Consider the following 72,089-nt stretch of genomic DNA (forward strand, 5'->3'; position numbering starts at 1 on the left):
AATCTCGCGCTATGCAACCCTTTTTTTTAGTATTTGTTTTTTATAATTCAAATATATATATATATATATATATATATATATATATATATATATATATATATATATAAATTCCCGGCAATCTGTTGCAACAATTATGCATATAATAAGTTGTTGAAAGTCACTTGTCGTGGAAAAACTGGCGACTTCGAACATCATAATGTTTTCCGCAAACAAAGTTGTATTTCACAAATGTTATTAATTGTCTTCATAATGTTAACCACGTATAGTTAACGGAAGACGTAGAAACGATATTCCGAAACGAATACGTATAGCGTAAGTCAAACGTTCGAATTAGAATAGAGACCCCACGAACACAAATTTGCTGTGGCAGGTATGAAATATAGACTCCGTTACTCGCTCGTTACACTTGAATGACAGATGTTGAATGGGCCGAAACGAGCCGCCGCACAACAGCGTAGTTGCCTGCTAACTTCGAAAGAAGGTAGATGCGGTCCCTAGCGCAACTTATAACATTGTCGAAAATCAGTGCGGACGGGAGAGCTTTGGTACATCCTGTTAAAAAAAAAAAACGGAAAAATGGAGGCGGTACAATTGGAGAGCGATCCGCCTTCACCAACATGCATAAGCAATTCATTAATACTTTATATATATATATATATATATATATATATATATATATATATATATATATATATATATATATATATATATATTTGAATTACAAAAAACTAATAATAAAAAAAATTGCATGGCGCGAGATTCGATCCGGCGACCTTCGGATTACGAACCCGAGCGCTTACCGCTGCGCCACGACGCTGTAGACAACTATTAATCGTCGAGAGTGTTTCACCCCAACGGTTTCTTTTAACTGTCGATTTTCTCGATAACGGCTGAGAAGTGCATCTTGGTGCTTTGCCACATTACAACTCTGGCCATGAGCTTTTATTATGCACAGTATGAATCGAATCTGAATTTCACAATTGGCGGCCTCCCCTTGTAAGTTAAAATAAAATATACATATTTACGGAACGAGAGAAGAAGCTGTGTCATCTAGTGACAAACACACCGTTCTTTTTAATGTATTGTCGTTAACCGAATAAACTAGAGGGTGGAAATCATATGTGCATACGGATATTACATACAGGCATAATAGCAGGTAAAAATTACATTAAAGGATTCAACCATTAAAATATACGCACTTCGTTGCATATTTACTGGGCAGTGCCCCCTGGTAAAAATTCAAAGCGACGCCATTGCCTAGGCAACGTAAAGGCCAACATAGCCGCCATGTAATCATAGAAGTGTGTACTGAATGGACGCGGTTGTCATGGTAATATAACGGCAGAAGTGGAGACCAAGAAACCAAAGAAGTACGCTTGGAGATGCCGACTGCGATCACGGTATCGATCCTGGTCGATATCTTTAAAGGCGTTTGTGCGGACGACTCGGAAATTGCTGGAAAAACTGGACAAACATCCCTTTCTTATGACGACGTGTGCCACATAACTGGCGCAGTATCACGTGAAAATTTTTAATGACCAAGTAGGCACTGCAATGAGAGCGACTATATTAAAAACGTTTGTAAATTTTTAATGACAAACTAGACACCAAAATGGAAGGGGCAATATTACAAGCGTTTTTAATTTTGTTGTTCCTACTCTTGGAAGGTCTACAAAATCTGAGGATAGTTTTAACGTAAACCGAAGCCGGTAATAATAAACAAATGATATTGTGATCTCGACTGTTGTTTTTATCAAAGTTAATGTACAGTTTCAGAATTCTCTAGCAATTGCATCTGCAGAACTTCTTAGTGAGATGACGTTGTGTAAATTCCTCTTTTCTTTTTTTTTTTTTTTTTTTTTTTTTTGAAAACAGACAAAAAAATTTATATGGAAAAAAGAGAAATGTAGGCTTTATTGAAAATTCGCAACTCATGTCGCTTCTCTGATAGTTACATGTGATTAACAAGTGCTATGGTAATAAATAGTTCGATCTTTTGCCTTTTCCATTGGAATCCTTTTTGGATAGTAACCAACAACCAGGTGACAGTAATACTTTTTGGATAGCCACCGAGTAAGTGTGGGTGTGGATGGGCTCCACTTAATACTCACAAAAAATTTAAGCGTTGGCTTCAGTTTAGAACACAACTTTCCCTCCAGTGCTCGGCATTTCCCCTACAGCGGATGTCTGTAATCCCCACCAATACCGCTGTGCCGACTGCACAACTACCGGCTGTATTATTCTGCACACACTCTACATTTGTGCAGTATATAGTCATGTAAAAGAATTATGAGGAAGCTGTGGCACTTCTTCAACGTACGATACAATGGAACTGATGTTGATGCGTGTCTTCAAGGATACTGATATTGTGTCTGGTTTTGAATAAAGGAGAGACTATAATCCTGCTGAACTCAAGAATTTTATTCACTTTCCTCCTTGTTACAGTTAACGTAAACAGTAAGATATTTCACACTTGATCTCTTGATGCTGCGACACAACCGTCGGAGTTCAAGGTATAGGTGAAGCCTCAAAGGCGTCGCTCTCGATGCTGGCCTCGTTGGTGCCCCTGCGGATGCGGAAGTAGCCGTCCTCCCCCCACGCATCACCCCAGCTGTTCTTCACGATCCAGTACTTCTCCCCAGAGTCGGCGTCCTCGCCGTAGCCCACGATGACCACTGCGTGGTCTGTGTACTGTGAACAGACAACAACCGTGTAGCCTCCGTTTTACTTGACAAGCTGGACAATAAAGTGTGTGTTCTCTACAGCAGTGGTCGTCAAACTACGGCCCGAATCAAGTATTCGTGCCGCCCACGGTCCTCGGTCGTATTTAATAACCAGAGTGAAATTGTACTATCATAGCACAAAAAGTTCTAATCTGTCTTGGACAGAGTTACGCATGTAAAACGGTAAAATCAGACCGATGGTGAGTGCTTTTGCACATAAAAGCCAAACGGTGCACTAACATATGGTGCGATTAGCTGAGTGTTAATTTCAGAACAATTAAAATTTTTACAAAAGGAGTTAAGAGATTCGCACAATTTGCCTGGGTGCCAGCTCCAGACCTTGCTTAACTTCCGTTACTCGCGCCATAATTCCTGACATAGTTACCCGCGTGGATGACAGGTGTCATCCACAACACAAATGGTATGTTTGGACACTCTGAACGGTATATGTGAATGAGTCTATAAGTATTTCATTTAAATCTAAATATAATACACTTAATACACAAATACAGCAAAGGTATAACTAAGCGACAAATATTTTTGACAATTGTTCTTAAATAGCTCCAGTATCTCTAGAGAGCAACCAACTTGTTATTGTCCCACGAATACATCTGTCAAGAATATTATCAAACTTGAGGCATCTCCACTGCGACCTGAATAAATTGTCATGCATGCACAGGTAGAATGATTGAAGTCCTTTGCCCATTGAGCTGTCCCACAACTTTGTTAAACTCCTACTAGAAATGTGTGTGTGAATTCCTAAGGGACGAAACTGCTGAGGTCATTGATCCCTAGACTTACACTTAAACTAACTTATGCTAAGAATAGCACACACACATGCTCGAGGGAGGGCTCGAACCTCCTGCGGGAGGGGCCGCGCAGTCAGTGACTCCTTCTAGAACATCTCAGACACCCACACAGATACTACAAAGCAATAAAGCTCTGATCTCTGTACCATCTGCTTATTTATCATCCCTTTCCGTATAAAATTTACCACGAAGTTCATTGATGTAAATATTAACACATTTTGCAATAATGGGCCCCGTATCTTCATTGAACAATAACTTAGTAACATCTGTTTGTTATATGAGCTTCATTTTTCGGATCAGGTAAATGAGTAATGACATTACAAGCTCTTGTTCTGAAATTGGTAGGATATTAACTTTTCATCCATTTGGCTATTCCATATTTTTATAACAGAATTACTTGCTCCTGAATTACTTTTCCCTGTCATTCAGATTAAGGGGAGCCGTAGGTGCCTATGCTGCCCATGTTAAAATCACTAAGTTTGAGGAACATTTATGAATAAACTACCAAATAGAAAAACTTGAATTTTTTTTACATATAGAGTGGTTTAGTATTTCAGTTATGACAGAGGGATTTTGGAGTATCTTTTCTAGTTTCCTTCCAATTATTTTGTTATTAATGACCCAAATTTTTTTCCAAATAATTGCTTTATAATTAAACTGAAATGAAACTACTGCACATATTGCCAAATGGCTGTCTTACAATGTAAGTTTGACCACTAGGAGTGCTGTATAAAAATTTCATCTCTCTAGCTTGAGTGGATTTTGAGAAAATGTTCCTTATATTCGAAAAATTCTAATTTACGGGAAATGGCTATCAAAGTTTCTCAATACATTCCTGCACTATAGGATGGATTATCAGGGTCTTCTTCTTCATCCTCCAAAAGCTTCCTCTTCTGTCTTCTTTTCTGCCCCATTGTTCCATCATACTTCATATGCCTTTCTCTTCTTTCTGCTCCTCTTATCCTTTCTCTGTCAATATTTCTTAGTGCTCGTATAGTGTTCACCCCAGCTGTAAATCCTAATGCCTTCAGAACTTCACACTTCACACTGTTCCCTTGGTTGTAGGTTGCTATTGCATCATAAATGCCAAAGTGCAGTGTTTTTATGCTTACAAACACCCATTTAGGAATCACTTTCCAAATCAAATTGCTTACGCTCTCATTAGGATTCTGCGTCTTTCCGTCTAGACATTTGTGTAACAATTCTGGCTGTGCTAAGTCATGAAAAATTGGTTTTATTGCATTTATCACAGCTGCTGGCAAACCATGTTTGTGATCATAGTCCTTTTTTGCATTATATTTGCACCAGGAATCTTTTGGTCCCAGGCTGTGTTGAGGGTATTCATTGGAAGAGGCAGTATGAAGGAACAATGCCCACACTGCTTTTCGCATGTCACTAATATTACTAGTATTTTGCCTTATAGCATACCCATAGTATCTCTGTAGACGTTCAATCACCTGATCAGTAAGCCTGCCTCTCCCTCCTATTGTCTTTCCATCACTGAGCTTACTTGAACCCAAAGTTTGTTTGAGCCTTCGAAGCCGTGCACCCATATGCTTTTGCACATGCCCAATGCATTCCAACTTTTCAACTACAAATTCATTTCCATATGGTTTCAGTTCCTCTATAGTCCTGAAACCTTTGGAGTCACCATCCCCAAGGTAGTATTTGTACCTAACGTTGTATCTGGGAACTGAACGTTCAAAAATTTGTTTCACTCCATCCACTTCCATTGCTCCACTTGATCCACTAAAATTTCCCTCACAGGTTCCACTGCGCTCTCCTTTGATTTTATTTTTGCACCTACAATGTTTTGATAATATTGCAACAAGTAGCAGTTACAACCCCATTCAGGGATTTATGACCCCTCTTTCGCCAGGAACCATCTAATGCCACTACCAAATCCCTAGAACCACCATTCATTTCTACAGATTCCTCCACTGCTTCCTTCATCGTTTTCAAAGCCACATCTTCAACAGAGGGTCCTACCAGTTCACAGTAGTACCCAAATTTGCTTGGAGGCGATGGCAAGTTCATAATACCACAGAACAGTTTACCAGCAGCAGACTCTTTTCCAACGGATCGAAGACCATACACAAGTCGAACATTCACATCAAACACTCTAGATCGTCCATTTTCACCAAAGAGACTGGCATGTGAATTGTAGAAAGTCACTTGATACTTGCAACATGCACATATTATCTTCATCTCACAAGCTAAACCAAAGTGCTTTGTTATCTCTAGCCCCACTCCTACACTTGAACACATTTTGCACAGAACACTTTCTTTCAGCACAGAAGATAATAATCCAATATTCAGTACTTCGTTAATATCATCACTGTCACTAACATATTCACGAAATCTGTCACTTCCAACAGTCAGCTTCTTCCTAGAAGATGTCACAGGGCTATGGCCGGCCATGTGATGCTTAGCAGAAGAACGCACTGTTTCAGTAATTGTAGTATCGCAACTTGGTATTAGTGTTAATTTTCTTTTCCCTACGTTCTTCCTCTTCTTATATACACGGTTACTAAAACGTGGCATCGTAATCAGAACAACGCTTTACACAAGAAGTATAATACTACCAACAACAGGCGCAACACTGAACTAATTCGAAATGGTAAACAGCAAAAAGACGATGTTCCGCGCTCTTAGCGCTTCATTTGTCACAGAAAACAATGTAGCCAACCCTTGCATACTCGCTATATGCGTAACATAAGGCGCTGTATGCGTAACAGGCCGAGAAAATCCCAAGCAGTTCGCCAGGAAGTCACGAGAGGGTGTTAGATGCATTCAGCGGCCGCCCATTTCCTCTGCAGGCGTGGGGGAAAATGGTAATAACTCCACATCTAGGGCGAGTAGAACAATAATTCAAAGTTTACATTAAAGAGGAATGTTCAAATTAATTTTCGGTAGCAAAAAAAAAAAAAATCTTAATTTTTTGGATTTGACCACCTCCGGCTCCCCTTGATCATTTTCTGACACTTCTTGTTTTGTTCCTGAACCATGACCGCTTTAACGATCTCCATCAATCAGCTCTTGGAACCATTTCAGCCATGCATTAGTATCTCTGCAAAGCCCTCTCCTTGTTTTTTTTTACCTTTGTTATTTATTCCAAATACAAAAAGTATAGAGAATACTTACTTTTCGTAGATAAGCATTCTAGGTACAAAGAAAATTAACTGTAATTATTCTAGATATGACTAAAATTATTACACATATGAAAGTTGCGTTGATCCTAGAAAGCAATAAACTAAGAATCACTTCTTTGTTTCAGAATGTAACTGTACTGCTCGTGTAAATAACAAGTGTCGTAAAGGCTGCAATAAAGTTTCATAAACAATGCAAGTTGCCTAACTCCTAAGGATGGAGAGTTCACGGAAAGATACTGAATATGGCGTGAATTCAGTGCTACTTACTCAAACAAACTAAAGTGGGAAAATCATGTGGATCACGAGCATTATCTGTGCGAGCAATGGAAGGATAATATACTGTCACACACTTATAGTAAGGCAAATGTTCCACCCCCCTCCCCCCCCCCCTCCCCCCTGCGGGTAAGGGGGCTAGAATATATTCGTGGTATTGCTGCCTGTCGAAAGAGGCGACTAAAAGGAGTGTCAAACGGTTGTGCCTTCATGTCATGGTCCCCTGTAGGGTTTTACATCCCGATTTCCAAATCTTCCTGAAGAGCGAGCCAATTGTGGAAGGGCGCCTTACATTGTTCATCGTGTCCATAGTGCGTTGAGATCTTTAGCCCCCTTTCTCTTCGTCGCATTGCAGTCTCGCTCATTCTCCATCTCTTGGGGGAGGATACATTCCTGGGTGTGGTTTGCGCCATGCGCTATGCTGTGTCGCTTTCTGCGTCGACGAAGACTATAGCCTTCTTTGCACCTGATATCCAGCAGGTAGCCAGTCCGTTGTGATGGGGCCGCCATGTACCCTGTTGCTTGTAGCCCCCTGACAACATAGGTATCGCTCTGCCGATGCCTGCGCCGCTAACTCCCCACGTATGCCAAGGAGTAGATGCCCATCTCCCTGGGGCATCGGTACTAGCGGCAAGGCCATCCTGCAATGTGGCCCTTGCTGCTGCTGGGTGGCGCCCGTGGGGAGGGCCCTGGGTCAGAGTGGGTGGCATCAGGGCGGATGACACGCAATGAAGCGTGGCACATCTTCACTTGCTGGTGGCCAGCTGCCAGCAGTCTCTAAGCGTTCAAGGGCTCAATTCAGTAAGCAGAAGTACGATCCCAGATCGTTTATATCCCTGGCCACACAATGGAAAGAGCAAAAGGCTAAGGATGGCAGCAAAGCTTATTTGTCCCAGTACCTAGTATGTACGACAGCTGATCGGGAATCTTTCATGACGATTAAGCCTCAGTTCTTTGTAGAGCATTTAGAGTACAAGTTTGGGGAGGTGAAGGGCTAGTCCAAAATGCGCTCTGGGGCAGTTTTGATAAAAACAGCATCCTCTGCGCACTCACAGGCATTACTCGCTTGTGACAGGTTGGGGGATGTTTCTGTTAGCATCACGCCCCATTAGAGGTTAAATATGGTCCAGGGTGTCATATTCCAAAGGGACCTTCTTTTGGAGTCTGATGATGAGCTGCGCGCCAATTTAGAGCGGCGATGTATTAATTTAGTCCAGCGCGTCCATTGGTGTCCGAGGGATAATCCGGTTGACACCGGTGCCTTCATCTTCGCCTTCAAGGGTCATACATTGCCTGAGAAGGTCAAGGTGATGGTCTATCGCTGTGACGCCAAGCCCTATATCCCTCCCCCGATGCGGTGCTTTCAGTGCTGGAAGATCAGTCATATGTCTTCCCACTGTATTTCCAGCATCACATGTCGAGATTTCAGATGCCCATCACATCCCAATGCTCCACGTGCCCTCCCTCCCATCTGCCAGCTGCACAGAGCATAATTCACCTTGCTCACCAGACTGCAGGATTTTCCAGAAAGAGAGAAAAATCATGGAATATAAGACTCTGGACTGACTGCCCTACACTGAGGCTAAGCAGAAATTTGACCACTTCCATCTTGTTCATACGACCTCCTCTTACACCGCCGCTACAACTGTTATGGCCCCATCAGCTCCACTTACCCTATTCACCTCTCAGAGCTGGAAGACTACACCTGCCTCTTGATGGTGGGTGGCAATTCCCTCCCTGTTGCTCCTGTACCATCTTCTTTGGGAGGAACAGCCCCCAACGATTGGGGACGTCTGTCCCGACTTCTTAGCCAGAGAAGCATCTGTCTTCTTCAGCTCCTCTCGCTCAGAAGGGATCCGTTGGGTCCCTTCCCAGGTTTCCCCCTGTGGGAAAGATGACGCCTTCCACTGGCTGAAGTGCCCAAAAGCAGCTGGTCATAGGGCTTCATGATCCTCCTCAGTTCTGGAGACTGACTCACTGATGCCCTCCCAGCCAGTGAATCGCAAGGAGCAGCAAGAAAAGTCTAAGAAGAAGACCCCTAAGACCAAGGAACTTGCAGTGGCACTGACCCCCCCCCCCCACTACCTACAAGCTCTGGTGTGGGTGGAAATTCTGGCATCTGCTGAGGACATGGATCTCTCTGGACCCAGACACAATGGATATCGACTCCTCAGGAAATCAGTCGGTGGCAGTAAGTGACCCTGAGGCGTAAACCACCTCATTGAGTGTTCAGTGCCTTCCCAGTCTCCTGATCATGTTATCCTCCAGTGAAATGGCGGCAGTTTTTTCAACCACCTTGCTGATCTACGACAAATTATCAGCCCTCACCCTTTCTTCTGCTCGCTAGGAAACTTGGTTTCCGGCGATGCGAACCCCCTGTCCTCCATGGCTATCGGGGTTATAAGAATCGGGCACTTATGAGAAGATATCTGGTGGAGTCAGTGTCTACGTCCTTTTTTTTACGGCGAGTGTCTCCCTCTTCAAACACCTCTAGAGGCTGTCGCTGTTAGCATGTGGACGCCTTAGGCTGTTACTATCTTCTGTCAGATCGTGATGTCTCTCAGAATGTATTGGCTGCACTGATAGCCCAGCTGCTGCCACCTTTTCTGTTACTGGATGACTTTAACGCACTGTTGTTGGGCAAGTGTTGGCATAGCTCGACCTTTCTCTCTTAAATAACGGTGCATCCATACATTTCAGTGTGGTGCATGGCACGGCTGTCGCTGTTAGCATGTGGACGCCTTAGGCTGTTACTATCTTCTGTCAGATCGTGATGTCTCACAGAATGTATTGGCTGCACTGATAGCCCAGCTGCTGCCACCTTTTCTGTTACTGGATGACTTTAACGCACTGTTGTTGGGCAAGTGTTGGCATAGCTCGACCTTTCTCTCTTAAATAACGGTGCATCCATACATTTCAGTGTGGTGCATGGCACGTAGTCCACCATTGACCTTTTGGTCTGCAGCCCTGGCCTTCTACCATTTGTCCAATGGAGTGTGCATGACAACTTGTGCAGTAGTGACCACTTTCCGATCTTTCTGTTACTGCCACAGCGTCTCTCTCCTGGGCGCCTGCCCAGATGGGCATTGGATAAGGTTGACTGGGACTCGTTCGCTCCATTGCCACTATTCTCATGACGCCATTGATTTGGTGGTTCACATGATAACCACCGGCATCGGTTCTGAAGCGGACTTTGCAATTCCCTGATCTTCCAGGTCCCCTCGGCGGAGGACTGTGCCGGTCGCTGGAGATCGATGAGGTGACTAGAAATCACAGGTGGGCCCTCCAATGTAATAAGTGGCACCTATCACTGGAACACCTCATTATATTTAAGCGTCTCTGTGCCTGGCCGCGACGCCTTATTCATCAACGGAAGCAGGAGTCCTGGGAAAGGTATGTCTCCACCATTGGCATCTGTACCTCTCCATCACAGGTTTGGACCAAGATTAGGCGACTCTATGGGTAACAGGCCCCCGTCAGCGTACCTGGGCTTTCCCTGAATGGAGCAGCCTGTGCTGTGTCAGACACGATTGCAGAACTCTTAGCAAAGCATTATGCTGAGAGTTCCACTCCTAAAAATTACCAGCCGGCCTTCTGCTCCCTGAAAGAATGGTTGGAATGTCAGAGCCTTTCATTCCACATGTGTCACCTCCAGTCGTACAATGCTCCATTCACTGAGTGGGATTTCCAAAGTGCCATAGCTGCTTGCCCTGATACGGCTTCCAGGCCGGCCCTCTTCCACTCTCAGATGCTCAAACACCTCTCGGTAGACTGCCAGCAACACCTCCTAGACCTTCCAACTCGGTCTGGATTGAGGGTGAGTTGCCATCACAATGGCGGGAAAGCATCATCATACCAGTGTTGAAACCTGGCAAGAACCCACTGTAGATGGAAAATTGTTCGAACACATGGTAAGCCAGAGTTTCAGTTGACTACTTGAGTCTCGGGGCCTTCTGGCTCCGTACCAGGGTGGGCCACCGATAATCTGGTCTGCCTGGAGTCTGCCATCTGTACGGCCTTTGCCCACCGTCAGCATCTGGTTGCCGTCTTTTTCGACATGCGGAAGGCATACGATACAACATGGCGACATAATATCCTCACCACGCTTCACGGGTGATGTCTTTGAGGCCTGCTCCCGATTTTCATTCAAAATTTTCTGTCGCAAGGCTCTGTCTTGAGTGTCTGCCTCTTTTTAGTTGCTATCAATGGGCTAGCTGCAGCTGTGGGAACATAATGGACATCCTGCGTTGTCACGTTTCACCTCCCCAGTGACGTTACCGTGGTGTCATTTTTCAACAAGACAATGCTTGTCTACGCTTGGCAATCGTCTCTATGAACTATATGAGTGACGCTGAGGTGCTTCTGTGGCCAGCGAGGTCCACTGATATTTCACCAACAGAACCCGAATGAAAACAGCTCGCACGCAAAGTCAGGCACAGAACTAGTATCAAAGATGTCGAGTAACAGGCACAACAATTGTTGGCCTGCTGACTAGGGATACAACGGCTTTATAATAACCTTCCGAATGGAATGAATCCTTGCATGAAGGTGAGATGGAGTACGTCGTATTGATAGTTGGCTCATATTGGCAGGTTCTTCGTAAGTCTGACTCAGTTCTGTAATCAATATAACATCACATACCCTCTCAAGTGAAGAAGTTACTTTCCGTTTCCTTCTCCATTCTGTGTACTTCACATCTTTTGTCAGACACTGTAGATTCGTGTTTCTCAGCAGCTGAATTCAACCTACGTTTTTAAAGTAAACGTTCTAGCCTTACGTGGAAAATAAATAGAATTACTGTGCTAGAATTCTCGCCTCTGAGTTTCTCCTCCACTTTCAACAACGACCAAAAACATGTAAATTATATTTCCGTCTGAGATTTCTTACCGAACACGAGGAATAAAGTATCAGTGATGTTTCTTGTGCGGTTTAGAGTCATATCTCTACCACCAACGCCCTCACCAAATCTTTCGTACCTCTGAAAACAAGCATGTAGTGGATGAAAGTTACTGATGGGATATAAAAAAGTGGGTGAAGTCGCAAAGTTTGATCTCATGTCACTTGCGCTGACATTAAACTTTGGTTGCTGTATTGCTCCACACAGAACCAATGATGACCTCATCACCTACAGGATACAGAGACTTTCTTTATATTTTTTGTATTGTCACTGGAAGGATTCAGAGCATCCCTTGTGCAGTCTTAACTTGACAGAGCACGAAATTAACTTAGTTTTTAAACTGGAGAAATGTATAGAACATTATCTTTTCTAATAAGAGTTTAACCTGCTGCCTAACATTTTACGTGGGAGTGAAACTGAATTACAACACTATACATTACGGCGAAAATAGTCGGAACAAAGAATTTTCAGGCTGCCACTTCACACCTTTAGTACCTAATGGATCAGGCGTTAATAAATAATGGGGAATGCATAAGCCTGAACGACTTTCCTAACCTCGCCTTTTGAAGTAATCTGACCTGACACATACACACAATTCTACATGACAGCGACAGTGGAAACATCGGGGTCTTACTTCTTCTCTCGGTGTATCTTGTTAACGCTATTGTGTAGAAATTTTGATGAGCACTCGGAAGTTTTATGTACTAAACGAAAAAGTAAATCTCTTATTTTCTCCCTCATACACTAGACTTATTCTATTATTACCTCATAGGGATAAAAGTCGTTCCGGGCTGATATCTCGAGGTCGCGGTAGATGCCGCCGGAGTACATCGGAAACGAATAGGAGGAGGCCACCATTCCCACTGCAATAGGTCCATTGTTCACCAGCGCCTCCTGCATCAGCACTTCGTTACAGGCTCCATAGTAACCTGCGGATAGACAAGCGCTCCTTAGAGACGTTTATATGACAGATACTAAAATAATAATACCGACATCAGACGTAAATGGCACTACGTCTTATTTTCACAATAGCTCAAACATCATTCTTCAGGGTGCTCCACAGCGATTCGTTCTAACTAATTCAGAAGTTAGTAAGAACCAAGTCATACTCATTAGGGACAAGAAGAAATAATTGATGAATTCAGCTGTTTAAAACAGGAAGACTGGGTAACAGATTATTCCAGCGTATCATCAGAGCATCGAAAGAGATAGAGGCATCGCTGAATCCTCGCAGGAGTATGTATTCAAAACACTGACATCCTATTTCAAATCCCTAAATTCCCTATAGACTTCAGTGTGAATGAAGGCATCTAATGGGGCTCTTTGAATATTTAACCACAACACTGAGTCACCTGTTTCTTCAACACCACCATTACAAACGTTTTTCAGGACCAGGGTAAGCCTGCAAATTGTGTGCGGAAGTTCGTATAGGATATTTATATCTCAGACTTTAGCTCGTAGTCTAGGCTGGAAACAGAGGCAATACGTAACTACTTTCCTATCGAACGGACCGAGGAAGTGAGCAAAACCTGCTGCGATAACTGAATGATCTCAGTGGGACCGTGGTTCTTGAGAAATAAAGACAAGGTTGTCCCACAGAATAATATTAAGCATTAAAGGGACATAAACTGTACAAAATGAAGAGGCGGTTCAAGCAACAGGAGACAAGTCTACGGAAATTTCTTACCAGAAGGATGGACGAGTTAGCGTGGTAACTGTAACGTGACTGATTTTAGGATGTCAGAGAGAACAGACAAGACTGTAAAATGTAGAAGATAAGAGAGTGGAGACGGTTACATTTGGTACAGTAGGTACTGTCTTTTCCTTCAGTGATTGTGCCGCTGTTGCACGACCGACTAATGACGGGCGGTCACCCATACACGATGTAACAATGGTTTCGTTTTAATTATACGATCGACAGCTCGTCATCATAATGGAGGAAACTGTCTGAACCGTGTTAATAAGTTTCTGTGTGTAGGAAATATTATAATGTAACCGTTTGTGTATCGAAATGTAAATGGGGAACTATTAAGGCATTAGCCTAGAAAGTTTAGAAAACGACAGTCCGTCTACAGTTATCAATCCACAGCGTGAATTCGACCTGGGACAGAGTCACCTCTCTCAGGCAGGTCATGAGAGTAGTGGCTACGCAGAGGGCTACCTAATAAGTGGCCAGGAAAGTCACTAACGAAAACCAAAAGAAGTCTGTGTATCCTACTACAGTAGCTCATTGATGCATGGCATCTAAATTTAATGTAATATCACAAACTGAGGTGACAAAAGTGACGGGGCCTTCTAATATCGTTTCAGATGTGCTTTTTCCCGACGTAGTGCAGCAGCTTGGCATGGTATGGACTCAACAAGCCCTGGATGTCCCCTGCATAAATATTGACACTTGCTGCTTCTATAGCCGCCCATAATTGCGAAAGTGTTGCGGGTGCAGGATTTGGTGCACGAGCTGACCTCTCGATTATGTTCCACAAATGTTCGGTGGGATTCATGTCGGGCGATGTCGGTGGCCAAATCATTCGCTAAAATTGCCCAGAATGTTCTTTTAACCAGCTGCGAACGATTGTAGCCCATTGACATTGCTCATTTGTCATCCATAAAAGTTCCATCGTGATTTGGGGACATGAATGACTGCATATGGTCTCATAGTAGCTGAACATGGCGCCGTCCTTTCCATGTAAACACAGCCCTCATCATTATGGAGCCACCAGCAACTTTCACAGAGCCTTCTTGACAACCTGAGTCAATGGCTTCGTGGGATCTACGCCTCACTCGAGCCCTACCATCAACACTTATCAACTGACATCTGGACTCATCTGACCCAGCCAAGTTTATTCAGTCGTCTAGAGTCCAACCGATATAGTGATGAGGCCAGGACAGGAGCTGCATGCGATCTCCTGTTAGCAAAGGCACTCGCGTCGGTCGTCTGCTGCCATTAACGCCTAATTTCGCTCTGCTGTCTTAATGGATACGGCCCCATGAAATCTGGTATCTTGGCACACTTTTGGTTCTGTGGATCTCGGAATATTGAATTCCCTGACGATTTCCGAAATAAAATGTCCCATGCACCTACACTCACGCTCATAAACTAAGGATAATGCTGACACATCCTGAAACAACGATCTGGGGGCGGTTTGCGGGTTTGTGGGTTTGCGGGTTTAAATCACGTTGGGGTATGACCATACAGTGCATTTGACCTGCGGTCGCCGCACGGCGGTGCTGGCAGCAGTCCACATACGCAGAGGTGCAGCGAGTAAGTGTGCATACGTTTTCAGACGTGCTAATGGTGATTGTGTGTCCAACATTGCTCAAAAATACATATTGATGACGTTATGAGGGGTAGAATACTAGGGCGACTGTAGGCTGGGCAAACACAGCAGGTCGTAGCACGGGCGCTCTGTGTGCCACAAAGTGTGATCTCAGGACTATGGTAACGATTCCTGCAGACAGGAAACGTGTCCAGGCGCTACCGTACGGGACGTCCACAGTGTACAACACCGCAAGAATACCGACATCTCACCATCAGTGCCCGCAGACGGCCACAGAGTACTGCAGGTAGCCTTGCTCCGGACCTTATTGCAGCCACTGGAACAGTTGTCTCCAGGCACACGGTCTACAGACGACTGAACAGATATGGTTTATTCACCCGGAGACCTGCAATGTGCATTCCACTGACCCCTGGTCACAGGAGAGCTCGTAAAGCCTGGTGTCAAGAACACAGTACACGGTCATAGGAACTGTGGTCCTACATTATGTTCAAGGACGAGTCCAGGTATAGTCTGAACAGTGATTCTCGCCGGGTTTTCATCTGGCGTGAACCAGGAACCAGATACCAACCCCTAAACGTTCTTGAAAGGGACCTGTATGGAGGTCGTGGTTTGATGGTGTGGAGTGAGATTATGATTGGTGCACGTACTTACCTGCATGTCTTTGACAAAGGAACTGTAACAGATCAGCTGTATCGGGACGTCATTTTATACGTCCTCCTTTTCAGGGGTGCCGTGTGTCCCACCTTCCTTGTGATGGATGATAACGCACGGCCCCACCGAGCTGCCATAGCGGAGGAGTACCTTGAAACAGAAAACATCAGGCGAATGGAGTGTCCTGGCTGTTCCAAACCTAAACTCCATAGAGCACGTCTGGGGTGCTCTCGGTCGACGTATCGCTGCATGTCTTCAAACCACTGCATGTCTTCAGGAGTTCCGACAGGGACTGGTGCACGAATGGGAGGCTATACCCCAGCAGCTGCTCGACCACCTCATCCAGAGTATGCCAACCCGTTCTGTGGCCTGTGTACGTGTGCATGGTGATCATATCCCATATTGATGTCGGGGTATATGCGCAGTAAACAGTGGCGTTTTGTAGCACATGTGTTTCGGGACGGTTTTCTCAACTAATCACCAAACCTGGACTTATAGATCTGTGTCGCGTGTGTTCCTTATGTGCCTATGCTATTAGCGCCAGTTTTGTGTAGTGCCAGGTTGTGTGGCACCACGTTCTGCAATTATTCTTAATTTATGAGCATGAGTGTAGATCGAAATACGATTCCGCATTTAGAGTGTGTTAATTCCAGTCGTGAGGCAGTAATCACGTCGGAAATCCTTTCACACAAATCGCCTGAGTACAAACGACAGCTGCGCCAATGCACTGCGCTTTTATACACTGTGTACGCTGTATTATCCCCATCTTTTTATGTGCATTTCGCCGTCCCATGAACTTTGTCGCCTCAGTGTGAGACGACTACAATGAGAACTTGGAATACACTCTTTGCAAATGGAAAGAGAAGGAAGTGAAGCAGTCCTTCAGGAAGGAATGAAACAGTATTGTCGTCAGTCCTCCATGCTATTCAATCTGTAAAATAGAAAATGGCAATAAAAAGAAGAGCATCCTGAAAAGCATAAATACTTAGACGACAAATACAACATTATGTGTAAGGACATGCAGTATCTCCTGAAAGAATTTCATCTGTGTGCAGACTTGTATGCAACTGAAATGTGAACGGAAAAAATTACAAACACGAAAAAAAGAGATCTTTTGAAACGTGATACCATAGGAGAATGTTGAATATTCGATAGGTAGAGCGATTAGGTAATCAAGAGGTACTGACTGGAATGGCAGAAAGATTTTTACGGCACAACTTGAATAAAAGAAGCAATAGGCTAATAAAACAAATCATGGCAGTGGTGGAAGTGTGGATGGTAGAAACTGAAGAGGGAAACGATGTTTAAAATGCAGTTAATAGTTTCAAATGGACGTTGGTGCAGTGGTTGGAAATGAGAAAATTTCGTCAACATTGACTAGATTGAAGAGTTGCCTCAAACCACTCTTCAGACTGGCGACTACAATACAAAGTGAAAACGATAATATTGCGGTCCGCACCACTGATACTTACCACCCACGAACGAGTAGTCCGACACGTAAATGCGGTCGCACGTGTTGGCCATACACTGGCCATTATTGGCACTGTAGGGTCTGCACTGTTCTTCTACGACGCCCTGTTCCTGCAAAGTTCGTGGTACATGTCAGAAGTCGAATAATGCAGCGGCATCCCGTATTATTTTATCCCAACAACCGCAAACACGTAAAGATGCATTTCGAAAATTGTCATTTACGTTATAATCCACCCAAATCTTAGAAATAAGTACATTCAAGCTAATCATCTGTTTTGAAATACCTCTATCACATACTGAGTGTCTCAATACACACAAAGATCACTGAGCGAGATGGGACAGTGGTTGGCACACTGGACTCGCATTCGCGAGGCGATGGTTGAAATCCGCGTCAGGCCATCCCGATCTGTGTCTTCCGTCATTTCCCTAAATCGCTTCAGGCAAATTCCGGGATGGTCTCTTTGAAAGGGCAAGGCCCACTTCCTTCCCCATCCTGCCATAATCCGATGGAACCGATGACTTCGCTGTTTGGTCCCCTCCCCCGAATCAACCAACCGACCATAGTGTGTCTTAAACAATGCTAGAGCTGAAGGGGGACCTCATGGTAGGGCGGCCACCATGGTGATGGGATTGTAACAAACAGATATGTATTCTGAATTTTGAGTATCCTGTCGAGAAATAAACTGTGCAGTCCTAAAGTATCGGCTGCACCCCGACCAGGGCAGCGCCGCGAAACGGCATCAAGATGGCCCTGACTCGCGCGCAAGTGGAAAGAGCGGGTAGTGCCACACCTTCAGGAAGACAGAGTTCAGCACCCCCTGTCAACACTGACTTAACCAGCTGGCCATAGCTGATAGGTCCCAGATCAATTGCAGACTTCGAGAGCATCAGTACTGAGTAATTGGAAGACGATACTGAGCCTGCGTTCTGCGTGTAGTAATAGACAGTAAATGTAATTGCATGTAGGAGGCATAGGAAGCACAGGTAACCACATCGTAATGAGAAGTTATGTTTATTTCCCTTTGGAAATAACGTGTTCTGTTAGTCTGTCTGTACAGATAATTTTGGATTCCTGCCGTCGACTATCACAGCTTCTCTCCTTCCTTGTTCGTGTCGTTGCTGACTCCCACAGTAGCTGACACAACAGAGATTGTCTTCATTTTTGAGCAGTATGAATGACACGAATAACAGAATTTTGATGGCAGGGTGAACAAAGCTGGTCCCACTAAGAGAAGTGCTTCTATACTATGCCATACACATGTCTTAGGTGTCGCTGGCATCAAGTGCTTTCAAGAGGGCTGTTCCAGGCAGTTGCTTGCCTTGCCTCATGTCGGGGGAGGATGGGGGGGGGGGGGGGAGGAGAGAGAGACACCTGCCTGTTATTGGCAAGGTGTATCGTAGTTCACAGTCTTGGTTAGAAGTTCGTCCACAGCCAGTGTATGTGTATGGCGCATCTGCCATTCCACTATCACCCATTCCTGCAACGATGCCTGTCTCACTTAAACGTCGAAGCAGTTCAACAATCTCATTTATGATTCGGTTCGGATATTTTCTCATTGCAGCTACACCTGCACACACCCGTTGACATTTACCAGCAAAGACCATACCTGCCAGTTTTTTTTGTTTTTTTTTTTCAAATGTCGTGCCTGTTAGGTACACATGTCGACTCCAAAGTAGTCGGCAACGACTGAGGAACTGAAGGCGATTAGCAAGAGAATGTGGCGAGAGCAATGATTTCGTTGGAAACACCACCACCCTACGTTATTGAGAGAGAGAGAGAGTGTCGTTCAATGTGATACACTGTAAGAGGTTCCCTGCTCCGTAGCCGGTATAGTTAAAGCATCCTAAAGTTATGGCGCTCCATGGGTAGTAGACGTCCCGAATCGTTGTGGTGCAAAGAAACTGTAATTTGGCCGACAAGGGGAGTGGAGGCGGTGGCGCAAATCTCCTCATTTCGAGACTGCGCGCCATTGTCCTGAATTAAATTTCTCACGGAGATATTTTCTTGTTAATGGCGATCCGTCGGTGGGAGAGACACGTTAAGCTCAGTGGCCCCTGGTACTACTCGAGAGGTGTAGGCAGTGTTCTGGCATCGGATTTCACCCTCTCCTTCTGTCATCATTGCAGAACACGAAAGAGACGGGATGCTATAAACACAATGAGATGGCAAACAGCATCTGATGCCTCCTAATAATGTATCAAATCTACTTTAAACTGGCGTAGTGCAGTAACTCTACATGGCATGGAAACGACTTGCAAGCATAAATACTGAGCCATGCTGCATCTGTAGCTGTCCATAGTTGCAAAAGTGTTGCTGGTGCAGTAGTTTGTGCACAAACGGACTTCTCGTTTATGTCCCACAAATGATCGATATGATTCATTCCGGGCGATCTAGGTGAGCAGATCATGCGCTTAAATTGTCCAGAATGTTCTTCAAACCAACCCCGAACAATTGTGACCCGGATACATGGCGCACTGTTATCCACGAAAGCTCCATCGCTGTTCGGAAGCATGAAGTCTGCGAACGGCTGCAATTGGACACCAAGAAACCAAACATAACCATAGTCAATCATCAGTTCGACCTCAGGACCAAGACAGTTCCATACTTCAGGCGATGTCGTGCTGCTAGGAAAGGGACTCGGGTCGGTCGTTCGCTGCTATATCTCATTAACGCCAAATTTCGCCCCACTCTCCTAACGCATTCGTTCGTCGTACGTATTGTGGGGCGGCGGGTTCATAATAATATTTAATAAATTGGTCAGTCTTAAATCGTAGGAAAATGGTTTATTAGAATATTGTTTTCTGTCTTTTACGAGACCCTGGAAACTATTTCTGTGGTCAACCAGAAAGTGATGGAGAACTTACTGACCATAGTTCCCAGTCTGCAAGTCCACATTCGGATCCAGCCCACTGAAAGAAATATTTCTGTTCCCTATTTGCTCAACGGGATCAGGATTATGATTATAAATGAAGATTTTGGGTTCTAACGGACAGATATATTTGGTAAAGTTTCACATGCACCACGTCATAATATTCATCATGTTAATACCAATGATAAATCTCTGTATGCTAAACATCACTACGAGCAGTTCAGAGGCGACCTCTACGGCAAGTTCCTATTAAATTGTCTTTCGCCTTGACTTCTGATAATGAAAATAACTGATTGTCACAAAAGTGGAAAATAATTGTCACCACTAGCCACGCGGATTTCTTAACCTTGCGGGTGGCACACTAACTGCTACTTCTGTGAAATCTAAGCGATCCAGAATGGCGTTCAATCCTCGTGATTTCACTTCCTATTTGTACTGAAAGCTTGAGTTTAGCTGCGGTCTGGCTGTGACGTCATCCGAGACAGCAGGTACTCCAGCGTTTCACTGACGCGGATCATACGGTGTGCGAAGTGAAGACTCGTCTTCCCTCCCAGACTGTATTTATATACTGGCGCAGCGGACGGCCAAAGGAACACCTGCTGCCATCCGCTCTATGCCCACTGTAGTAGCTTCTAATTGGCCGCTTTCTCGGACATATAATATTTCATAACAATGTGATGAATAAATACAGAATTTTTTGTAATTTTTGTATGATTGTAGTTAAGTTGGATAAAATCACAGAACAAGTTTGAGCTCACTCACATTGAGCTTTGCCGTCTAAAATTTTTAGAATAGGACTAACAGAAGAACATGACCTCGGAACTACACCTTTAAGAGACCTTGTATTTCTTATTATTTACATCCAGACCTTGAGACTTTTTGTAGCTCTATTACTTAATAGGTTTCTTCACATGCTGTAATCAGAACTTTCTAGCAGTAATATAACAGATACTTAATCTACTACAATTAAGGACATTTTTGTTACACTTTTCAGCAAATTACTCGAAAAGTATTATAGGTAGCTCAGTGGGGTTACATAATTAATGCTTTCTACTAAACTGAAGCTTCATACAAATGTTTATAGCTGTAAGTCTAATATTCTGAGTCAATATTATGACCAAAATATTGTTTTAATCACGCTGTAACTTGTACTAGTTATTTTTGACATATATCTGCACTATATGACCAACTTCTGGGTTCCTAGCTTCATTATTTAGCGTCACTTATTTTTTTCTTAAAACGATGTATTTAGGGCAAAATAATCAATCTGATCAACCTAAGAGTTGACAGTTTAAACATTAATATACTAAATCACATGCTGGAAAACTTTCGAAAAGCAACTTTAACTTTCAATTCCATTATTGAATTATGGTTCAATACTAGTGTGCTGCGAGCAGGCGAGTTGTGGTGACGTGGCGCTACTAGCAGTGAACTGGGGTTAGTGCCGGCGCACTCGCTCGCCTCTGTATCTCTCAAATGATGCAGCGCTTGTGTCGCCACAGTATCTCTGAGGTTATTTCACACAGCATCGCTTGTCTGTTAGCACTGACAACTCTTCGCAAGTGCCGCTGCTCTCGGCCGTTAAGTGAAGGCCGTCGGGCACTGTGTTGTCCATGGTGCGAGGTAGTGCCTGGAATCTGATATTATCGTCACACTCTTGACACTACGGAATGCAGAATACTGAATTCCCTAATAATTTGCGAAATGTAGTTTCCCATACGTCTGTCTCCAACTGGTATTCCGCGTTCAAAGTCTTAATTCCCGTCGTGCAGGCAGAATCGCGTCGGAATCCTTTTCACATGAATCGCCTGAGTACAAATGACAGCTCCGCTAATGCACTGTCCTTTTACAGCTCGTGTCTCTGATACTACCGCCACCTGTATGTGTGAATATCGCTACCCGATGACTTTTGTCACCTCAGTATATAGTCGCCTACGTTCATGGGAAAAATGTAAGGCACAACTCTCACACACCACAAGGAAAGAGGCCCTTAGCTCGGAGGAAGGAAACCTCTCCCGATTAGGGAACCAAAACCAATCCATCGAGATGACCCAGCCAGCAAACCCATACTATTTCTTCCTTTTATTGTGCAGGATGCTCTATGGCATGTTTAAATTAGCTTCCAGAGTGGAAAGCGTGTAAGTTCGGATACGTGTTAATAAGATATTTATTCTTCCTATTGTTGAAAACGGTCCATGGTATCAGCAGACCAGCAGAAAATCTGCGCAAATTGTGGTATGAAATTCTGAGAGAACAGCTGTTTTAGGTTGTTGCATTTCGCATACACGCCTCAAAACAAAGGTGAAGCGCCCATAAGACATGGTAGTATTTCTATGCAGCTTTGTACATGTACGCAACTTCGGCGAGTGTGGAAGTTGCAGTTCTCGTTGGCAGGTAGAACGATTAGCACAGTGCGTTAATGTTGGTCGTGTTTAGTGTTGTTCCAAGGCCTGGTAGCGTGCATAAGGAGCGTGCACAGCGTCATATGTTTTGTGATCACTGTGAATGCCATGGAGATAATGCATACTTGTGTGAGATCGCGTCATCTGCTCCTAATGGAGTTGGAAAGGGCAGTTGTGGACCTGCTTGTCTCAGAACAAGATGCAGTGGCTTATCGACACTCTTTCGAACCGAATCAGCGCATGCATCGAAGGCAATGGGGTGCAACGTTATTCTGAAAAGTGAGGTCATACTGCCAGATTGTAAAGTTGACTCGATGTTGTAATCGTCAAAAGAATATGACACACCGTCTCTCTAAGTTCCGTTCCGTTTCCTCCTCCACTTTTATCTGTTTCATTTTTTCCGAATAGTGTATGTTTATAATTAAATTGTTATCCAGCTGAGGTCTTCGTGCTGACATATGTAGTCGAAATCCATCTCTTTCCCAGCATTTATCCTATTCTAGGCAGTCCGCTGTTACCATGATTAGGTACATTTCTGCATGGATGCCCTTCCTTGTGGCCATGTGTTTTGTCGAGTTACGAAGCTTTAACTAATATCGTGTTTTACACGGGATATAAATATACATGACGGATAAAATCCATGGAGGGCTTATAACTATGAGTGAGTTTTTTATTTATTCTTATCTCCGTCTTTTGCTTCAGAGGCTGACAGAAAGGACGGGAGACTGACCATGGAAAAATTCAACTCCGATCAAAGAACCAAAACTGCAGATGATAATTAAAAACTTATTCACAGAACCCCCTCATAAGTTTTGTCCCATCCTGTATTTGTCTGATTTTTGAACAGCATATATTATCAGTGTTTCTTCATTTATCGTCACTCCAGCACGCCATTTTAAAGGAAAGGAAAGAAGTTTATGGAATAGCGAACCGTTTACCATTCGCTCATTAATTATGGAACGGAAGCTCTGCCCTACTAGAAATGTGGCCCGAAATACACCGTAGACATAGTTTACAAACCATCCTAATATTCGCCTTAAATTAATTTGGAAAACAGCGAGGACTTAAAATTTGAACAGTCAAACGCTGAATCTGAAAAACTCTCCACAGAAGTACGAGGGCAGTGCCTGAGCCATTACAGATGATGAATGATTAAAGCTGATTTAAAACATACTAAAATGACGCTACCGTGAATACGAGAACAAAATACGTCGAGCGAGTAATCTTCCTTGAAGGTAGTGTGCGTTAGGTTGTCACCACTTACCAACGCGTAGCGACCTAGCTGGTAAGCGTAGCCGCCGTCACACCCTCCTACCAGGTCGCTGCAGTCTATGGCGTCCTGGACAGACAACACGGGCTGGTAGGTGTTGTTGGTGCGGATGCGAAGTCGCGACTCCAACATCCCCATCACAGCGAATGCGTAGCAGGCCCCGCAAGATAGCTGATTCCTGAGGGATGAAAATGCGGGCTTCAGCAACGAGAGGTTGTACAAGATGTGAGTAAGGCTGTTCGCTAAAAACTCTACTCGTCTATAGCATCGATTTGCAGCTCAACGGTCACATACATCTCTTTGTACAAAAGGAAATGTTCCATCTGACTGACCCATCATCGCTCAGGCCAAACCGTAAATGATAGAAAGTAAAGAAATTTGGAGAAGATGTTGATCACATACTGTAGGTATCGATTAAAAAGGAATTTTTCGAAACTACGCCCCTAACGATGCGAAATAGGGAATGACACTTCTTTTGAAAATATGTCGCTACTAGGAAACTTTTGTAGCTAGAGCTACGAATATTGGTATTTGGTTTCTTGGACGGAAATAAAGGATTAGGTGTTACAGCATTTTTGGGAACTTCAACCTTACAGGGGGGGGGGGGGGAAGTGAATGAAAGTCCTCTATTTAAAAATAATAATTATTAAAGTACTACTAAAGTATTTTCAAACTAAAGGTATAAAAAATTGTTTGGATTTTTTAAAATAAATCATTATTGAAGCTACATCTATGAAATTTGTTATTTGGCATCTCAGTTACAAATACAATGTGCTTGTTTCAATGTTTTGGAAATTCAATCCCTACAGAGGTGAAATAGTGGATGAAAATTGTTATGAAAATATTTCATAATGAAAGCATTTTTAAAGCTAAATGTAAGAAATTTTGTGATTACCTTATCGCTTGGAAACAAAAAATACATGTTTCAGTGTATTTGGAAATTCAATCTCCAAGGGAATAAAATAGAATGTGTAAGTTTTTATGAAAATATTTCACTATATTAAAACCTTTTTATAGTAAGTGTATAAAAATTGGTATTTGACTTCTAAAGAACTGTGGGTTATGGAATGGAAGTTTCTGAGCAAATGTCACCATAAGAACTCAAAAGGTAGGATTAACAAGTACCTTATGAATTTTTATTACGTGTGGCTTTGCACACAGTGCCCTGTTTACGGCTCCACTGTGTAGATGCGTCCTTTCAGTCAGTCGTCCCCAGCCCAGCCTTCCGCTGGCGCTGTGGCAGGAAGCTTGGCATTGTTCTGCTGGAGACCTGTCTCAAATAGGGGCTGCTCTGTCTCCCTTGTAGGGCTGTGGGCCTGTCTGGCAAGATTTATTGAGGGATGGCCTCGCCACCAATTACTTTCAACTTCAGCATGCTGTTTCTGTGAGCTAAGATGCATAAAAATACCTAATGCTTTTAGTGCACTACCAGGCTCCATCAACATCTACATCTACATCTACATTGATACTCCGCAAGCCACCCAACGGTGTGTGGCGGAGGGCACTTTACGTGCCACTGTCATTACCTCCCTTTCCTGTTCCAGTCGCGTATGGTTCGCGGGAAGAACGACTGTCTGAAAGCCTCCGTGCGCGCTCTAATCTCTCTAATTTTACATTCGTGATCTCCTCGGGAAGTATAAGTAGGGGGAAGCAATATATTCGATACCTCATCCAGAAACGCACCCTCTCGAAACCTGGCGAGCAAGCTACACCGCGATGCAGAGCGCCTCTCTTGCAGAGTCTGCCACTTGAGTTTATTAAACATCTCCGTAACGCTATCACGGTTACCAAATAACCCAGTGACGAAACGCGCCGCTCTTCTTTGGATCTTCTCTATCTCCTCCGTCAACCCGACCTGGTACGGATCCCACACTGATGAGCAATACTCAAGTATAGGTCGAACGAGTGTTTTGTAAGCCACCTCCTTTGTTGATGGACTACATTTTCTAAGCACTCTCCCAATGAATCTCAACCTGGTACCCGCCTTACCAACAATTAATTTTATATGATCATTCCACTTCAAATCGTTTCGCACGCATACTCCCAGATATTTTACAGAAGTAACTGCTACCAGTGTTTGTTCCGCTATCATATAATCATACAATAAAGGATCCTTCTTTCTATGTATTCGCAATACATTACATTTGTCTATGTTAAGGGTCAGTTGCCACTCCCTGCACCAAGTGCCTATCCGCTGCAGATCTTCCTGTATTTCGCTACAATTTTCTAATGCAGCAACTTCTCTGTATACTACAGCATCATCCGCGAAAAGCCGCATGGAACTTCCGACACTATCTACTAAGTCATTTATATATATTGTGAAAAGCAATGGTCCCATAACACTCCCCTGTGGCACGCCAGAGGTTACTTTAACGTCTGTAGACGTCTCTCCATTGAGAACAACATGCTGTGTTCTGTTTGCTAAAAACTCTTCAATCCAGCCACACAGCTGGTCTGATATTCCGTAGGCTCTTACTTTGTTTATCAGGCGACAGTGCGGAACTGTATCGAACGCCTTCCGGAAGTCAAGAAAAATAGCATCTACCTGGGAGCCTGTATCTAATATTTTCTGGGTCTCATGAACAAATAAGGCGAGTTGGGTCTCACACGATCGCTGTTTCCGGAATCCATGTTGATTCCTACATAGTAGATTCTGGGTTTCCAGAAATGACATGATACGCGAGCAAAAAACATGTTCTAAAATTCTACAAGAGATCGACGTAAGAGATATAGGTCTATAGTTTTGCGCATCTGCTCGACGACCCTTCTTGAAGACTGGGACTATCTGTGCTCTTTTCCAATCATTTGGAACCCTCCGTTCCTCTAGAGACTTGCGGTACACGGCTGTTAGAAGGGGGGCAAGTTCTTTCGCGTACTCTGTGTAGAATCGAATTGGTATCCCGTCAGGTCCAGTGGACTTTCCTCTATTGAGTGATTCCAGTTGCTTTTCTATTCCTTGGACACTTATTTCAATGTCAGCCATTTTTTCGTTTGTGCGAGGATTTAGAGAAGGAACTGCAGTGCGGTCTTCCTCTGTGAAACAGCTTTGGAAAAAGGTGTTTAGTATTTCAGCTTTACGCGTGTCATCCTCTGTTTCAATGCCATCATCATCCCGTAGTGTCTGGATATGCTGTTTCGAGCCACTTACTGATTTAACGTAAGACCAGAACTTCCTAGGATTTTCTGTCAAGTCGGTACATAGAATTTTACTTTCGAATTCAATGAACGCTTCACGCATAGCCCTCCTTACGCTAACTTTGACATCGTTTAGCTTCTGTTTGTCTGAGAGGTTTTGGCTGCGTTTAAACTTGGAGTGGAGCTCTCTTTGCTTTCGCAGTAGTTTCCTAACTTTGTTGTTGTACCACGGGGGATTTTTCCCGTCCCTCACAGTTTTACTCGGCACGTACCTGTCTAAAACGCATTTTACGATTGCCTTGAACTTTTTCCATAAACACTCAACATTGTCAGTGTCGGAACAGAAATTTTCGTTTTGATCTGTTAGGTAGTCTGAAATCTGCCTTCTATTTCTCTTGCTAAACAGATAAACCTTCCTCCCTTTTTTTATATTCCTATTAACTTCCATATTCAGGGATGCTGCAACGGCCTTATGATCACTGATTCTCTGTTCTGTACATACAGATTCGAAAAGTTCGGGTCTGTTTGTTATCAGTAGGTCCAATATGTTATCTCCACGAGTCGGTTCTCTGTTTAATTGCTCGAGGTAATTTTCGGATAGTGCACTCAGTATAATGTCACTCGATGCTCTGTCCCTACCACCCGTCCTAAACATCTGAGTGTCCCAGTCTATATCTGGTAAATTGAAATCTCCACCTAAGACTATAACATGCTGAGAAAATTTATGTGAAATGTATTCCAAATTTTCTCTCAGTTGTTCTGCCACTAATGCTGCTGAGTCGGGAGGTCGGTAAAAGGAGCCAATTATTAACCTAGTTCGGCTGTTTAGTGTAACCTCCACCCATAATAATTCACAGGAACTATCCACTTCTACTTCACTACAGGATAAACTACTACTAACAGCGATGAACACTCCACCACCAGTTGCATGCAATCTATCCTTTCTAAACACCGTCTGTACCTTTGTAAAAATTTCGGCAGAATTTATCTCTGGCTTAAGCCAGCTTTCTGTACCTATAACGATTTCAGCTTCGGTGCTTTCTATCAGCGCTTGAAGTTCCGGTACTTTACCAACGCAGCTTCGACAGTTGACAATTACAATACCGATTGCTGCTTGGTCCCCGCATGTCCTGACTTTGCCCCGCACCCGTTGAGGCTGTTGCCCTTTCTGTACTTGCCCAAGGCCATCTAACCTAAAAAACCGCCCAGCCCACGCCACACAACCCCTGCTACCCGTGTAGCCGCTTGTTGCGTGTAGTGGACTCCTGACCTATCCAGCGGAACCCGAAACCCCACCACCCTATGGCGCAAGTCGAGGAATCTGCAGCCCACACGGTCGCAGAACCGTCTCAGCCTCTGATTCAGACCCTCCACTCGGCTCTGTACCAAAGGTCCGCAGTCAGTCCTGTCGACGATGCTGCAGATGGTGTGCTCTGCTTTCATCCCGCTAGCGAGACTGGCAGTCTTCACCAAATCAGATAGCCGCCGGAAACCAGAGAGGATTTCCTCCGATCCATAGCGACACACATCATTGGTGCCGACATGAGCGACCACCTGCAGATGGGTGCACCCTGTACCCTTCATGGCATCCGGAAGGACCCTTTCCACATCTGGAATGACTCCCCCCGGTATGCACACGGAGTGCACATTGGTTTTCTTCCCCTCTCTTGCTGCCATTTCCCTAAGGGGCCCCATTACGCGCCTGACGTTGGAGCTCCCAACTACCAGTAAGCCCACCCTCTGCGACTGCCCGGATCTTGCAGACTGAGGGGCAACCTCTGGAACAGGACAAGCAGCCATGTCAGGCCGAAGATCAGTATCAGCCTGAGACAGAGCCTGAAACCGGTTCGTCAGACAAACTGGAGAGGCTTTCCGTTCAGCCCTCCGGAATGTCTTTCGCCCCCTGCCACACCTTGAAACGACCTCCCACTCTACCACAGGTGAGGGATCAGCCTCAATGCGGGCAGTATCCCGGGCAACCACAGTCGTAGTCCGATCAGGGGATGCGTGGGACGAGCTGGCCGTCCCCGACAAACCCCCATCCCGACCCCCACAGTGATGCCCATTGGCAACAGCCTCAAGCTGTGTGACCGAAGCCAACACTGCCTGAAGCTGGGAGCGAAGGGATGCCAACTCAGCCTGCATCCGAACACAGCAGTTGCAGTCCCTATCCATGCTAAAAACTGTTTTGCTAAGAACGTCTGAACTAATCTACAGAGAGCGCAAACAAATCGACAAAATTTAAACGGTTATTAAAATACAAGATTGCCTAGTAAATGCAGTAATGCTGCTACTTGCGCACTGCTGACACTGCTCGGCGGCGGAAGGAGACTAAGCGAAATTACACTATTCAGGTACTAAAACACGATGCTACACTCTCAAATACTATAATACGCCCGAAATTTATGAATTAAACAATGCAAGAACCAAAAACACGCAAAGAAATTAAGAATTAAACTATGTAACAAATGAGTGAGCTAGGAGTATACGACTTGCTGCTCAGCTGCTTATCCAACGGCGGCAGGGAGCACACTCCCGCCCAAGCCATTAACTTCCTAGACTCTCGCTCTTGATGTAGATTCTGTGGTCACTCCCGTCTTCCAAGATGATGACAACCACATTCACAGTGCTGCACACTTGCTCTTACAATTAGATGAAACGCAGGAACTTTGTCCCACATCGACCAGACCACCAAAACACAGTACCACAAAAGATACTGGGAGCAGCAGGTAAAGGTAACAGTCGGCATCCTCTTAACTTGATAGCTCCCTGGCAGCTAATTGTCTGTGATACGGCTTACCAGACGAAACTTATTGACTGTATCTCCCGCCGTGTTAAGGACATTATTCAAGGCCAGAGCGGCTGGTACACGGTATTAAAATTATGTATCCTGGCGGCGATCCACAATTTTGTCTGGAGAACTTACTTGACATCATACGGAGTGATTCAGCTACCCCTACCGAATTCTTTTACACAATCCGCACTACATATGTATTACGAACGGTATCCAGACAGGCGACAGCCAGGTAATCGATTTAAGTTCCTTCTTAAGGCTTCGGGCGTTTATTAGCAAACGGAATCATAATGTAAAAAATACAAGTGAAGTTTGAGCATGAGTTACAAGGTTTTTTTGGGCCAAAGTTTACCTACTTGTGTCACACTTATACAGTGACTCCGATCTATCTTTGTGTAATTTGCAGATACAGGTTTCGGATGTCTCTGTAAGTTTATTACTTTTATAGCATTTAATCTTTAATAATTGGTTCAGAAACGTTGCCTTATAAAGTGTGCCTCATCACTGGAAACTACAAAACTAACAGCAGATATCAAAATTGAGAGTGTGGAAGTAACAACTTTCCAATATACAGAGAGTTCGAAAATTCCCATTACCATCTTCTACAACTTGTAGAGGGGAGTAGGCACATAATATTTTGAATTAGAATCGATGTCCGGAAATGTCATTCAACGATGCTACAGAGCGTAAAAGTTACAGGTGCCAGCTCCTGTAAATGTACACTGGGTAATTCCACGATGATGTTACAAAGTTTAAAGGTTGATGAAGAAGGAGAAATGTATCAGTCTCAGGTAATTGACCCTGTACCAGAAACGAACGAGTCGAAAGATGAAAGCAAATAACTGTTCTGATACCTCTGGCAGTGAAATACACGTTGTTGCTAGGATTATAGAGTAGGCAACTTTCCTAGGTGGTAATATGGACCAAACCAAGAAAAAATGTCCTGTAAACATGGGCTCTTGAACGCATAACTTAAGAGCTATGAGCACTTGTTCAATATAGGACATGTGTTTCACCCTAGCCAAGACGGTGCTCACAGCTCCTCAGGTATGCGTTTTAGAGCTAATGTTTGCAAGACACTTGTTCTAGTTTTGTTCCATACTACCACGTATGAAAATTACCTACCGACCATTGTCAGTAACAACAGTATCGGTACACGTATTCCACTAATAGACTTAGCAGAGTGATTTTCGCTTCAGCTTTCGACTCACTCGTTTGATACATTTATCGGTGCCCATCATTCTTGAAAGTCTGTAACATCATCACGAAATCATCCCTTATTTACATATATTTGCAGCCGCCACGTCTACGACATTGACGCTCTGATATGGTCGTTGGACGACGTTCCTGGACATGAGTACCTATTTAAAATACTATGTGCTCACTTCCTTCTGCAAGTCCTCGAGATTTGTAGTCGGAATAGCCGAACACCTTGTATAGCCTCAGAAGCATTTATGAAATGTCAAGTACTTTAAACAGAACAAACCTACAGAGACATCCGAAACCTCTATGATTACATCGCTAATTGCGCAAATAATGAATGGAGGCACTTCGACAGGAATGGCAGAAATAAGGTATATACTGATCCAAAAATACTCTGCAGCTCATAGTCAATCTTCACTTGTGTTTTTTTCGGTATGATTCCGTTTGCTAACCGTTAAGCAAATCTCCGAGAGGGAACTTGTTTCGCTACGTGACTGTTGCCTGTCCGTGTACAGTCGTAGTGCGGGTTGCATAAATAGATTCGGTAGGGGCAGACTAGTTCAAAAATGGCTCTGAGTATTATGGGACTTAACAAAAAAAATGGCTCTGAGCACTATGGGACTCAACTGCTGTGGTCATCAGTCCGCTAGAACTTAGAACTACTTAAACCTAACTAACCTAAGGACATCACACACATCCATGCCCGAGGCAGGATTCGAACCTGCGACCGTAGCAGTCGCGCGGTTCCAGACTGAAGCGCCTAGAACCGCTCGGTCACAGCGGACAGCTTACCTCTGTATACTAACCACATATACTTTGACGGATGTAACAGTGGAAATATGTGGGACAAACTCTTTAATATTGTCATAACTCAACACTACGCTGCAAACAGCGCTGATGTGCCAGATATACGAACCTCACGGGCGACACGTAGTTGACACCGTCGACGTTTCGCCAATCCCAGTGGCGGGGCAGCAGGGACGCTCGCTTTCTCTGTTCCTCCGTCACCGCAGCCGGCTGTGGTTTCTCCACCGGGATATCCCTGTAAACAAAACATACCGCTTCTTATTCAGCATGACGGAAACATTTCTCTCGTTTCGTTTACGTTAAATGCTCCTTTGGACTGTCGAATTAGAAGCGCTTTCAGGCACAGTAGATTAGAACAACGTATGCACATGTTACGTGACACTTGCTACACTGTTGTGATGTAGCACTGAGAAAGACATAGATGATTTACTGAGCTACTGCGTGACTATAAGGAATGGCTGGTAGCATCATTTGTAGATGTTTGGATAGAACAAATTTCCGTATTTCGCCTCCTTAGGAAGTCATTTTCATTTTTGAGCGGATTTTACACAAGACTTCTTTCATATCTTGATTTGTGAGCGTAAGCCGTAGTCTTCCACTAATACTTTTTCTACTCACATATCCCTTTGTCTTCGTACTTAGGAGTCGTATACGTCTGTTAGATATAAAGAGGTGAATAGTTATTTCTACAGTAATGTTCCACAAGCTTCACTTTTCACTCAGCTTTCTGTGGTCGTTGCTACACTGTCATTATATTAGTACCTCTCTGATTTTAATGAAGTAAACTGTTTTGTCTCAACTCAAATGCTTTTTTCATTCAGTCTCAAGAATCCAAGTCCCGCAGTAATACAATCTCACCAGTAACAGCTGTCTTACTTTTGTAAGGAATTCGTACCAGTCTTCAGTTTCTGTAGCCTACTTCTACTTTCTTCAACAATCCCAACACATTTTCTCCGATTTTACAGTGTCAAAATCTTTCTCAGTATTCACGAAAGCTATGTATAATATAAAACAGTTTTTCTATTTGCTTGTCTGGAAGGAACTTAAAGCTAAAATTGTCTTGTTCCTCGCCTCTCTTGGTCTCCGGAATGTGCCACTTCGAAATCGTTTCGGTTCTCTTTATATTTGAACTTGGCTATCGTTCTCTTCGTAAATAGAGGTCAAATAGGCTAAAGAGTTGTTAACATTTACATATTGTGGCATTCGTTTTTTCAGCGATCGGTATTAATTTGTTCTTAAAATCTGTTGATATCTTACAAAATCGTACATGTTTGCTCAGGAGCATGTAGCTATTAATTCGCTTTTGTTTGTCTTGTCCAGAGAAGTTCAGATGAAATTCTCTCTACGTCGGGATATTTCTTGACCTTCAGGTCTTTTCTGGAGATTTTTCGAATTCCTCTTTCAGGATGAGTTCTGTGATAGTAAATGCATCTGCTTCTTTCGTTCAGTTGCAGTTTCGGGAAACTTTAACACGTTTAGTTTCCGAAAATACAATTGTCTCGGATAAATTTGCACTGATAACATTTCCCTGTAAATAATTTTGAAATGACAGTTTATAAACAGCATGTTTTCAGTATTTGAGCTCTTCGACACAACCTGTGCACAGTTAAGTTCTCTATATTTGTTTAATCTGGAGACTGCTTTCCAGAAATGTTCATTAAAGCGAAAGAAAATAAAGTGGCTAACGTCCCGGCGATGACGAGGCCGTTTTGCATGGAACACAAGCTCGAACTGGGAAAAGAAGTAGATCGTGTCAACTGGAGAAAAATTCCATCATGCGTCTTAAGTGATATAAAAATCACAAAAAATCCAAATCTAGAAGCCTAAATGGCGATTTAGACAACCATCCTTGTGAATAAAAGTCCATCATCTTACCACTGGATCACGTCGCCCTTTTTGTTTTTTTAATTGCCGTCAGCAGCGTTAGTGCTTGACTAAAGTCTCTTAGCGAGAAGTTTCTCAATCCGGTGACGGAAGTAATTATATGAAACGCACACACATCGGATTCATTCTGTCGGACCAATCACTGCTTAGTGTCTCTTCTGAAAAATTTTATTCATCACAGTTGTAGTTTTCCACATTCAAATGAGTAAAAATTTAAATCTGTTTTTCAAAATTAAAATCCTCTTGGGATCTGAATTTCTTATTGAAAACACAGCAGGACACGAGCTGTTATACGTTAGAGAAATGGGGTGAGGTTTCTGTGAAGATAACTCAACTTGAAAAAATGAAAGAATTAAAATGTTCTCTCCTGTACGAGCAGAATAAACAGGGTGACACAAAACTACAGCTGTTGATTGTAACTAAACGACCATTTTAATACAAATTGTTTTAACAGTCTTCCAATGAGTGTAACATTTATATGTGTGTGCCGAGTAACCTGTCAGTAAGAATAAATCTTTGTTTTCCTTCAGAATCAGTCACAGTTGAGATAATAGCCATTTCTTTGAGATAACTAGTTTCGAATCATCACATCGATTTTCTAAACATGGCCTTAGACGTAAGTGTATTCATACAGTTGCCAATGTGCCCATGTACATTAGTAATCATACAACGTACCCTACACATTGGTAGGAACTGTATGAATACATTTGCGTCTAAGGCCCCGGTTTGAAAATGCACGCGACGGTCCGAAACTAGGTACGACGAAGAAGTAATCATTGTCGCAAGTGTGATGGATAATGAAGGAAAATATACACTTAACAACCCAAATTGCTAGTTCTATCCTCTATCAGTGCACTGGAACTTCATAAACAATGACAAACTTGCGTGCTCCCTGCCGCCGTTGGATAAGCAGCTGAGCAGCAAGTCGTATACTCCTAGCTCACTCGTTTGTTACATAGTTTAATTCTTAATTTCTTTGCGTGTTTTTGGTACTTGCATTGTTTAATTCATAAATTTCGGGCGTATTATAGTATTTGAGAGTTGTAGCATCGCGTTTTAGTACCTGAATAGTGTAAATTCGCGTAGTCGTTTGTCTACTGTTTTTGTTTTGAACGGCCAGTGTCGGTTGGTCACAGTCAATGTGCTCCCTGCCGCCGTTGGATAAGCAGCTGAGCAGCAAGTCGTATACTCCTAGCTCACTCATTTGTTACATAGTTTAATTCTTAATTTATTTGCGTGTTCTTGGTACTTGCATTGTTTAATTCATAAATTTCGGGCGTATTATAGTATTTGAGAGTGTAGCATCGCGTTTTAGTACCTGAATAGTGTAATTTTGCTTAGTCTCCTTCCGCCGCTGAGCAGTGTCAGCAGTGCGCAAGTAGCAGCATTACTGCATTTACTAGGCAATCTTGTATTTTAATAACCGTTTAAATTTTGTCGATTTGTTTGTGCTCTCTGTAGATTAGTTCAGACGTTCTTTGCAAAACAGTTTTTAGCATGGATAGGGACTGCAACTGCTGTGTTCGGATGCAGGCTGAGTTGGCATCCCTTCGCTCCCAGCTTCAGGCAGTGTTGGCTTCGGTCACACAGCTTGAGGCTGTTGCCAATGGGCATCACTGTGGGGGTCCGGATGGGGGATTGTCGGGGACGGCCAGCTCGTCCCACGCATCCCCTGATCGGACTACGACTGTGGTTGCCCGGGATACTGCCCGCATTGAGGCTGATCCCTCACCTGTGGTAGAGTGGGAGGTCGTTTCAAGGTGTGGCAGGGGGCGAAAGACATTCAGGAGGGCTGAACGGAAAGCCTCTCCAGTTTGTCTGACGAACCGGTTTCAGGCTCTGTCTCAGGCTGATACTGATCTTCGGCCTGACATGGCTGCTTGTCCTGTTCCAGAGGTTGCCCCTCAGTCTGCAAGATCCGGGCAGTTGCAGAGGGTGGGCTTACTGGTAGTTGGGAGCTCCAACGTCAGGCGCGTAATGGGGCCCCTTAGGGAAATGGCATCAAGAGAGGGGAAGAAAACCAATGTGCACTCCGTGTGCATACCGGGGGGAGTCATTCCAGATGTGGAAAGGGTCCTTCCGGATGCCATGAAGGGTACAGAGTGCACCCATCTGCAGGTGGTCGCTCATGTCGGCACCAATGATGTGTGTCGCTATGGATCGGAGGAAATCCTCTCTGGCTTCCGGCGGCTATCTGATTTGGTGAAGACTGCCAGTCTCGCTAGCGGGATGAAAGCAGAGCTCACCATCTGCAGCATCGTCGACATGACTGACTGCGGACCTTTGGTACAGAGCCGAGTGGAGGGTCTGAATCAGAGGCTGAGACGGTTCTGCGACCATGTGGGCTGCAGATTCCTCGACTTGCGCCATAGGGTGGTGGGGTTTCGGGTTCCGCTGGATAGGTCAGGAGTACACTACACGCAACATGCGGCTACACGGGTAGCAGGGGTTGTGTGGCGTGGGCTGGGCGGTTTTTTAGGTTAGATGGCCTTGGGCAAGTACAGAAAGGGCAACAGCCTCAACGGGTGCAGGGCAAAGTCAGGACATGCGGGGACCAAGCAGCCATCGGTATTGTAATTGTCAACTGTCGAAGCTGCGTTGGTAAAGTACCGGAACTTCAAGCGCTGATAGAAAGCACCGAAGCTGAAATCGTTATAGGTACAGAAAGCTGGCTTAAGCCAGAGATAAATTCTGCCGAAATTTTTACAAAGGTACAGACGGTGTTTAGAAAGGATAGATTGCATGCAACCGGTGGTGGAGTGTTCATCGCTGTTAGTAGTAGTTTATCCTGTAGTGAAGTAGAAGTGGATAGTTCCTTTGAATTATTATGGGTGGAGGTTACACTAAACAACCAAACTAGGTTAATAATTGGCTCCTTTTACCGACCTCCCGACTCAGCAGCATTAGTGGCAGAACAACTGAGAGAAAATTTGGAATACATTTCACATAAATTTTCTCAGCATGTTATAGTCTTAGGTGGAGATTTCAATTTACCAGATATAGACTGGGACACTCAGATGTTTAGGACGGGTGGTAGGGACAGAGCATCGAGTGACATTATACTGAGTGCACTATCCGAAAATTACCTCGAGCAATTAAACAGGGAACCGACTCGTGGAAATAACATCTTGGACCTACTGATAACAAACAGACCCGAACTTTTCGACTCTGTATGTACAGAACAGGGAATCAGTGATCATAAGGCCGTTGCAGCATCCCTGAATATGGAAGTTAACAGGAATATAGAAAAAGGGAGGAAGGTTTATCTGTTTAGCAAGAGAAATAGAAGGCAGATTTCAGACTACCTAACAGATCAAAACGAAAATTTCTGTTCCGACACTGACAATGTTGAGTGTTTATGGAAAAAGTTCAAGGCAATCGTAAAATGCGTTTTAGACAGGTACGTGCCGAGTAAAACTGTGAGGGACGGGAAAAACCCACCGTGGTACAACAACAAAGTTAGGAAACTACTGCGAAAGCAAATAGAGCTCCACTCCAAGTTTAAACGCAGCCAAAACCTCTCAGACAAACAGAAGCTAAACGATGTCAAAGTTAGCGTAAGGAGGGCTATGCGTGAAGCGTTCATTGAATTCGAAAGTGAAATTCTATGTGCCGACTTGACAGAAAATCCTAGGAACTTCTGGTCTTACGTTAAATCAGTAAGTGGCTCGAAACAGCATATCCAGACACTACGGGATGATGATGGCATTGAAACAGAGGATGACACGCGTAAAGCTGAAATACTAAACACCTTTTTCCAAAGCTGTTTCACAGAGGAAGACCGCACTGCAGTTCCTTCTCTAAATCCTCGCACAAACGAAAAAATGGCTGACATCGAAATAAGTGTCCAAGGAATAGAAAAGCAACTGGAATCACTCAACAGAGGAAAGTCCACTGGACCTGACGGGATACCAATTCGATTCTACACAGAGTACGCGAAAGAACTTGCCCCCCTTCTAACAGCCGTGTACCGCAAGTCTCTAGAGGAACGGAGGGTTCCAAATGATTGGAAAAGAGCACAGATAGTCCCAGTCTTCAAGAAGGGTCGTCGAGCAGATGCGCAAAACTATAGACCTATATCTCTTACGTCGATCTCTTGTAGAATTTTAGAACATGTTTTTTGCTCGCGTATCATGTCATTTCTGGAAACCCAGAATCTACTATGTAGGAATCAACATGGATTCCGGAAACAGCGATCGTGTGAGACCCAACTCGCCTTATTTGTTCATGAGACCCAGAAAATATTAGATACAGGCTCCCAGGTAGATGCTATTTTTCTTGACTTCCGGAAGGCGTTCGATACAGTTCCGCACTGTCGCCTGATAAACAAAGTAAGAGCCTACGGAATATCAGACCAGCTGTGTGGCTGGATTGAAGAGTTTTTAGCAAACAGAACACAGCATGTTGTTCTCAATGGAGAGACGTCTACAGACGTTAAAGTAACCTCTGGCGTGCCACAGGGGAGTGTTATGGGACCATTGCTTTTCACAATATATATAAATGACTTAGTAGATAGTGTCGGAAGTTCCATGCGGCTTTTCGCGGATGATGCTGTAGTATACAGAGAAGTTGCAGCATTAGAAAATTGTAGCGAAAAGCAGGAAGATCTGCAGCGGATAGGCACTTGGTGCAGGAAGTGGCAACTGACCCTTAACATAGACAAATGTAATGTATTGCGAATACATAGACAGAAGGATCCTTTATTGTATGATTATATGATAGCGGAACAAACACTGGTAGCAGTTACTTCTGTAAAATATCTGGGAGTATGCGTGCGGAACGATTTGAAGTGGAATGATCATATAAAATTAATTGTTGGTAAGGCGGGTACCAGGTTGAGATTCATTGGGAGAGTGCTTAGAAAATGTAGTCCATCAACAAAGGAGGTGGCTTACAAAACACTCGTTCGACCTATACTTGAGTATTGCTCATCAGTGTGGGATCCGTACCAGATCGGTCTGACGGAAGAGATAGAGAAGATCCAAAGAAGAGCGGCGCGTTTCGTCACTGGGTTATTTGGTAACCGTGATAGCGTTACGGAGATGTTTAATAAACTCAAGTGGCAGACTCTGCAAGAGAGGCGCTCTGCATCGCGGTGTAGCTTGCTCGCCAGGTTTCGAGAGGGTGCGTTTCTGGATGAGGTATCGAATATATTGCTTCCCCCTACTTATACTTCCCGAGGAGATCACGAATGTAAAATTAGAGAGATTAGAGCGCGCACGGAGGCTTTCAGACAGTCGTTCTTCCCGCGAACCATACGCGACTGGAACAGGAAAGGGAGGTAATGACAGTGGCACGTAAAGTGCCCTCCGCCACACACCGTTGGGTGGCTTGTGGAGTATCAATGTAGATGTAGAACTTGATTTGTGAGTGCTATGTGATACAAAACGTCCACGTAATCAGGAAAGTTCCCTTGTCGTTTGGTAGTTCATATGTCATTTGGGAAAGCTGACAATAAAATAATGGAGTACATCTGAAGGAAGACTAGAATTTAACGTCCTGTCGACAATGAGGTGATTACATACGGAAAACGAGCACGGAGTGTGTAGGGATATGCAGATGTCTTCGCCATGCTTTCATTCCCCCTATAGGCCTTAAGCTATTTAGGGGAGTCACGAAAATCTTAATACTGGATTTCAGGGACTGTAACGTATCCCTCCAAAAAACGAGTCCAATGTCCGGTAAGCGCGCCACATCAGCTTGCAGTACATTTAAGTTAGTGGAGGTAAATACGCAACCGAATGGTTGCACGTGATAGCATACGTTCGTTTATTCCGTACATAAACATTTTAACTAGGTCAGATTTTGTTTCGCTGCGATTTTACAGTCAAAATTTTTCTCACGTGTTGCGGCTCTTTTAAATTTGGTGCCCAACCTGACGACTTGATCTTTCACGCCACTTATGCAAGCAACCGATACATCACAACTATTTCGATTGTGGGGTCTCGATCTCATGCAGATAGTTCTTGTTGCCTGGGGAGATCAGGGTCGAATGGATTGACAACTTGGTTAAACAACAGCATTTGCTATTGCAGCGTGGAGATGAGTCATGTCAATATCTATAAGACTTTTTGGACTGAACTAATTCTTTTAAACATATGATACCCCTTGCGCGTTATTGTTTGATACGTGGAATGAAATTTAATTTTAAATAGCTGAGCTTCGTGCACCAATGGCGCACTGTGGTTCCCTGTTGATCAAGAAACGTGGCTTGTAATACAACAGTTTAGCTGCTGTGTCAGTTGTAAACAGGAAAAGGAAAGATGCTTGGAGAGCCTCCTAAGGTAGCCTACGTTTCGCACTGATGTAACAATGTGGTGTATGTTTCTCAAACGTACATATTATCTGGACTTATTTAGGAGGAATAACAAGTGCGTATAAAATTTAGATATGACATAAATCGTTTCTTAGGTGGTGTAGTACCGGTGTCAAGTGTCTTTATGGGCGGGGGGGGGGGCAGAGGTGTCTCACTTACATAATTCACTTGCATAATACGACACATGTTTGGAATCGTGTTATTTATGTTTCAGTTAATAGTACCTGCGACCTCCAGACAGTCGGAACATTTCCTCTGCCGTTTTTCCGTTGAACTGCTCGTACGATTTAGCCCTCCACGAATTCTGCTTGCTATTGATTTCTCTGACGATTTTCTGTTGGTACTCCTTCGTCATTACGAAGTTATTCTGAAAAGTAACGGTTTATAAATGTAGATTCATTTCGTGGCTACACAATGTTTCTTGGAATTAGTGTTTCGAACATCTAATGCTCCAAATAAACACAACCTCATAAATACGCTAAATTTCCGCTCAAAATACTTCCCCCGAGCATGAAGCTTCACTTGCCTGCTCTGTCCTGAAGTTGTCAGCGTGGAGTTTAGCACCAGTCTGAATTTCTTTGACACCATAGAAACAGGACCAGTGTCTGAGAGTAACATCGTAAGACCATCCGGGATACGTCTGGTTGCACAGACTTCTGATGAAGTAGTTGTCAATCTGCCATCAAATGAAACCGGTTAAAGAGCAGAATATAAATGATGAAATATTTCATTCATGCTTTGCAGATGGACTTACCATTTCCGCGTAACTAAATGCAAAATATTTTCTTCCATTGATTAAAACCTCAAATGCGTTATTGTAGAGTAAGGTCCACGTACCAACATTGCCGAACTGGTCGGTCGCCTGATTGGGATAATACAGTTGTACTTTCGTTACTCGAACTGGATCTGTAAAGAAGAACAGCTCATAACATGGAGGGATCGGAACATGCAGTTTTGAACATCACATCAAGCAGTTCAAAGATAAGTTAGTCTCAACAAAATGTCATCCACGATTTAAAAGTCGCTCAGTTCGTAGTTGGCAAAGAGTGTAAGAGCAGTGATTAGCTGATCGGTGAACTAATGATAAAATTGTAATCATTTCCAAGAACTGCAAGACATACACTGCCTGAGAAAGAAAAATGAAACATCCAGAAGACACGGTTGGACGTCTGTATGTCAGTGGAGACATAGTCATGGGCGACTGGAATGCAGTTGTAGGGGAAGGAGTAGAAGAAAAGGTTACAGGAGAATATGGGCTTGGGACAAGGAATGAAACAGGAGAAAGACTAATTGAGTTCTGTAACAAGTTTCAGCTAGTAATAGCGAATACCCTGTTCAAGAATCACAAGAGGAGGAGGTATACTTGGAAAAGGCCGGGAGATACGGGAAGATTTCAATTAGATTACATCATGGTCAGACAGAGATTCCGAAATCAGATACTGGATTGTAAGGCGTACCCAGGAGCAGATATAGACTCAGATCACAATATAGTAGTGATGAAGAGTAGGCTAAAGTTCAAGACGTTAGTCAAGAAGTATCAATACGCAAAGAAGTGGGATACGGAAGTACTAAGGAATGACGAGATACGTTTGAAGTTCTATGACGCTATAGATACAGCAATAAGGAATAGCGCAGTAGGCAGTACAGTAGAAGAGGAATAGACATCTCTAAAAAGGGCCATCACAGAAGTTGGGAAGGAAAACATAGGTACAAAGAAGGTAGCTGCGAAGAAACCGTGGGTAACAGAAGAAATACTTCAGTTGATTGATGAAAGGAGGAAGTACAAACATGTTCCGGGAAAATCAGGAATACAGAAATACAAGTCGCTGAGGAATGAAATAAATAGGAAGTGCAGGGAAGCTAAGACGAAATGGCTGCAGGAAAAATGTGAAGACATCGTAAAAGATATGATTGTCGGAAGGACAGACTCAGCATACAGGAAAGTCAAAACAACCTTTGGTGACATTAAAAGCAACGGTGGTAACATTAAGAGTGCAACGGGAATTCCACTGTTAAATGCAGAGGAGAGAGCAGATAGGTGGAAAGAATGCATGGAAAGCCTCTATGAGGGTGAAGATTTGTCTGATGTGATAAAAGAAGAAACAGGAGTCGATTTACAAGAGATAGGGGATCCAGTATTAGAATCGGAATTTAAAAGAGCTTTAGAGGACTTACGGTCAAATAAGGCAGAAGGGATAGATAACATTCCATCAGAATTTCTAAAAACATTGGGGGAAGTAGCGACAAAATGACTATTCACGTTGGTGTGTAGAATGTATGAGTCTGGCGACATACCATCTGACTTTCGGAAAAGCATCATCCACACAATTCCGAGGACGGCAAGAGCTGACACGTGCGAGAATTATCGCACAATCAGCTTAACAGCTCATGCATCGAAGCTGCTTACAAGAATAATATACAGAAGAATGGAAAAGAAAATTGAGAATGCGCTAGGTGACGATCAGTTTGGCTTTAGGAAAAGTAAAGGGACGAGAGAGGCAATTCTGACGTTACGGCTAATAATGGAAGCAAGGCTAAAGAAAAATCAAGACACTTTCATAGGATTTGTCGACCTGGAAAAAGCGTTCGTCAATATAAAATGGTGCAAGCTGTTCGAGATTCTGAAAAAAGTAGGGGTAAGCTATAGGGAGAGACGGGTCATATACAATATGTACAACAACCAAGAGGGAAGAATAAGAGTGGACGATCAAGAACGAAGTGCTCGTATTAAGAAGGGTGTAAGACAAGGCTGTAGCCTTTCGCCCCTACTCTTCAATCTGTACATCGAGGAAGCAATGATGGAAATAAAAGAAAGGTTCAGGAGTGGAATTAAAATACAAGGTGAAAGGATATCAATGATACGATTCGCTGATGACATTGCTATCCTGAGTGAAAGTGAAGAAGAATTAAATGATCTGCTGAACGAAATGAACAGTCTAATGAATACACAGTATGGTTTGAGAGTAAATCGGAGAAAGACGAAGGTAATGAGAAGTAGTAGAAATGAGAACAGCGAGAAATTTAACTTCAGGATTGATGGTCACGAAGTCAATGAAGTTAAGGAATTCTGCTACCTAGGCAGTAAAATAACCAATGACGGACGGAGCAAGGAGGACATCAAAAGCAGACTCGCTATGGCAAAAAGGCATTTCTGGCCAAGAGAAGTCTACTAATATCAAATACCGGCCTTAATTTGAGGAAGAAGTTTCTGAGGATGTACATCTGGAGTACAGCATTGTATGGTAGTGAAACATGGACTGTGGGAAAACCGGAACAGAAGAGAATCGAAGCATTTGGGATGTGGTGCTATGGACGAATGTTGAAAATTAGGTGGACTGATAAGGTAATGAATGAGGAGGTTCTACGCGGAATCGGAGAGGAAAGGAATTTGTGGAAAACACTGATAAGGAGAAGGGACAGGATGATAGGACATCTGCTAAGACATGAGGGAATGACTTCCATGATACTAGAGGGAGCTGTAGAGGGCAAAAACTGTTGAGGAAGAAAGAGATTGGAATACGTCAAGCAAATAATTGAGGACGTAGGTTGCGGGTGCTACTCTGAGATGAAGAGGTTAGCACAGGAAAGGAATTCGTGGCGGGCCGCATCAAACCAGTCAGTAGACTGATGACCAAAAAAAAAAAAAAGTCAGTTTAGCTTCTTACACGTACATACCATCGGCTGCTACGCAAATGAATATAGTTGTAATCCTCTGTAACAAGTAGAGCGGCCGCCAGAGCGCATTAGTGTTGTTCTTGTTTGGTGCTGTTACTAGGCCTGCTAGATGATACAGTGATCAGCCAGAACATTATGACCACCTACCTAGTAACCGGTATGTCGACCTTTGGTCGGGATAACAGCGGCGACGTGTTATGGCGTGGAAGCAAAGAGGACTTGGCAGGCCACTGGAGGGAGTTGGCACCACATCTGCACATTCCGGGGAGTGACGCAATGAGTTCTGACGTCACGTTCAGATATGTTCGATCGGGTTCAGATCTGGCAAGCTGGAGGGCCAGCACATCTATTGGATCTCGCCACTGCGTTCCTCGAAACACTCAATCACATTCCTGGCCTTGTGCCATGACGCATTATCTTGCTGAAAAATACCACTGCTGTCTGGAAACATGAACGTCATGAAGGGCTCTGCGTGGTCCGAAACCAGTGTACAACATTTCTTGGCCGTCACGGTGGCTTGCACGAGTTGCACTGTACCCAAGGGTGCCCACGTGAGTGTCCTCCAGAGCATAATGGAGCCGCCCCAGCTTGTCTCGTTCCCGCAGTACAGGTGTCAAGGAGCTATTCCGCTGGAAGACGAGGGATGCGCGCCCTCCCATCGGCATGACGCACAAGGTATCGGGATTCATTAGATCAACGCACTGCCACTGAGCCAACGTCCAGTGCCGATGGCCGTGTGCCCATTCCAGTTCAAGTTTATGATGTAGTCGTGTTAACATTGGCTCACCCATGAGATGTCGGTTGCGAAGACCCAACCTTAGGGGTGCCCGCTGCCCTGTGGGTTCAGGGACACTTGAAGCCTATACAGCTTTAAAGTCTGATGTTAGTTCCGCCACAGTTCCCCGCCTGTTTTACTAGTCTACCCAGCCTATGACGTTAGACATCTTTAACGAGGGATGGCCGTCCAACCGCACGACATCTGGACGTGGTTTCACCGTGGTTTCGCCACGTGCTGAAGACACTCACCACAGCATTCTTCAAATGGCCGATAAGTCGTGCAGTTTCCGAAATGCACGTGCCGAGCCTTCAGGCCATCACAATCTGCCATCGGTCAATCTCAATCTCAGATAAATCACACGCCTGTCCCATTCTACAAAGGGAGAGCACGCTCACTGATACAGCATGTACTGTACATGTGTCTGGCTAATCGGGATTCATTAGATCAACGCACTGCCACTGAGTCAACGTCCAGAGCCGATGGCCGTGTGCCCATTCCAGTACAAGTTTATGATGTAGTCGTGTTAACATTGGCTCACCCATGAGATGTCGGTTGCGAAGACCCAACCTTAGGGGTGCCCGCTGCCCTGTGTGTTCAGGGATACTTGAAGTCTATACACCTTTAAAGTCTGATGTTAGTTCCGCCGCAGTTCGCCGCCTGTTTTACTAGTGTACCCAGCCTATGACGTTAGACATCTGTAATGAGGGATGGCCGTCCAACCCCACGACATCTGGACGTGGTTTCACCGTGGATTCGCCACGTGCTGAAGACACTCACCACAGCATTCTTCAAATGGCCGATAAGTCGTGCAGTTTCCGAAATGCACATGCCGAGCCTTCAGGCCATCACAATCTGCCATCGGTCAATCTCAGATAGATCACGCGCCTTCCCCATTCTACAAAAGGAGAGAACGCTCACTGTTACAGCATGTACTGTACATGTGTCTGGATAACAGTCATTTGTCGCTTGGACGGGTTTATATGCTAGTGGGACGGCTATACAGCGTATAGGAGCGTGAACAGATGCTGAGTGATTGCTGTGCAGGAGATGGAGATGCCATGTTCTCGTATGAGGCAGCGTTATCAGCGTGTAACACAATTCTTGACAAGGGCTTCCAGATGGTCGGTTGTTCGAATCCTGCAGTACCCAGAGTTGGGTTGGTGCCCTTGGCGAGAAGCACCGACTGCTGATGAATATCTTCGCATTGTGTTCATCGATGAATCGCTTTATAGCATACCCTGGGTGACCATCGTCGTCGAGTGTGTCAATGCTCTGGGGACAAGTCCCATTCTACTTATGTCCATGAGAGCGACAGCAGTGTTACCCCTGTCGTCATGATGTGTGACCTTTTATTACTGAACGGTTTATAACTCAGAGATTGAGGCGGACTAACATCGTTCCACTGGTCCCGCTCCAGGTCAAGTTATCACTCGGTTGGCAGTACCAACGGGCATACCCAGAGTAACAATAGTCGTCTTCCGGCATGGCGTAACCTTTGTCTGGCTAGCTGTTTGCAGGATGAAATGGTGCTATCATTTACACAACAGAAGCCAAGGCTTTTATATTTAGACCGCCACTATCGGCCTTTTAAGTCTTTATGGAAGTTTAAATGCATAAGTAGATTTTAATCAACTCTGTATTACGTTTGCATGTAGAGTATGATGTTTCCCTATCTTTATGCGTGCTATTCGTGAATTTGAATCCTTTACTGCTACCTGTCACTTGTGGACGGCAAGCCAAACTTTCCCTTATAACGCCTAACGTTCACTAACTCCAGCTGTTGTCGACTGCTACTTTTGGTAAGCGGGGCAGCTCTTTGAACCAGCTCTACATATCATCAAAGGTGCACGCTTCATTTTTTTTCCGAAACTACGTTTTTGTATATTAGTTTCCAAGGTGAACAGTTAGTGTCGTACTCAGCCGATTTAGTTGAATTCAACTACAATTACAATTATTGACGCTCAGGTTGTTTAATTGAGTTTCTGGGTCAACATGCACAAATTTACGCTCGAAAATTTGCACTAACGATATTTACACTCAGCTACTTTGCGTGAGTTGAGCGCTGGGCCATATTAGCTCGTCAGATACAGAACGTTATTATAATTTCATATCTGTTTGTGTCTGTAGATGAGTAGTTGTGTACATGTGTGTGTGTTTGTGTGTGTATGTGTGTACGTATGAGCGTGCGCGCGTGTAAGTGTGTGAGAGAGAGAGACAGAGAGAGAGAGGGAGAGACAGAGATAGAGTGGCGTTGCTTGTCATCAGTTCTGTGCAGGCATTTGTTCAGTTCTGATTTATTTCGATAACACAGCGGTGAGTGTTGGGAATAGCCATCCGATTTTAGGTCAGGGACGCTGAATCCATAATTTCACATTCATACAGTAGGAACAGTAATCCAGTCAATGAGGCTTCATCACAAACATTGCTAGTCTTCTTTTTATAGAAGTATGCTTAACCACTGTAGTACGCCTTGGAAGATTAGTTCGTAAGTTATTGCCCCTCTCCTTGAAGTAGCTGTACACGCTATATATTTCAGTGCTGAACTACGTTTTGATTCTATGTCTTCCAAGAACAAGTGCCACCATTTTTCGGCTCAGAATCAAATCGATCGAGACGTTCTTGCAGTGTTTCTGAGCCGTCTCCACGGCGTTTAGTGCCTTTCACTAGGCTGCTTCATACTACATTCAAAACCTGATATTGAGCAGCCGGCCGCTGTGGCCGAGCGGTTCTAGGCGCTTTATTCTGGAACGGCGGAACCGCTGTGGTCGCAGGTTCGAATCCTGCCTCGGGCATGGATGTGTGTGATGTCCTTAGGTTAGTTAGGTTTAAGTAGTTCTAAGTTCTAGGGGGACTGATGACCGCAGATGTTAAGTCCCACAGTGCCCAGATGCAGTTTTTTGATATTGTGAATTTCTATAATACTATTCACTGCCGTGTTGTTATCTACCGGCCACCGGTATATACACTCCTGGAAATTGAAATAAGAACACCGTGAATTCATTGTCCCAGGAAGGGGAAACTTTATTGACACATTCCTGGGGTCAGATACATCACATGATCACACTGACAGAACCACAGGCACATAGACACAGGCAACAGAGCATGCACAATGTCGGCACTAGTACAGTGTATATCCACCTTTCGCAGCAATGCAGGCTGCTATTCTCCCATGGAGACGATCGTAGAGATGCTGGATGTAGTCCTGTGGAACGGCTTGCCATGCCATTTCCACCTGGCGCCTCAGTTGGACCAGCGTTCGTGCTGGACGTGAAGACCGCGTGAGACGACGCTTCATCCAGTCCCAAACATGCTCAATGGGGGATAGATCCGGAGATCTTGCTGGCCAGGGTAGTTGACTTACACCTTTTAGAGCACGTTGGGTGGCACGGGATACATGCAGACGTGCATTGTCCTGTTGAAACAGCAAGTTCCCTTGCCGGTCTAGGAATGGTAGAACGATGGGTTCGATGACGGTTTGGATGTACCGTGCACTATTCAGTGTCCCCTCGACGATCACCAGTGGTGTACGGCCAGTGTAGGAGATCGCTCCCCACACCATGATGCCGGGTGTTGGCCCTGTGTGCCTCGGTCGTATGCAGTCCTGATTGTGACGCTCACCTGCACGGCGCCAAACACGCATACGACCATCATTGGCACCAAGGCAGAAGCGACTCTCATCGCTGAAGACGACACGTCTCCATTCGTCCCTCCATTCACGCCAGTCGCGACACCACTGGAGGCGGGCTGCACGATGTTGGGGCGTGAGCGGAAGACGGCCTAACGGTGTGCGGGACCGTAGCTCAGCTTCATGGAGATGGTTGCGAATGGTCCTCGCCGATACCCCAGGAGCAACAGTGTCCCTAATTTGCTGGGAAGTGGCGGTGCGGTCCCCTATGGCACTGCGTAGGATCCTACGGTCTTGGTGTGCATCCGTGCGTCGCTGCGGTCCGGTCCCAGGTCGACGGGCACGTGCACCTTCCGCCGACCACTGGCGACAACATCGATGTACTGTGGAGACCTCACGCCCCACGTGTTGAGCAATTCGGTGGTACGTCCACCCGGCCTCCCGTATGCCCACTATACGCCCTCGCTCAAAGTCCGTCAACTGCACATACGGTTCACGTCCACGCTGTCGCGGCATGCTACCAGTGTTAAAGACTGCGATGGAGCTCCGTATGCCACGGCAAACTGGCTGACACTGACGGCGGCGGTGCACAAATGCTGCGCAGCTAGCGCAATTCGACGGCCAACACCGCGGTTCCTGGTGTGTCCGCTGTGCCGTGCGTGTGATCATTGCTTGTACAGCCCTCTCGCAGTGTCCGGAGCAAGTATGGTGGGTCTGACACACCGGTGTCAATGTGTTCTTTTTTCCATTTCCAGGAGTGTACACTGACGGAATAAACCGCATCACCAAAAAATTCTTAGCGTAGAGTAACAACCTCTTGGGAATACATTGGTCTAGGAAACAAATCTAAGTGATTAACCACGCAAGAAAGCAGGTTATGTGAGTGCGAGATAAGCTATTTCTAATGTGAAACGCTGGTACGTTAATAGCCAGTGTAACAGCCACAACGTTGAATACACACATGCAAACGTTCATACATTGTGTTGTACAGGTGCCGAATGAGTGTTTGTGCGATGGAGTTCCATGATTGTTGCACTTGGTTGGTCAGTACAGGGGCGGTTAACGCTGGTTGTGGAAGACAAGGGAGTTGTCGTCAGATGACGTTCCCTATCTGATGGATTGCGATTAGAGACAGACCTGCTGATGAATCAGGCCAAGGCAAAGTGTCGACAGTATGCAGAGCGTGTTGAGTTACAACAGCGGTATGTGAGCTGGCGTTATCCTTTTGGAAAACACCTCCTAGAATCCTGTCCATGAAGGGCAGCACAACAGTTCGAATCACCACATTGACGTACAAATCTGCAGGCAAAGTGCGTGGGAAAACCACGAGAGTGGACGTGTTATTATATGAAATCGCACTCCCTAACATAACTGCAGATGTAAATCTAATTTAACTAGCACGCAGATAGGTTGATTTCAGGCCTTCAACTGGTTTCCTTCTAACCAACACACCTCCATCACTGGCATCCGTGCAAAACCAGTGCCCATCAGAAAATACAAAAGACCTCCACAATGCCATCTAATGAGCCCTCTCTTGACAACGTTGATGTTGCAACTGGCGGTGGTTTGGGGTCAGTTGAATGCACGCTACAGAACGTCTGGCTCGGAGCTGTCCTTGAAGTAACCGATTTGTAAAATTTCGTTCTGGCATATTGGTGCCATCTGCTGCTTAAATTGCTGCTGCAGATGCAGCACGATGCGCCAGAGTCACACACCGAACATGATGGTCTTCCCTCTCGGTAGCGTCACGTGGCCATCCAGAGTCCGGTCTTATTTACACTGTACATATCGTGACCGCTCCTGCCTGCAATTATGTACATTGGCTACATGCCTACCAATTCTTTCTGCAGTATCGTAGAAGGAACATCCAGCTTCTCGTAGCCATATGACATGACACTTTACAAACTCAATGTGGTGTTGATAATGGCGTCTTTGTCGTGGTAAAGTCATTCTTAATTGACATCAACACACCCACGTCCAATCTCAAAGCTAACTAACTCTCACGACCGTTACAGCATGTATTTGAAACAAACCTGATTTGCAACTTTCTGGCAGTTTAAAACTGTCTGCCGGACCGAGACTCGAACTGCGGACCTTTTGCCTTTCGCAGGCAAGTGCTATACCATCTGAGCTACACTACTGGCCATTAAAATTGATAAACCACGAAGATGGCGTGCTACAGACGCGAAATTTAACCGACAGGAAGAAGATGCTGTGATACGCAAATGATTAGCTTTTCAGAAGATTCACACAAGGTTGGCACCGGTGACGACACCTACAACATACTGACATGAGGAAAGTTTCCAACCGATTTCTCATACACAAACAGCAGGTGACCGGCGTTGCCTGGTGAAACGTTGCTGTGATGCCTCGTGTAAGGAGGACAAATGCGTACCATCACGTTTCCGACTTTGATAAAGGTCAGATTGTAGCCTATCGCGATTGCGGTTTATCGTAACGCGACACAGCTGCTCGCGTTGGTCGAGATCCAATGACTGTTAGCACAATATGGAATCGGTGGGTTCACGACGGTAATACGGAACGCCGTGCTGGATCCCAACGGCCTCGTAAAACTAGCAGTCGAGATGACAGGCGTCTTATCCGCATGGCTGTAACGGATCGTGCAGCCACGTCTCTATCCCTGAGTCTACAGATGGGGACGATTGCAAGACAACAACCATCTGCACGACGACGTCTGCAGCAGCATGGGCTATCAGCTCGGAGACCATGGCTGCAGTTACCCCTGAGGCTGCATCACAGACAGGAGCACCTGCCATGGTGTACTCAACGACGAACCTGGGTGCACGAATGGCAAAACGTAATTTTTTCGGATGAATCCTGGTTCCGTTTATAGCATCATGATGGTCGCACCCGTGTTTGGAGACATTGCGGTAAACGCACATTAGAAGCGTGTATTCGTCATCGCCATACTGTCGTATCACCCGGCGTGATGGTATGGGGTGCCATTGGTCACACGTCTCGATCACCTCCTGTTCGCATTGACGGCACTATGAACAGTGGATGTTACATTTCAGATGTGTTACGACCCGTGACTCTACCTTTCATTCGATCCCTGCGAAACCCTACATTTCAGCAGGATAATGCACGAGATGAGATAAAAGAAATTATTCAGGTAGTGAAGGGAGACGAAAATTTAATAGTCATGGATGACTGGAATTCGATAGTAGGAAAAGGGAGAGAAGGAAACGTAGTAGGTGAATACATGGAAGAATCCTGGAGATACTAAAAGGTATCAGATAGATTATATAATGGTAAGACAGAGATGTAGGAACCAGCTTTTAAGTTGTAGGACATATCCAGGGGCAGATGTGGACTCTGACCACAATCTATTGGTTATGAACTGTAAATTAAAACTGAAGAAATTGCAAAAAGGTGGGAATTTAAGGTGATGGGACCTGGATAAACTGACTAAACCAGAGGTTGTACAGAGTATCAGGGAGAGCATAAGGGAACAATTGACAGGAATGGGGCAAAGAAATACAGTAGAAGACGAATGGGTAGTTCTGAGGGATGAGGTAGTGAAGGCAGCAGAGGATCAAGTAGGTAAAAAGACGAGGGCTAGTAGAAATCCTTGGTTAACAGAAGAAATATTGAATTTAATTTATGAAAGGAAAAAATATAAAAATGCAGTAAATGAAGCAGGGAAAAAGGAATACAAACGTCTCAAAACTGAGATCGACAGGAAGTGCAAAATGGGTAAGCAGACATGGCTAGAGGACAAATGTAACGATGTAGAGGCTTATCTCACTAGGGGTAAGATAGATACAGCCTACAGGAAAATTAAAGAGACCTTTGGAGAAAAGAGAACCACTTGTATGAATATCAAGAGCTCAGATGGAAACCCAGTTCTAAGCAAAGAGGGGAAAGCAGAAAGGAGGAAGGAGTATATAGAGGGTCTATACAAGGGCGATGTACTTGAGGATAATATTATGGAAATGGAAGAGGATGTAGATGAAGATGAAATGGGAGATACGGTACTGCGTGAAGAGTTTGACAGAGCACTGAAAGACCTGAGTCGAAACAAAGCCCCAGGAGTAGACAACATTCCATTAGAACTACTGACGGCCTTGGGAGAGCCAGTCCTGACAAAACTCTACCATCTGGTGAGCAAGATGTATGAGACAGGCGAAATACCCTCAGACTTCGAGAAGAATACAATAATTCCAATCCCAAAGAAAGCAGGTGTTGACAAATGTGAAAATTACCTAACAATCAGTTTAATAAGCCACAGCTGCAAAATACTAACCCGAATTATTTACAGACGAAAGGAAAAACTGGTAGAAGCCGACCTCGGGGAAGATCAGTTTGGATTCTGTAGAAATGTTGGAACACGTGAGGCAATACTGCCCTTACGACTTATCTTACAACAAAGATTAAGGAAAGGCAAACCTACGTTTCTAGCACTTGTAGACTTAGAGACATCTTTTGACTATGTTGAATGGAATACTCTCTTTCAAATTCTAATGGTGGCAGGGGTAAAATACAGGGAGCGAAAGGCTATTTACAATTTATACAGAAACCAGATGGCAGTTATAAGAGTCGAGGGGCATGAAAGGGAAGCAGTGGTTGGGAAGGGAGTGAGACAGGGTTGTAGCCCCTCCCCGATGTTATTCAATCTGTATACTGAGCAAGCAGTGAAGGAAACAAAAGAAAAATTTGGAGTAGGTATTAAAATCCAGGGAGAAGAAATAAAAATTTTGAGGTTCGCCGATGACATTGTAATTCTGTCAGAGACAGCAAAGGACTTGGAAGAGCAGTTGAACGGAATGGACAGTGTCTTGAAAGGAGGATATAAGATGAACATCAACAAAAGCAAAACGAGGATAATGGAATGTAGTCAAATTAAATCGGGTGATGCTGAGGGAATTAAATTAGGAAATGAGACACTTAAAGTAGAAAAGGAGTTTTGCTATTTAGGGAGTAAAATAACTGATGATGGTCGAAGTAGAGAGGATATAAAATGTAGACTGGCAATGGGAAGTAAAGCGTTTCTGAAGAAGAGAAATTTGTTAACATCGCGTACAGATTTAAGTGTCAGGAAGTCGTTTCTGAAAGTATTTGTATGGAGTGTAGCCATGTATGGAAGTGAAACATGGACAATAAATAGTTTGGACAAGAAGAGAATAGAAGCTTTCGAAATGTGGTGCTACAGAAGAATGTTGAAGATTAGGTGGGTAGATCACGTAACTAATGAGGAGGTATTGAATAGGATTGGGGAGAAGTGAAGTTTGTTGCACGACTTGACTAGAAGAAGGGATCGGTTGGTAGGACATGTCCTAAGGCATCAAGGGATCACAAATTTAGCGCTGGAGGGCAGCATGGAGGGTAAAAATCGTAGAGGGAGACCAAGAGATGAATACACTAAGCAGATTCAGAAGGATGTAGGTTGCAGTAGGTACTGGGAGATGGAGGAGCTTGCACGGGATAGAGTAGCATGGAGAACTGCATCAAACCAGTCTCAGGACTGAAGACCACAACAACAACAACAACAACAATGCACGACCGCATGTTGCAGGCCTTGTACGGGCCTTCCTGGATACAGAAAATGTTCGACTGCTGCCAGGGCCAGCACATTCTCCAGATCTCTCACCAACTGAAAACGTCTGGTCAATGGAGACGGAGCAACTGGCTCGTCACAATACGCCAGTCACTACTCCTGATGAACTGTGGTATCGTGATGAAGCTGCATGGGCGGCTGTACCTGTACACGCCATCCAAGCTCTGTTTGACTCAATGCCCATGCATATCAAGCCCTTATTACGGCCAGAGGTGGTTGTTCTGAGTACTGATTTCTCAGGATCTATGCACCCATATTGCGCGACAATCTAATCACATGTCAATTCTAGTATAATATATTTGTCCAATAAATACCCGCTTATCAAATGCATTTCTTCTTGGTGTAGCAATTTTAATGGCCAGTAGTGTACCCAAGCCCGACTCACGACCCGTCCTCACAGCCTTACTTCTGCCAGTACCTCGTCTTCTACTTTCCAAGCTGTGAGGATGGGTTGTGAGTCGTGCTTGGGGAGCTCAGATAGTAGAGCACTTGCCCGCGAAAGGCAAAAGGTCCCGAGTTCGAGTCTCGGCCCGCCACACAGTTTTAATCTGCCAGGAAGTTTCGTATCAGCGCACACCCCGCTGCAGAGTGAAAATCTCATTCTGCAAACCTGATTTGCATCAGTATGGAGCCGCTACTAGCGCCACTTGAATGTGACTTGCTCGAAGTTTGAATAACATCACCTTTCAGATGTAGAAACATTCTTAACAACTTACGTTTATGTCGTGCAACTCGTTCTTGTGTTGTGATTTTTTTCCGTCGGTGTACATGCAACTTGCAAGAAACTTCCTATAACTGCCTTTAATGAGTTCATAATTTTATACACTGTTGCAATGAACTAAATCTTTAGTATAAAATTCCAATTCCCATCACGAAACAACAAAAGCCATGGAACGTGTACTTTTGGAGAGCTAAATTATATTGGGGATATTCCAAAAGCAATAGATATCTGTCTTAAACTTGTACTTTAAAGTTAACAAATCCGAAACCTTAACTAATTTTGTCTCTTGAATTACTTTCACGTAAAGGGTAAGCAACCAAGATCTATTTCGAGAGTTTAAGATCACCAAACTTATTCTCGTCAAAGCTTTTATCGTATTTACTGAAAGTCGTTGTTGTTGATGGTTGCCCTCTACTTCTCTCTTTGAAAAGTGTGTTCCATCAACAGGTTGTCTGCAGTGCTAATGTTGTGAAACCTATCACACTCTGATGCTCTACTGTGAACATCCTTACCGACAGACAGGCACTGGGCGCTGTTGTTGAGGTTCCTCTCCCCCTCGTAGAACATCCAGCTGCCTTCGATGTCTGCGTAGCTGCAGTTGGGGTGCACCCTGGACGTCCACGCAGACACAACGGACAATAGCGCTGCCAACGCAGCGATATGCAGCAGTTCTTTCATTATGTTAGTGGTAACTGAAATGAAAAACAAATTGCACATTACCTGTCTGGAAAGATTTTGGAATCGTTTTCTCAGTGGAAGCCCATCAATATTATCTTCGAAAACTTATGAGTACCGTCCCCTGAATGTTTATCCCAGATGTCTATTACTTTCTACGGTAGTCCGTTTAGGGATGCTACCTATCGTGACGCAAATATTCTCTACCGCCCTTTCAAGATCACAACACGCGAAAGGATCGTAGGGTCAGAGCATCTTCACCTTGTCGCAGCAGAACAAATAACTTTCCAGCCCATTTACTATGCAAGTTAACGATCGAGATGTGTGTATAGGAATCCACAACTTTTTTTATTTGGCACCTGCAATGCCAAGTATGTCTTTCAATGACTTGATTATTATGGATAATAGACAGCTACACTGCTCTGTAAATTGTTTTTATTTTATATCATTCATGATGAGCCCATTTCAGCTTATTGTCATCATTAGGTGCTCCGTAAATACGTAAGTAAGCGATGGTCTTGATATAGTGGTCTGTAGCTATGATCAGAAAAGCTGTAATACATCGTTAGGTATCTTTACCTTACATGTAACGTAGTTGCTGCCAAGTCCTGTTTTTCTAGAATTATTACTTTCTCCTAGGTGTGAACTGGTGATGTACATCTGATTTTAGTTCTTTCGATGTATGCTACTTTTCTCATAGTTTGGATGCCAGTGTATCAGCCATATTACATGTTTACATAGTTTCAATTATAAATAAGTGATGTGTGGAATTAAGCTTTTTTTTTACTATTTTTATAAGTTTGCTTCTAATTATGTTTTTTGCCTGGAGATAAAATACATATCCGAGGAAAACGATTATGACCCCAAAATAGTACAACAGATTTACTACAGTACAATACAAACAGAAAGGCACAATACACATAAAGAAAAAACACTTAACATTCACACAACGAAAAAGAATCAAACAACGACTTACCTAGGAAACATCTCGAACAAAATTAACAAATTATTCAATAGAACCAACATCGCCTTTGCATATCAAAACATCCACAGACTCAAACGCAAAGTTCACAAAGGCGGCTCGAAAATTACCATACACAACAACCGATGCATTAACAAAATTTCGTGTAACACATGCCACAAATTCTGCATAGGACAAACCTGTAATTACTTGTTTACCACAGAGAGTTTAGCTTCTGGATTGCTGTTTTCCAATGGGTTACTCATTACTGTATTTCCAAATTACTTGTTTCGTCTTCCGATAGCATACTATCCAAATATTTAAATTTCTTATATGTCTTGATACGCTGGCTCAATATGTTTCCTATATATTCTTCACTACACAAGAATTCAGTCTTTTCGAAAGTACCTATCAATCCCCACTTATCGTATTCATCTAATAATATTCTTAGTACGGCGTAGATTCCATCCTTTTCACTGGCCGCCATTACTTGACCATCTGCGAAGAACAAGGTCTACAAACATTGATCCTATGTTACCAGAATGCCCATTCCTGGACATTTCCTTCTCCACAAGTATAAGGATCTCTAGAAGTATATTCCAAACAATGTAGGAGACAAGTAGCATCACTGTTTTAATCCTTTTGTAATTTCAAAAAGCTATGACGAATTTTATTCGCCACTCCGGTTACACACTCTGCAGAGGTATATGAGTTGCATATACTTATAACATCCGTCTTTTCAAGTTCACTCCCGCTCAGAACTACAAACAGTTTTCTTCAGCAGCACTGTGCCACACACCTTTCGATATCTGTGGACTCTAATTGGCCACATTGGTCTTCAGAGACCATCAGCATCCCCTCAATCTTGTCTTTTGGGACACGACCATCCAGATCACCAAGTAGAGTTTGTTAAGACCAACTAAACAGTAATTTCGACAAACCTTCTTAGCTACGTTTCTTATAAATTGGACTTACATATGCCAGATTCCATTCCTTATGCATGTGCTCTCCCTGTAACATGCATTCATTAAACAACTTCCTGAAATATTCCCATTACACATTCCGCCCATGCTTCAGTAATTCTGTTGGTATGTGTCCTGCACCAGGAGATTCTACATTCTCCATTCTTTCATAGTTGTTCCACCTTCTGCTAAAGTTATTAGGTCTACATCTATAAAAAATAATTCATTCTCGAAATCTACTTCCATGTGCAGCACAGAATATCGTCGACTGATCGACGTGCTGTAAGGATGACGCGGATCACAAGCAAAAGTGTCCTGCTATGAAAAGGAACGGCAGTTCAGACTGTCACTCGTGGTTGTTGGGCCGCTTGGTATCCCACCGCTGTCCATAGCGATTCTAGACATGTTTTTACCCCTCATCAGGGCTCAGTTTGGAACGGGACCCATCGTCGAAGACAAGCCTACTCCGGTCAGCGAGATTCCAGGCCTAAAAGGTGTCTGCAGACAGCACAGACGGTGGTAGGATACCAACCTGAGTGTCACCCACCGTCTGTCCGGCGACCAGGAGTGATGGTCTGGGGTGCCGTGCCTTTTCATGGCAGGACCCCATAGGTTGTCAGCTGCAGCACCCTTACAGCATACCACAACGTCGGCTATTTTCTACGTCCCATTTGTTTGCCTTTCATGGCAATCCATCCAGGGCTCACATTTCAGCAAGATAATATCCACGTGCTCACGGTGAGAGTTCCTACTGCTTGTTTTCATGCTTACCAAAACTTATCTTCACCAGCAAGGTCACCAGATCTCTCCCCAATTGAGAACGTTTGAAGAATATGGTCAGGGTCCTCCAACTATGTCGTGATTTTGACGATGTAACGCGCCAGTTGGACAGAATATGACACGATATCCCTCAGGAGGACATCTAACAACTGTCTCAATCAGTGCGAAGCCAAATAACTGCTTGCATAAGCGTCAGTGGTGAATCAACGCGATACCGATTCGTTCGAAGTGTGGAGATTTTCCTCTTGAGTCGATCATCCATTTTTTTGCTGTAAATATAATCATTTGTTTGTCGTTACACGTATACCACATTTACCGATTTCGGTCCTATTCGGTAAATATTCTTCGGGGTGAGACATTTTTGTTTTTTTGTCTTGCAGTGTGTACCACATTCATAATATGTATCGTCGATTTTTAGTGGCAAATGGATATGCGAACGTACTGTTGTGCCCTGTCTCTTACCGGTAGCAGTACGTATAACGGCGAATGAAATATTCTACAAGCAAATGCTGGAAAATGTAACTGAATGAGGATTAGTAGGAAAAACAAACCTGTAATGTTCTATACAACGTTCGTTGTGTACAACTTGACACAGCCACGTCCTTTAAACATCTGGGCGTAATGTTGAAAAGCACTGTGAAATGGAACGAACGCGTGAGGACTGTGGTAGGGAAGGTGAACGGTCAACTTCGGTTTATTGGGAAAATCTTGGGAAAGTGTGGTTCACCTGTAAAGGAGACCGCATATAGGACTGTGGCACGGCCTATTCTCGAATATTGCTCTAGTGTTAGGGATTCGTGCAGGTCGGATTGAAGGAGGACATCGAAGCAGTGCAGAGGCCGGGCTGCTATATTTGTTACCGGTAGGTTGGAACAACACGCGGGTGTTATGGAGATGCTTCGGGAACTCAAATGGGAATCCCTGGAGGGAAGGCGACGATCTGGAGCACCACTGAGAAAATTTAAAGAACCGACATTTGTAACTGACAGCAGAATGATTCCATGCCGGCAAAATACATTGCGCGTAAGAGCCACGAAGATAAGATACGAGGAATTTGGGCTTTTATGGAGGCGTATAGACCGTCGTTTTCCCTCGTTTTGTTCGCGAGTAGAACAGGAAAGGAAATAAGTAGTAGTTGTTCAGCGTATCCTCAGACACGCACCGTAAGATGATTTGCGGAGTATCTGTGATGTAGAAGTTCTTCGAATAGTTGCTTTCATGCTTCTTGCACACTCCATGTCCACGAAGTGCTCCGTCTGGTGCCTACGACGGGAGAAAATCAGAAGTACCCTATTTCTAAATGGAAAATGGTAAATTATGCCCTGACTCTTTCTTAAGCGAGAAGACTGTCCCAAATACAATGGCTGTAGTTCGGAAGTTTCATTACGGCACTTCGTAAGTGATCGCATTTTATAATTTCGGAACGTGGCAGCTTTCTGGCTGTCATTAGAGTTAGCCTGCAGTTTGCTGATTTTCTGTATGTGAGAAGGGTTTTTGGATTTTTTGGGTTGTCTGACATTCTGCCTAAATTATTAGTCAGTGAACTCAGAGTAGGAAGATTTTTCAAAAATTACATTTATGCATAAATAGAACCAGAATTCTACCAACAAAATTTTAGAGGTTTTTCGGTGATATTTCTGTCGATTTTGGCTTGTAAAACAGCAATAATGTAATTATGGTTCAAATGGCTCTGAGCACTATGGGACTTAACCTCTATGGTCATTAGTCCCCTAGAACTACTCACCTAACTAACCTAAGGACATCACACAACACCCAGTCATCACGAGGCAGAGAAAATCCCTAACCCCGCCGGAATTATGACTTATTCTCTTTGCTATCCGTTTCTGTGGCAGTACTTTCACAACTACTAAAAGGTCCCTTTGTGCAATCAGCATAACACGGAGTACCCGCTTTCTCATAATCATCTTTGCACAAATCAAAAAGAACACTGATGTGTTCACTGTCGCTGTAGGAATAGCTCAGAATAGGTGCGTATCAGACAGCTCTTCGTTAGTAATCGTATTAATACTGTTGTGTATCGAGGTTAATGTAGAATTGACAATGTTACTAATATAAAAGTGAGCCAGAACGAAGCAGTGCTGGGGATATAAGCGTGAGAGCGAAGAGTCAAGCTTGCATTACTGGTTACACCAACAAGGGCCGTGAGTGAATGGAACGAGTTTATTTCCAAACAAGAAACATAGCGCATATCGCCAACATTTGCCCTGCTGTGCAGATGTGTTCTGTGTAATAGATATAAACAGATAACTTGGGGATAAGCAGGAAAAACTCGCTCCACGAGCATTAATAAAAGCGCTGTTAGGGTTCTATAAGAAAATTCGACAGCATGGAAGTATGAATCGACATAAGATCGAGTGCAGAACTGAAAAATAGTGAAAATTAAGCACTTAAAAGTATTCTTTAATTTTAACAGGTGCCATATAAATAATGATTCGTCTGACTTACTTGACCTCTCTTCATTGATACTTCTTAACTCTATCAGAAACCATTTCCAGTGTGAGAGATAACCGGTCAGCAACTGTTATATACTTAACTCGCTGCCTTCAATTTTTACGCACTTATTACGTATGACGAATCGCAGTCATGTAACAAACATCACTTACTCTGCACTCAAGTGTCTTCTCTCCATTTATCCTTGGTGGTTACTTAACTCCCTGCCTCAAACTTTTATGCACTTATTGCGTGTGACGAATCGCACTGATGTAACAAACATCACTTACTCCCCACTCAAGTGTCTTATCTTCCATTTATCCTTGGTGGCTACTGCGGAGAAATCCCAGTGAGTATGATAAGAAGCAGATATACGCCGGCATCAAAGCAAATAGTGTACAATGAAGAGTTTTATCATTAGTGATAATAATGATACCGAATGGACAGATGAGAAGGTTTTTTTTACTTTCAGTCTAGCCTTCTTGCGGCGCCATTCACATTTGTCTAGACGTAACAAACTATATCACAATACAACAAAAATATCTGGTGACGGACAACTGCCTCCAACTGTGATCAGCTGATATATCTAATAATTTTTAATAAAATTCCAGCGGCAGCTGCATTTTTCTTTTAAATTTAAAAACCACAATTAGTTTTGGGTTGTGTTGTCTCTGCGCAGCTGACATGTATCAATTAGATGATAGCCTTGAACGGCGAAACGGATCGTGTTTTTCAAAACAGAAAGAAGAGTTCAGCTGGTGTTGGAATTCTGTACAAAACCAGTACTGCAGTTGTGGATTCTGCACCAACATGCTCTATTTGGTGGACAAGAAAATAAATTTGTTGATGTCTCTGTCACTATAGTTAACCTCACATGCAAACAGGTAGCACACTAACAGTACTTGAGCATTGTATGAGCACTGAGAAGTAACTGACGAGCTTGTTTTAGTGACTGTTGTCAGGTGTCACTTGGGCTGTTTAGCATACTTCTGAGATATTGGACGTTCTACCCCATTGGCTTTCTGAGGTGGAACGTTCCGCATAAGATGGTACAAATTAAGAGAAAACAAGCTCACACAAAGGATGACGCCGAATTAAATTATAATTACTAGGGGTAATCCAATTATGCGTGAAAGTATGGATAGCGCACCTCACACGCACATGTTGATAATGGGATCCATGCAACTATGAGGGAAGTTAATTATCATGGGAACAACTTGGTTTACTCCCAAAAGACATCACAAATATTTCAACAACTGAATCAAGAATTTTGACGGTTAATAAATGACCAGAGAATAGCCTCGGCACAGATGGGTGGGTATGTCAAATAACAAGATAACATTAATTGTCAGATACAGCCTATAATTACAGAAGAGGGTAATGAGTTACAGAAAGGTGCTGTAAGTGTATGAAATAACACTAATGCCTTCGCGTAAGCTCACCGTGGCTGCTACTAGCTGGCTGTGAAAATTCGATCTGCAGAATGAAACCCTGATGCAAATTAACTGACTTTGCGCTTGCCTTGTCTGAGTGGATGCATAAATGGTCAATAGTTACCACTTGAAAGACACATGATGGATAAGTGCTGCAGTGGTGGCCGATAATTGTATGTTCAGTATGGTTTCTATGTCCAGCTGTAAGTCGGAGACATCTCGTGTCCAGCAGATCTCTGTGGTCACTTGTAGCAAACATTTTCTATGTAGTCCTGAGAAGACGTGATCTTTATGATGGCGCTCCAGCAAGTATACTCTTACTTTGCTCTACTAAACTTAGATGGTTCTGTTAACATTGGAATCACACTGGCCAGCTGCAACACACCTTGTCATTTCCAACCAGTTCTTATTTCATAAAGAACCTTAACAAAGTCATACTCATATTTATTTTGTCCTGGTTAACCATGAGGTATATTCCTGCCTTCGCATGTCGAAGTTGGCAGAGAATCTCCCCCACAATGTAACCGTTTTCAGGTCATGACCAACGTGAAGACATCCACATACATACGAGTGGAAACTCCTTCCTACAGCTAAGATAATTACTATGAGCCAACCAGAGAATTCCTTAGTAAAATCTGAATATACATTCCCAGCTAGCATCACGTGGACTTAACAGCTCACCCCATGCTACGTAGCCTTGTGTTATCTCCTGTGTTTCAGATTTTTATCTTTGCTAAAAAGCATTTCTTTCACTTCTTGCACAGTGTACCTTTATGGCACAATGGCTGTCCTTCATTCCATGCCCCTGCGAGGCTGGTACAGCAAACTGCTCTCCTTTGTGCTTTAGCTGCCCAGAACTGGATTTCAGAACAGAACGTCTTTATGACTCATGCCGTCCCCCAAAATAAATCTCCCCTTTCTCCAGCCAGCTAAAAGCCCCAAGGCTACCATAATTACAACAGTTCCTCACCCTACCAAAAGGAAAAGAGGTACAGAAACAGATTTACAATCATTGGCAGTTTTTATTATTGCTTGTAATTTTCATGCTGCATTAAAGCTATGTCGAGACTTAGTTTTCGGATCTGCACATTGAACTTTAATGCAGGTTACACGAAAGTTTGGAAATAAACTGTCGGGTAACACTGTGAAGTACACGATCCATCTAAGAAGTTCGTGGACATCTTGACTTTCGAATGAAAACAACAATGTTGGATCCCTCCCGTGAGTTGATTGAAATACAAAATGCAGTTAATTATTTTCTGAGGAAAAAGCATCACATGTGATTAGAATTATAAATGTACCCCAAAATGATGAAGTGCGGAAACTCACATGAAGGGTCAACACTTTAACGACATAACTGAAATTCAAGCCAATGTGATGCATCTGAAACTTCTTTGATTATGACATGAAAGTCTCTTCGGGTTTGCTGCCGGGTCCTAAAATCAACTTGACTCGATATTTCGGCGATCCAACTGGTCGCCATCTTCAGGCAAATGCTGCTTCTGCTGATGAGTCCCGCTGAGAACTGACGCCAGGTTGTAAATCGACGTCCTATATAGGCCACCGTTCAGTACACGGCGCATGCGCCGCCAATCACGGTTTCTGCCTTCCGAAACAGGGAGGTGGCGCCACCCTTAGTGAAACACTGCCGGCAACGATATATCGCAATCAAGGCCGCACCAAAGAACGTTCAGTTTTGATGCGAGATAATACAGGATTCCACGTTTTGCTAAGAGGAAACCCATTGTCTCTGTTGATTAAATTTTTTGGAACAGTGTGTATAAAGAGGCGATTGAAATTAGGTTGGCTGATTATTTAATCAACAGAGACAACCTACGTTCTGATGTTGTTTCTTAATTAGGTCAAACTACTCGTCCATACCACCATTGAAAGGACTCCCTTTTCTTCTCAGCGTAAAGTGCCATGCGGTACAGCCAACGAATTTCATCATTAGTCACACGAATATGAAGTGTCAGGCCAATGTTCACAGAGAATATTTTGGTTTCTTTTACAAAAAAGCCGTTCCTCCGATTCTTTAGCTGAGGGCTAACTTTCTGGACCGCGGGTTGCAGAGCGGTATACTTCCGACTTGAGTCGGTCATCACAAAGCACGTAATTCACTGTCAGTCACTAAAACCGACGACGTTAACATCGTTTCTGGTTTTGGCAACAAGTGGGCAGTCGCAGCGATTTCCGATTGAAGGTTCATGAAATTTGTCATTGGTAGATGTATACGTTCAGTCATGATCGTGTCTACCATGTGTAGAAGTATGAAACCGTAATTTGGTTGTTTGAAACTGATAAATAATATTTTATTCAAACTAATCTCCATTGTAATTTACACATTTCTCCAAACTCTCCGGCAGGCTGTAAATGCCACGCCAAAATAACAGTTCTTCTTTTGAAGCGAACTGGTCAGCGAGCCATTTTCGTGCATTTTCATACGAATTGAAGCGTTGTTCAGCGAGAGCGTGTCCCAGTACTTCCAACAGATGATAATCGGACGGAGCCAAGTCTGGACAATAATCCGCGAGCCGTAGTACCTGTCAACTGAACGCCTCGATCGTTTCCCTGGCGCTTTCTGCTGTGTGTGATGAGACGCTATCATGGAGTAGTTGCCTTTTTCCATATTCTGGTCACTTTTCACGTAATGCTCGATTTAAATCGATCATTTTCTGTGGTAATCAGTGTTAACGGTTTCACCGGGTTTTAGCAGCTCATAATAGATGACACTCTTCTGATATATAATAATATACAGCCTACAGTTGCAGGTTAACTTTATCGTTTACCTAGGTTTCAACGTTAGTAATAACGTCTTCTTCAGAAGCTGCAAAAAGTTAAAATTATAATGTGCTAGTAAAATATATTAGATATGCTGATCCTACAGGATGCAACGAGTAGTGATTACATAAAATATTATTTAAATGTTTCCCTAAAACAAGCCATGTCCTAAGTCAACTTTATAAAACTTGATGCATAACCATAAAGTTTTGTCACGTCTATTAAACAAGCTGTAGCAAATTCACTTTATGCCCGTTGTATGGGCCTCGTCGTGTGAGTAGAGACTGCCCATACAACGGGCTTAAAGTGAATTTGCTACAGCTTGTTTAATAGAAGTGACAAAACTTTATAGTTATGCATCAAGTTTTATAAAGTTGACTGACTTAGGACATGGCTTGTTTTAGGGAAACATTTAAATAATATTTTATGTAAGTACTACACGTTGCATCCTGTAGGACGACCATATCTATTATATTTTACTAGCACATTATAATATTAACTTTTTGCAGGTTCTGAAGAAGACGTTATTACTAACGTTGAAACCTAGGTAAACGATGAAGTTAACCTGCAACTGTAGGCTATATATTCTTATATAAACAGTATTAGTTCCTGTCGCTGCATAAAAATGTTAAAAATTATGACACTCTTCTGATCCCACCAAACACAGAGCATAGCCTTCTTTCCAAAGCGAGTTGGTCTTGCAGTGAATGTCGATGGTTTGCCTGGATTCATCTATGATATTCGACACACAGGATTCTCAAAATGTATCAATATTTCATCACCTGTCACTATTCGATGGAGAAACGACTTTCTTTTGTATCTGGCGAGCGGCATTTCAAAAGTAGTCTTTCGACTGGCTTACTGGCTTTCATTTAGTTCATATGGAACCCATTTTCCCACTTTCTGTACCTTTCCCATAGCTTTCAACAGAAGAGAAGCGACTTTCTGCGTCATATTGAACTGTTCCGCGAGTTCCTGTAGAGTCTGAGTGGCATTTTCATCCAATAAGGCGTGCAATTCATCGTCTTCGAACTTTTTCGTTGGTTTCCCTCGCTCGTCGTTTCTCACGTCAAAATCACCACTTTTGAATTTTTTGAACCAGTTGAAACACTGTGTTTGCCCAAGAGCATGTTCGCCGAATGCTTCGACAAGCATTAGATGGAATTCTGCAGCAGCTTTTTTCACATGATTACAGAAAACGAATGCTGTCCGCAAATCGTAGTTCATGGGCACAAAACTCGACTTGTTAAGGATTTGAAACAGATACCCTTGTATGGAACTTGGGTTACTGTGTGTTGACACTCGTCGTCAACTTCTACAGGAAGCAGATGGCGCTGTAGACGGGATCTCACGGGCCCTACACTGACGGATAGCACAATCTATAGGGAAATATCGGCTTCATACTACTACATCTTGTACATTATTGTTATATTATTGGCAGCTGTTGACGACGTTCAGGCCTCTTTACGTTGAGGCGAAATCAGAACTGTTCAGGGTCATTCTTCCATGCTTGGACGTGTCACTGAAGGTCATTCTTATCTTCAACAGTTATTGGAACAACATCAAGATACAGCATTATCAAAGGTGCTAATATCTAAATATCTCTGGCGACTGTGTCCATTATTGTGATAAAGAAGAGCGGAGAAAGGACAATTTCCTGGTGGATAAACATATATACATAGAAGTCACCTGATATCGTAGCACCACACAGAATTCGAATTTCAGAATAGTGGTAGACTAGCTAGAATGATATATATGAAGACAGTAACTGTTCTCGAAAGAACAGAATACTGTTGATGACCGTGCAGCTTTTCCCTGGAATAAATGATGACTAACTGAAACCCTCAGCTGCCGACAGGTGTTGTTGATATACCTCGATGTGGACAGCTGGACATAGCAGCTAATGATGTACCTCGATGTGGACAGCTGTCCACATCGAGGTATATCAACGACACCTGTCGGCAGCTGAGGGTTTCAGTTAGTCATCATTTATTCCAGGGAAAAGCTGCATGGTCATCTACAGTATCTGTTCTTTCGAGAACAGTTACTGTCTTCATTTATATAGTTAAAGGCTACCCAGCCACTGACCTTTGTCTGTGCGAATACGCACAGGCTGCCCAAACTCTTACGGGAATCGCCAAAGCGTGCGCGAGTAATGAGTGGATGGGCAAATGTCTATAAGGTACATTACATATGTAGAATTGTGGACAGTTGGGAATGAGCGTCTCACGGGAAGCGTGCAAGGGATAAGTCCCTGCAGTCGCGCTATTCATCTGTGTCCTCGGTGGCTCAAATGGATAGAGCGTCTGCCATGTAAGCAGGAGATCCCGGGTTCGAGTCCCGGGCGGGGCACACATTTTCAGCTGTCCACATCGAGGTATATCAACAACACCTGTCGGCAGCTGAGGGTTTCAGTTAGTCATCATTTATTAGCTAGAATTATTCTGTCATAGCTTCAGAAACGTTACTCTCTCTGATGTAAACCATATGAAATGACGTAGAACACAGTTCAAGCTTTTTTGAGGAAAGTAAACTAAGTGTTGATGCTTAGATTCTCCATCAGCGTAACTAAGTAACCAAGCGAGTTGTATCGGAGTTCCCACAGCCTTTCACAAAACACCACTGATCGGTGGTAATATTGACAACATGGCGTATTCAGCTATGATGTGCTCTCAGAACATTACACTTGGTAGGGGCCGTACATGTCGATATTTAGAACATTCAGCCGAATGGACATTAAGCACAACAGCTTATAATTTGGAAACAAAAGGAGATTCTTTTCCCATATTGGAAAGTTGTATCCATATCCGCTGGTGTGATATCTTCTTGTTTTCTGTGATCAGCAACTCAGTAGCCTGCCAGCGCCTTACTTTCGACAGTTATGGTGGCAGACAACCTGAGCCAGTGGTCTTCTCAAGTTTCATTTTTCCTGCACAAGGAAATCGGCATGATGGGTCCTTGAACGTGTGTCATATGTTGTGCAGGGGAATATGGAAACTCTTCATTGGAGATTGCTTCGAAACAATGCCCCCAACACTTCGCTACCTTCTTTCGCCCAACGATAAATTTACCTGCATGTCACTGATGCAACCGAATTTATCTGTGTCGCTTCTTTGCTAGGCGCCTATCGAGGTATGCAAAGTTTCATATATCTCGCTTTTTTGGTCTGACACGGCTGCTGCAACTGCTTTCATTGCATTGCTTATGGCGTCACTGTTGGCGTTCAAGTCTTCGGATGTTTTCGATGCAAGTGCTTGTGACAGTATTCTTTTGTTGCCCTCACATTATTCTTCCTGTCTATAACCACAGCTGACGAGCTACTTTAGAATCTCCAGGTCTCTATATGCCTATTTATTCTTGGATCACTGCTTGAATAGCTTCTAATAATACACTCCGTATTTTTTCAACGTCGGAATTAGTGGAGGAGTAATGTTCGAGATAACGTCTTTCTCTCTTCTGAACCACAACCATTTTACCCGCGATGGTCTACTTCGTTCTTCCTTCTTTCGACCCGTTCTTCTGATATACATTCGGACTACGAATTGGCGGGATTGTAAAGGCAGTGATTCATAACGAATGACCTCTGGTTCTGGAACTAGCTGCTGATAACGTTTTTTCAAAAGAAGGGAGCCAGTCTGTCTCATGTCGCTGCTTCTGTAGTACGTTTCAAAGCTGCAACGCTGTCTTCTTGATAACGAGATCGTGAATTTCGGCAAAATTTAGAACTGTACCTTCATTAATTACACTTGCACCATTTTAAATCGAAATCCATCTCCTACCGTCCCACAATGAGCGTTGAGATCATCAGCTATAGTTCTAGTATCTTTCTATTGAACTTACTGGATTTTTCATCACGCAACTACTACTACTTCGTGGGCCTACCAGTATGCGAAGCGTAGCACGAGAAAATTCGAGTCTACTGGGTTTTTCAGAGTAGAGAAAACATAACGTTTCTGTCATCGCATAGTCCTACTTCAGCAATGGACCCAGCAACGATCATACTAGCACCGGTAATTGTCTTTGGACTGCCACTATGTATGAGCTTATAACCGTCCTGTATGGCACGTGATTCTGAGCCACCCGACCTTGCCTCTTGCACCCTAGAGATGTCGATTCTAAGTTTTCACTCCATAAATCCATTTTCATTTCCTTATACCAACTTCTCTCTTCTATAAGCACTGTCTGGACATATTATTTCCATACATGCTCAGTCAGGCAAAGATGCGGCGACCTTGCAGGCCAAGATAGGGTTTGGAAAGCAGCAAGACAAGCAGTAGAAACTCTCGCCACATGCAGGAGTGCACTTCAAAAAATGGTTCAAATGGCTCTGAGCACTATGGGACTTAACACCTGAGGTCATCAGTCCCCTAGACTTAGAACTACTTAAACCTAACTAACCTAAGGACATCACACACATCCATGCCCGAGGCAGGATGCAGGAGGGGACTGTCTTGCTGAAATTTCATCCCATGACGGCTCGTCACGAAGGGAACAACTGGGCATAGAATACGCTGTGCTGTGAAGGTGCTGCGGATGACAACCAAAGGAGTCCTGCAACGAAAAAAAGTGGCGGCCGGGACCATCACTTCTGGATGTCGGGCCTATGGTGGGCGACAGTCACTTTTTCATCCCACCGGTGTCCAGCATGCCTGCAAACACGTTTCCACTGGCCATCAGTTTGAAGCGGGACTCATCACTGAAGACGATTGATTCTACCCCAACCAATGAGTTTGAAGCAGAAGACGTGCCAGAAGTTACCCCCGGCAGCAGAAAGAAACCAACCTGATTGTCGCCCGACATCGGCATGGCAACCATTTCTAAATGAAGAGCGCTAGATGACATACTGACGCTTTCATAGACGAGAAGACTACCCCGTATGCAATGCATGTAGTATGCGAATTTCATCATGATACATTTCAAGTATTTGTACTTTATAATTTCATAATGCGGCACCTTTCAGACCGTCACTAGTGTTAGCCTGCTGTTTATTGATTTGCTGCATGTGAAATGCGTTTTGGTATTTTTCAAGATGAGTATTTCCTACCTGCAGTATCAGGGAGTGAACACAGAGTACCTAGGTCTTTCAGTAATCATTATTACATACAAACAGCACCTGAAGTCCACCAACAAAACTTCGGAATCTTTCTTTGATAATTTTGGCCGATACTGACTTGTTAAACAGTAATAATGGAATTATGACTTATTCCCTTTGATGTAAGCGTGAGAGTGAAGACTCAAACGTGCATTACTGTTGACTACGGCGAGAACCGTGAGTGAATGGAACAAGTCTGTTACTAAGCAAGGCATACGACACATATAGTCGACATTTGCACTGTTGAACAGATATCTTCTGTGCAATACAAATACACAGATAAATGGGGGTAAGACGTAAAAATAAATTATTGGCCACGGGCACTAGTAACAGTGATGTTGGGGCTCTATAAGAAAATTAGACAGTATGGCTGTATGAATCGACCTAAGCTCGAGTGCAGAATTGAGACCCAATGAAAAGTAAAGTACTCTTTAATTTTACCAGACGTCAGACAAATAAATACTCGTGTGACTTACTTTGCCTCTCTTCACTGATTCTTGTTAACTGGATCAGAAAGCAATTGCAGTGTGATAGGTAACCGACCAGCAGCTGTTTTATACTTGCTGCCTCAAACTTTTACGCACTTATTACGTGTGACGAATCACACTGACGTAACAAACATCACTTACTCTCCACTCAAGTGTCTTATCTCCTTTTATCCCTGGTGGCTACTGCTCAGAAATCGAGAAGAGAATGATAACATGCTGTTATATACCGTCATCAACGCAAATAATGTACAGTTAAGAGTATTTTTCACTAACGATTACAGTGATAACGAATGGATAGATCAGACGATTCATTTTTTCAGTATAACCTTCTTCTGGTGCCATTTACTTTCGTCAAGACGTAACAAATCATATCACTTTTAAAAATAGATACCTGGTCAATAGGCAGCTACCTCCAACTCTGTTCAGCTATAAGTTAGATCAAGTTATTTTAGTAAAATTCCAGCGGCAGCTGCATTTTAATTTTAATTTTAAAAACCACAACCGATTTCATTCATTGTTCTCTCAGGCCATCTGACTTGCAATGGCACTGGGCCGCGAAACTAGTCGTGGCTTTGTAAAACAAAGCGAAAATTTTAATTGGTGTTGGAAACACAAAACCAATGCTACAGTTGCGGATTCTGCACCAACATGCTCTATGTGGTGGAGAAGAAAATAAACTTAGTTATGTCTCTAACGCTATCATTAACCTCAGTTGCAAACAACTTAACAGGCAGCACACTAACAAGCTTGAGTTTTGTATGAAAACTGAGAATTAACTAACGAGCTCATTTTAGGGGCTCCTGAGAGCCGTCACCTCATCTGTTTAACACACCCCTATGATGCTACACATTCCATCCTTGGTGATCTACAGATAATGGAAAGCTCCCAAAAGATCATGCGAATTAAGTAGAAACAGTGCTATGCAAATGATAACGGCTTACTAAGTGAGAATTACTAGGAGTGGCACAATTATTTGTAAGCTTGACAGTGCGGTTATCACACCTCACACTGGAATATTAAGAATGGAATCCATCCAACTATCAAAGGAACCTAATGCGCACTAGAAAAATCCAGGTTATTGCCAGAAGACATCAAAAACTTTTCACCAACTGAATCAAGAATATTAGCAGTTAATGAATGATGAGGGAATACAAATAGCTTTGGCACGGGTGGGTGTGTACGAGGCGCGACAATAATGTGATGAGACTCATGTGAAAAAAAAAAATGTTGCTTACCGTTTTAGTCAAGTTTGGTGTTGTCTCCTGCAACGTAGTTCCCTTCTGATTGCACACACTTTTTCCAGCGCTTCTGCCATTGATGGTAACATTTCTGGAACTCATCTTCTGTAATATCCTCCAAGAACCTCGTCACAGCTTTTTGGACATCTTGTGTTGTTTGAAAATGGTGTCCCTCGGACGCCGTTTTGACTCTTGGAAATAGAAAAAAGTCACACGGAGCGATATCTGGTGAATAAGTTGACTGTGGTAGTACTGAAATTTGTTTGGAGGTTAAAAATTGCTGTACTGGCAGATTACGAAGGCTTCTTAAAATTTCTTTCTGTTAATATTGGTTAACTGTTTTTCCAGGAGGCACCCACTCTTTATAAACAATTCCCTTGGGATCAAAGAAGCACACAAACATGCATTTCACTTTTGACGTTGACATGCGAGCTATTTTTGGTCAGGGTGACCCCTTTGAGCACCATTGCGAACTTTGACGTTTTGTGTCTTGGTCGTACTGAAAAAACCAACTGTCATCACCAGTGACAACACGCCTCAACAATTCTGGATTGATTTCCGTTTGCTCTAACAGATCGGCTGCCACATTTTTCCGTGTTCCTCGATGTTGTGGTGTGAGATTTGTGGGGACCATTTTTACACAAATCTTTCTCATACCAAAATCTTCTGTTATTATTAGACGAACCGTTTCTCGATTGATGTTCAGTTCTTCTGCAATCATTTTCACGGATAATCTCCGATCAGATCGTACGAGTTCACGCACCCTGGCCGATATCCGTCCGTGAGGATGATGGTCGTCCAATGCAGTCTTATTCAACATTCGTTCTGCCTTCACTAAACATTTTATCCCAACGAGTAACTTGAGCACTTGACATAACCTCCTCTCCAGAAGCCTTCTGAAGCTTACCGTAAGTTGT

At 43.6% G+C, this 72,089-nt stretch overlaps 1 protein-coding gene and 1 non-coding gene across 2 annotated transcripts; one reads left to right on the forward strand and one right to left on the reverse strand.

Moving 5' to 3' along the window:
- Positions 1-2,508: 2,508 nt before the first annotated feature.
- Positions 2,509-40,289, reverse strand: LOC124781547 (dipeptidyl peptidase 1-like). Its single transcript, XM_047253872.1, has 6 exons — positions 40,159-40,289; positions 31,844-31,969; positions 23,790-23,973; positions 17,256-17,364; positions 12,620-12,783; positions 2,509-2,691 (listed from the first exon to the last, which is right to left on the reverse strand). Exons 1-6 carry the CDS (start codon positions 40,287-40,289, stop codon positions 2,509-2,511), a joined length of 897 nt encoding a protein of 298 aa, XP_047109828.1.
- A 26,343-nt stretch (positions 40,290-66,632) lies between these two features.
- Trnat-ugu lies at positions 66,633-66,706 on the forward strand. Its single transcript has one exon. It is a non-coding gene; the product is annotated as a tRNA-Thr (tRNA).
- Positions 66,707-72,089: the final 5,383 nt, after the last annotated feature.

Source organism: Schistocerca piceifrons, chromosome 1, assembly GCF_021461385.2.
Source record: "Schistocerca piceifrons isolate TAMUIC-IGC-003096 chromosome 1, iqSchPice1.1, whole genome shotgun sequence".
NCBI classification, from domain to species: Eukaryota; Metazoa; Arthropoda; class Insecta; order Orthoptera; family Acrididae; genus Schistocerca; species Schistocerca piceifrons.

Coding starts and splice junctions, on each gene's coding strand:
- LOC124781547 (XM_047253872.1), bottom strand. CDS start 40,289: ATGACGAAGGAGTACCAACAGAAAATCGTCAGAGAAATCAATAGCAAG. Junction 31,970..40,158: donor CGACTGTCTGGAGGTCGCAG/GTACTATTAACT, acceptor TTTTGTTTACAG/GGATATCCCGGTGGAGAAAC. Junction 23,974..31,843: donor AACTACGTGTCGCCCGTGAG/GTTCGTATATCT, acceptor TTCATCCCTCAG/GAATCAGCTATCTTGCGGGG.